This window comes from Cucumis melo, chromosome 8 (genome assembly GCF_025177605.1).
Source record: "Cucumis melo cultivar AY chromosome 8, USDA_Cmelo_AY_1.0, whole genome shotgun sequence".
Lineage (NCBI taxonomy): Eukaryota > Viridiplantae > Streptophyta > Magnoliopsida > Cucurbitales > Cucurbitaceae > Cucumis > Cucumis melo.
Genome location: NC_066864.1, coordinates 25,170,714 through 25,241,284, shown reverse-complemented (window position 1 = coordinate 25,241,284; position 70,571 = coordinate 25,170,714). Strand labels below are relative to the sequence as shown.

The 70,571-nt window shown below is 33.2% G+C and overlaps 4 protein-coding genes and 1 long non-coding RNA gene across 6 annotated transcripts in view; 3 read left to right on the top strand and 2 right to left on the bottom strand.

Annotated features, from left to right (window-relative positions):
* Nucleotides 1-14,101: 14,101 nt before the first annotated feature.
* Nucleotides 14,102-15,803, top strand: LOC103485961 (E3 ubiquitin-protein ligase PUB22). Its single transcript, XM_008443739.3, has 2 exons — nucleotides 14,102-14,724; nucleotides 14,884-15,803. Exons 1-2 carry the CDS (start codon nucleotides 14,232-14,234, stop codon nucleotides 15,669-15,671), a joined length of 1,281 nt encoding a protein of 426 aa, XP_008441961.1. The 5' UTR covers nucleotides 14,102-14,231; the 3' UTR covers nucleotides 15,672-15,803.
* A 7,021-nt stretch (nucleotides 15,804-22,824) lies between these two features.
* LOC103485962 (BTB/POZ domain-containing protein At3g05675) lies at nucleotides 22,825-28,980 on the bottom strand. The gene is made up of 3 exons (XM_008443740.3): nucleotides 28,680-28,980; nucleotides 24,741-24,814; nucleotides 22,825-24,507 (listed from the first exon to the last, which is right to left on the bottom strand). The coding sequence occupies exons 2-3, from the start codon at nucleotides 24,750-24,752 to the stop codon at nucleotides 23,182-23,184; spliced, it is 1,338 nt and encodes a 445-aa protein (XP_008441962.3). The 5' UTR covers nucleotides 24,753-24,814; nucleotides 28,680-28,980; the 3' UTR covers nucleotides 22,825-23,181.
* A 3,085-nt stretch (nucleotides 28,981-32,065) lies between these two features.
* Nucleotides 32,066-41,341, top strand: LOC103485963 (rhomboid-like protein 15). Of its 2 annotated transcripts, none has more exons than XR_007822835.1 (13): nucleotides 32,066-32,299; nucleotides 33,773-33,938; nucleotides 34,682-34,985; nucleotides 35,360-35,392; nucleotides 35,526-35,617; nucleotides 35,712-35,785; nucleotides 37,011-37,105; nucleotides 37,192-37,261; nucleotides 37,856-38,004; nucleotides 39,113-39,161; nucleotides 39,240-39,289; nucleotides 40,764-40,838; nucleotides 40,933-41,341. XR_007822835.1 is itself a non-coding variant. In XM_008443741.3 (13 exons), the coding sequence occupies exons 1-13, from the start codon at nucleotides 32,276-32,278 to the stop codon at nucleotides 40,936-40,938; spliced, it is 1,194 nt and encodes a 397-aa protein (XP_008441963.1). In that variant the 5' UTR covers nucleotides 32,070-32,275; the 3' UTR covers nucleotides 40,939-41,341. The 2 variants fall into 2 exon arrangements, 1 of the variants encoding a protein (XP_008441963.1); XM_008443741.3 differs by having other exon boundaries at nucleotides 32,070-32,299; nucleotides 39,233-39,289.
* Nucleotides 41,342-56,439: 15,098 nt separating this feature from the next.
* On the bottom strand, nucleotides 56,440-59,323 carry LOC103485964 (amino acid transporter ANT1). The gene is made up of 3 exons (XM_008443742.3): nucleotides 59,067-59,323; nucleotides 57,588-58,235; nucleotides 56,440-56,914 (listed from the first exon to the last, which is right to left on the bottom strand). The coding sequence occupies exons 1-3, from the start codon at nucleotides 59,277-59,279 to the stop codon at nucleotides 56,510-56,512; spliced, it is 1,266 nt and encodes a 421-aa protein (XP_008441964.1). The 5' UTR covers nucleotides 59,280-59,323; the 3' UTR covers nucleotides 56,440-56,509.
* A 10,953-nt stretch (nucleotides 59,324-70,276) lies between these two features.
* Nucleotides 70,277-70,571, top strand: part of LOC127150477 (uncharacterized) — a 1,707-nt gene continuing 1,412 nt past the window's right edge. Inside the window, exon 1 of the long non-coding RNA XR_007822834.1 lies at nucleotides 70,277-70,543. This is a non-coding gene — a long non-coding RNA (uncharacterized LOC127150477). The remainder of the gene's footprint in view (nucleotides 70,544-70,571) is intronic.

Genomic DNA, 70,571 nt, shown 5'->3' with positions numbered 1-70,571 from the left:
CCCCACACAAGTTCTAATACTGAGGGAGCCCAACGCATTCTACTTGACCTAACCGGCTGAACTCTAAGGGCAAGGCAGGTCTGGTTTTGGTTAGGCCAAGAGTGAAGAGTTCCCCACACAAGTTCTGATACTGAGGGAACTCAACGCATTCTACTTGACCTAACTAGCTGTACTCTAAGGGCTAGGCAAGTCTGGTTTTAGTTAGGTCATGTTTTCAGCAGCACATATTATTAAGTATGTACAGTGTTCACAATATTCATATAATAGATTGCATACATTTTACTCATTTCTAAGCTATTAAAGTACGCATTTTCAACATATTTAAGATATTTAAATAATAAAACAATCACAAACCCAAGCTCCATGCTTAAGGGTTAGGCAAACGTGTTTTCTAGGATTGCTCAGCGAGGTCTAAAATCAACAAAAGTTTCAGAAAATCACAATTACTGAAAGCTCGAGTTCAACAACATAATGGAAAAAACATAACCCTTATATAATATAAATCTCTAACAAACAACGCACGCAAGGAAAAGACATAGAGAGAGGGGCGGAAAGACCATGGCCTCGTTGTGGCAGTGGCGACAGGTGAAGATTTGGTCGCAGCATGGAGCTCGGATTTTGCACCGTCTCCTGTAATGCTCGCATCTAAATGAAATCGAAAAGAAGTCACAAGTGAAGGTAGCAATGAAGAAGAAGAGGAAGAAAAAGGAAAAAAGAAAGAGATTGATGATACCCATATTGCAATTTCCCGAAATCTTGTTTCATGGCGGATTGGGGCAGAGGGAAGTGTTCTTCCATTGGAGATCGTCTCCTTGTTTGAGTTCTTCGGTAATAGAGAACAGAACAATTGGAGTATTAACAGAATATTTATTAATTAATTCTTTTACAAATAATTTTTAAGGAGTAAATAAATAAAAAGACTATTTTCGAATATAGACAATAAATTCCTTTTACCTCATTTAAAGTTTTTTTTTCTTTTTATTTTTGTTATTAAAAAAAAAAAGTTTGAGGTCTTTTCAAAAGTATAACAAGGTGGCAAGTATTTAGAACAATTTCGAAAACAAAAAAAGCACCGACACGCACCGTGTAAAATACAAAAATGACCCATCAACCACGCGTTGTAATATATTTACGATCGTTTAGCGATTGTTTAGATATGACTATAATTTATCATTTCAATTATATCGTTTAATTTTGTTACTCCAATCTAAATGATTTTTTTCAAGATTCTTTAGAGGAAACGAAGAAAAAAGACAATGGAAAGATTAAACGACATAAAAAAAGAATAAAAAAAGAAGAAAGACGATGAAAAGAAATCATAGCAGAAAAAAAAAAAGAGAAAAAGAAGAAATACGACGGAAAGAAATCGTAGCAAAAAAAAAAAAAACGAAAGACGACGAAAGAAATCGCGAGTAAGAAAAAATGATGGAAAGACAAACCTATAATATTTAAAAAATGACTAACTTTATGCGCTCTGTAACCGTAAATAGTTTGATGTTTTGTTACACGAAAGTTTTTAAAAAAGTTTCTTAATAAAAATTAAGAAAAATATTAAATTTTTAATAACAAAAAAAATACTAATTTATAGTCTCACGTTAACTTATTTAAATCTTAAATTATTAGACACATTTTCAATTGTATGAACCAAATTTTTTATAAAATATTTACAAAATATATTAAAATTTTTTATTTTATACATTAGTGACATTTATAGAATTATCATTGCTAAATTCATACATTTTATTATATTTTGTAAATACTCTTAGCAGTTTTATTATTTATAATAATTTTTAATTTATAAGTATAAATTTATCCTATCTTCTTCATTTTATTTTATTGGTTAAATTATAAAAAACGCTTATAAACATTATATTTTATATAAAAAATATCCTTAAAATTTTAAAATAAGTTTAAAAAAAAGGCCTTATTGTTAGCTTTAGATTAAAATAGTTAGTGTTCTATGTAAAAAATATTTGTTAACTTTCCAAAAAGTTTAAAATATAACTTTAAATATATATATATAAAAAGAATGTTAAGGTTTTCTTTATAGTTGTTTTTTTCTTTTTGTGTTTGGTACAACTAGTCCATTAAAATAGTTTTTGGATGTTAAAATAAATGAAAATGTGATTTGGTAGATGGAAAAATAATTTATTTTACCAAATAGTTTACGGGTTTTTTAATTCTAAACATGACCCAATTTTCTTTGAAAAAAGTCCCTAAATAATAATAATAATAATAATAATAATAATAATAATAATAATAATAATAATAATAATAATAATAATAATAATAATAATAATAATAATAATAATAATAATAATAATAATAATAATAATAATAATAATAATAATAATAATAATAATAATAATAATAATAATAATAATAATAATAATAATAATAATAATAATAATAATAATAATAATAATAATAATAATAATAATAATAATAATAATAATAATAATAATAATAATAATAATAATAATAATAATAATAATAATAATAATAATAATAATAATAATAATAATAATAATAATAATAATAATAATAATAATAATATATTATTATTATTATTATTATTATTATTATTATTATTATTATTATTATTATTATTATTATTTTGCCATATGGATATAAAAATTTGAGATGGAAAGAAATAATGTTCACTTATGGATTTTATTGTTCTTGGCTTGCAACTAGTATATTACATTTTTCAATTAGTAAAAAAAATTCATTTTCCTTACTTGGATGTCTTTTTTTGCTTTTTCGAACTTCTATCAATCTATAAAGTATCATGCTATGTAAGTTTCATTATCATCTAATTTTAACATTTACGAATAGTGATAGACTAAATTTAAAACTATAAGAGGATAAGATACAAAACTAGGACTTCTCAATTTAAGTCATTCAAGATTTGCTTATGTGTTGAATGTCAATGATGATATTTTCTTGTTTTATGGTTCTCAGGAAAAAACAAGGATTATTTAGATCAATATATTATCTACTCGATTTTTGGGATTGAATTTGATAGAAGAGGAACTACAAGAGATCTTTGATAGCAACACTTTCATGGTAAAAAAGTTTTGAAACTTACTTATTTTGCAACTGGATTTTATATATTATTTAGATTTTTGGAGTATGTAAAATTTTAAAGTGTTTGTTATTTGTTACTTGTTTTCTCATAGCATTGGTTGCAACTTTTGTTCTTGGAATAACTTTGAGAATGATGTTAACTTAATTTATCATGAACTCCGTTAAGAATCAAATAATGAGTTGATATATTGCATATGAAACAATAATTCTATAACTTATGTAGTTTGTTATTCATTATTAGGGCTTCCGAACTTGCAAGAAAGAAGAAGCCTCCGTGGAGGGTAATCAAGATATGGGGGTGGAGATTTAGTAAAAGAAAGAGGTAAGCGTGTTTTATGTTTTGTAACGTAACTTAACTATTTTATTTTAGGAATCATGTTAACATGTATTTAGGAATGTAGCTTTGACTATCCTGCAGTGGTAGCCATTGAAAATCTATTTTGTGCGATCTATTTAGACATATGTTTTAGGAATTATGTTGACACGTACTTAAGAATTTGATACTTTGTTGTGTTAACTATTCTGCAGTTATGGTAGTCATTGAAAAACTATTTTGTTAAATCCGCTTAGACATATGTTATAGGAATCATGTTGTTTTGTATTTACTTTGGAGGAGGAGGGGCTAAGGGTAAGTTTATACTAAGTTTCAATTTGATGCAAACTAGAACATTGCTTGATCTGTAAAGATTGAATCGAAGCTTACATTTGCAGCATTTATATACTATGCTTATGTCTATGCTTATGTAGTTGGTGTTTTTTTTTTTTTTTTTAATTTTTTCCATTCCTTATGGGTCTTTTATTAAAAACCTTGGTTGTATGAACTTTGGACGCTTATTTTGAAATGTTTATTGGTCTGCTTATTAAGAAGGTGATTTTTGTTTGACATGTACTTAATGTTTATGCTTATGCTTATGCTTATGCATTTTTCGTAATGAATGTTGGCTAATGTTCATTTTCTTCAAATTTGCAGGTAGTTGAAGAATCGATGGACCATGGTATCTATCAAGTTCTCATTTATGCGTCAATTTGATTAGATTAGGTCACACATACATGTAATATTACAGTAAATTTATCTTTTGGATTATTGTAAAATCTTTATCGATAATATAAGTTATATTTTTTATTATCAATATAAATATCTTTCCAAACATATATGGGTAATGCAGAAATTTAGTATTTAATTTTTTTGAAAGAAGAAATATATGACAGAAAAATATGTGTTGCGAAAATGAAAAATAACGGCACCAAACATGTGTTGACATATAAGCCTTTATTAAACAGAAACAATGTCGTTAAAGCACATTTCTTGACAACAATTTTGTGTAACGAATTATTTACAACAACAATATATTAGTGTCGAGTTATATTGAAAGGTAACACACTGAAAACGTCGTTATAAGAGTATTAATGACAATATATTGGTGTCGAATAATAGATAACGGTGACACATTTAAATTGTCAATGTAGTAGTATTAATGACAATATATTTGTGTCGAGTGACAAATTACAGTGACACATTTAAAGTGTCAATGTAAGGGTATTAATGACAATATATTGTGTCAAGGTATAGATAACGGTGACATATTTAAAGCGTCAATATAAGGTTATTAATGACATTAAATTCGTGTCAAGTAATAGATAACGGTGACACATTTAAAACGTCAATCTAAGAGTATTAATGACAATATATTGGTGTCAAGGTATAGATAACGGTGACACATGATTTGCGTCAATATAAGGATATTGATGACAATCTATTGGTGTCGAGTTATAGATAACGGTGACATATTTATTGCGTCAAGGTAAAGGCATTAATGACATAATTTTGGTGTCATCTAAACATATTTAATGACACGTTTTTCAAAGTGTCGTTAAATAGCATTTCTTGATAGTGGCTTCAATGACGCGAAAATTGTGTCGTTGAAAGTCTTTATGACGCAAAACTTGCGTCGTTAAAACTCATATTTACGCGTGCTAGCCACTCCTTCATGAGTCGTTCGCTAGGTCCAAACCACACACGAGCCGCCACCTCTTCGCAAGCCGTTTTCTGCCTTCAGCCGAGCCGATCCCCTTAGCCAAGCCGCAAGCCTGTATTTTGGTATTTTCCCCCTATTTTTGGTAAGTTTTGTTATTTGATGGGTTTTTGGATTATAATACCCATGAGATATTAATTTTGGACCATAAATAACTTAATTTTGGATTAAATTGGGTTATTTCTTCGTGAAGGCTCGGTTAGCTCTAATTAGAAGCACTGAGAACTTTGACTTCTCTCCAATCAAGGTTGAATTGGAATTCAATCTCAACTTTGGGTAAGTTGAATTAAATGGATTTTTGGATCATTGAGCAACTATTAATTAAGTTATTGAACTTAGTATTTTCCCTTACTGTTTAGGACTTCATTGTTTGGGAAAGCTTAACTATTGCTGTTAGAACTTGGTTAAGCTAATCTCCAAAGTAAGAGATTCTCCCTACTAGACCTTCGAACTGAAGTAAGAGTTAGCATGTGATATTATGCATTGACTTAGCTAAAATGCATAATGTATGGTTGATGATGATAGTTAGTCTGAGTTTATGTTGATGATGATAACTGATAATTATGATTGAGTTATGTTGATGATGATTGATGATGTTAATGTTAATGCATGAAATATGAATCTCATGATTAAGAATACTATGATTAATATTCATGTTATGTTATGCTACATGCTATGATAGGGTGTTCAGTTAACTTTATCTATTAGAGACGTACCCACATGGGTGTCCCTCGGGATCACCACCTTTTTATGAATGTGTAGTTCGACGGGATCATCAGTCCAGTATGATATGATATGTGTAGGAGTGACTCGACGGGATCTCTCACAGCCCGATTGTCCTAAGTATTTCTTCGGGTTCACTAAAGACTAGTTTTTCTTAGGTGTTCTTTCGAGATCACCGAAGATCAATTATGTCCTAGGCGTTCCTTTGAGTTCACCGAAGACCACAGATGTTCCTACGAAATTATAATTTGTGCGTGTTCGGGAACGTGCCAGTTTAGGGGTACTACTTTACACGACTCTAATAGAAAGTTAACATACACCTAGCGAGACTAGTAGTAGGTCCCTTACTGAGTATATTTTTATACTCACTCTTTAATGTTTTATTTTTCAGGCAAAGGTTGGGGTAAAGGTAGAGGAAAGTTGACGAATGACAAGAAGCGACTATGGCGTACCATAGGGAAACTTTTTGCTTGCACCGTTATGTTATTAGTTTGATTTCAATATTTTTAAGTATATTTTTTTATTATTACTCCTTTAGAATGAGATAGGGTTCGAGCTAGGATTTCATTTTTAGATATTTATTTCTACGTATATTAGTTATTTACGATTTTAATGAGTATTTGAGGTTTTAATTATGAAAAATAGTTATTTTTCATTTTTATTTAAGAAAATTTTATTATCTTTTAAGGAGTAATAACCTCAGTTCAGTATAAAGAGTTGAATCATTATATGAATATATTTAAAAGGGCCGAAATATATATATAACTCTTGAATTTTTCCTTAATTTTACTAAAGTTTTATAAGTTACAATATCATTCCTAATTTCTTTTTTATAAACATTTCACCACTATATAAATCTATTAAGATTGTAGATATAATTTAGGGACGAAATATAACAACTAAAGTAAAAAGATATATATTATATAGTAAAATGCACAAGAATTTACAAATTTAACAAACTTGGATTCAACTCTTAGAGTTTGTTAGAGTTAGACTATAGCGTTAATAATAGAAATTTATCATTAATAGAAGTTTATCGATAAATTTTTCTACATCTAAAATTTTTCAAAAGTGTTGGTATACATTTAATTATTAGACTTAAAAGTTTTATTTATCGCAATGAATTATCTTAGAATTTAAGACTTGAAATAGGACGATGATTCAAAGTCATCACCATATTATCTTGTGCTTTGCCGACACACAAGATCTGACTCGTGTATCATGCGAAAGTAAGCAAGCTCCCTAATTCTATGGCGTGTATCGGGCGGTGTATGTGGGAGACGCTTATTGTTGTTCATTAATAGCTCCAACGTTAGTAAAATCTGACGTTGGGCCAACGTGAATGCAGTTAGAACTCCAATAAGTGTTTGTTCATCCATTACAATGTATGTAAAGTTCCCTAAAAAGATGTACTATTTCAAATTAGTACAATATCGATATATTGTAAAAAAATATGTAGACTTAGTAATATCCCTATTTAGTAAAACTATAAACATAGAACAAAAAAATTAGATTATTTGAACAATTGAAATCCAAACAATAAAGAAGGTTATTTCAACAATTTTTACAATATATTTTAGTTGTAAAATAAGTATTTTAAAAATACAAATGAAATTTTGCACTACACAATTTACATCAAAGTCAATACTAACTACTTACTACCCCTATTCATTATCATGGGAGTCTCCATTTTTCAAACTTAGAGCATTAAATATCTCCAAATGCACCTATTCTTTTTCCATTTCTCCTATTTTTCCACATCTGACTAAATCCACCTATACAACAAACCATCCTAATCATAATTAACTTTTAACTTAAATACCATTTGAATACTTCTAATTTAATCTTAAGTACTATCAAGAATAACCATTTTTTTTCTAGTTTTTTATTCTATGAGATTAGATTTCAAGGCTTCTATATTTTTAAGTATGAATTTCCATTAAATTCTCACTTTCCATCTCTATAAAATTATTGTCCATCAAAAGAACTATTTCATTGTAACTAATTTAAATTAATTAATAAATATCATTTTTAGTAAAAAAAAAAACGAATAGAATGAATCCAAAATTTAAAAATCAAACTAGAACAAAATTCGAATTTGAAAAGTACAATTTGAAATAAATTTAAGACAAACTATAAATATAATAATGTTTCAAGTAAATTCATGCTTCTTTTTTTTTTTTTTTTAATTTTATAGGAATTATCCAAATTAATTTTGCATAAAACATAATTTTATACAATAGTTTTTATTACACTTTGTAATTATTTGTTGGAAGAAAAATAAAAGTTATAATTTATGTTTAAAACGGTTTGGAATAAATTACGAAAAAAAAAATGTGATTAAACGTTGGAACGTGTGTACTAAATTTTGAAAGCGTCAACCACATTTGTACAAACTTTATTACTATATAGCAAAAAAAAAATTGTTAAAAAACAGAAAATTAAAAGGATACATTATGTAACAAATTAACGGAATGTTCTATATACAAAATGTTTATTATAAAATTATACAAAACCGGAAATAAAGGAAAAAAAAAATACATTATCAAAGCCTACAAACGGCTATTACAAGAGTACCTCTTCAAATAATTTCGAACTCCTTCGTCGCAACGTCCTACATAAGAAAAGAATATGATTATTATTTCTAATTAAAACACAATAGAAAACGTATGAAAAAAAAATTAAATATACATACCTTTTTAGGACGATAAATTTAACTCGAAATGAAGATTGAATCGGGAAACCGTAAAAACAAGATTCATTTTAATTTAGTAGCCTCAGAGTTTTGATTCCATTCCAAAAAAATGAATGGAATTCCATCATAGTTATAGGAAAATAAATAAAGGACAGAAATGTATAGAAAACATATAGCAAAAAGCACAGAGATGTGATAAGTTACAAGCACATAGAGGGTACAAAAGACACATGGTAACAGTAAAGAAGAAGAGAACTTACAGAATGTAACTCAAAAGCGCAGAGATGATACAAAGAGGAAGAAGAATGCAGTGAATGAAAAGAGGAAAGGTGCCAATATATAGGGGAAATATGGGGCAAGTTGATAGGACTTAGAGGGAGGTCAACAAAAATATAAAGACCAACTGACATAAAGCATAGCATAGTCAAAGCCTATATACTAAAACCTATAACAGAAGCATGCCCTACAAAAACATGGAAGAGACAACACTGGACAGAAAGGAAGAAGAGACAACACTGGACAGAAAGGAAGAAGAGACAACACTGGGCAGAAAGAATACAGAGAAGATTAAAATATATTTTGTAACAGAACAATTAAATAGAATAGAAGAGTGAAATTAATTTAGTAAGGAAATGTGAAGTCAAATCCATAGACTAAAAATACATGGAAGAGACAACAGAGAGCATATACAGAACAATAGATAGAAAGAATCCATATACTAAACATCCATATACAGAACAATAGAGAGCATAAAAATCCATAGACTAAAAATCCATAGAAAGAATACATATACAGAGAGCTAATACTAAAACAATTGTAAACAAAAAACAACAATTGTACAGAAATTTCAACTCATCATGAACTCAACAATTGTAAGAGTATTACAACAATAGAGGTAAACAATACAGAACAACAGAGAACAATTGTAAGAGTATTACAACAATAGAGGTAAACAATACAGAACAACAGAGAACAATTGTAAGAGTATTACAACAATAGAGGTAAACAATACAGAACAACAGAGAACAATTGTAAGAGTATTACAACAATAGAGGTAAACAATACAGAACAACAGAGAACAATTGTAAGAGTATTACAACAATAGAGGTAAACAATACAGAACAACATAGAACAATTGTAAGAGTATTACAACAATAGAGGTAAACAATACAGAACAACATAAGACATAGGTCCAAATTATACAGAACACATACGAAATTGGTAAACAATAGAGAACAATTCAGCAAAACATATTACTCATCATCGGCTTTAAAAAAAAGTGGATTGAGAACTCCAAACCTCCCTACCAAGCTCCAATGGGTACGTGAAGAATCTGTCCTATTGGCAATCGAAGGACCCGAGAGCATACAGAACACCACGGCGGCAAGAAGGTTTCAAGGAGCCAAAAGCCACGATTCCAAAAAGGAAATCGTGTTCGGAGCCAACGAATTCGTCGGCTTCAACGAACACAGAAGCCCTTTCGGAGTGAGAGAGACGGATGAGAGAGATTTAGAGAGAGATTCGGCGTCACGAAATCCGGTTTCATCGCGAAAACGCAACGGCATAATGGTTTAATCGAGGGAGAAGACGAAACCATCGAATGGATTAAAGGATTTCCACGGAAAAACCCTAATCGACGGGACAAAATATTACGAACAGAAACCATAAAAAAATTGAGGGAGAAACCCTTTCGGAACGAGTGTATTAGAGGATGAAAGGAAGAAAACAAAAATCGACCGGATATTAGTAAAATGTACAGAAACCCTAGAAGACATGAGGTAGAAGACGAAACGGTTCGTGGTTTCCATGCGGGAAATGACAGAAACAAAGAAAAAGGAAAAGTATCGAGGACTTTGATGTTGAGAAGAAGATGAAATCGATTTCAACTCAAAATCGAAAACGGATTGCGCTGAAGGACGAAATGAAATCGGTTTGAGGATGAATTTTTTCGAGGAATTTGATGTTGAGAAGAAGATGAAATCGATTTCAATCTTGCAAATCGAAGACGGATTGCGCTGAAGGACGAAATGAAATCGGTTTGAGAATGAATCGAAGACGGATTGCGCTGAAGGAGGAAACCGGATTCACGAAAACGCGTTATCGGCGTTCGAAGGAAAATGAAATCGTGTTAAGGAAACCCTAACACTAGGGTTTCCTTAACTTTGGGCCCAAACGGGGGTTAGGGTTGGGCTAACCCAACCCCACAGCCCAAACCCTAACCCCAAACAGCCCCTTAGAGTTTGTTAGAGTTAGACTATAGCGTTAATAATAGAAATTTATCATTAATAGAAGTTTATCGATAAATTTTTCTACATCTAAAATTTTTCAAAAGTGTTGGTATACATTTAATTATTAGACTTAAAAGTTTTATTTATCGCAATGAATTATCTTAGAATTTAAGACTTGAAATAGGACGATGATTCAAAGTCATCACCATATTATCTTATATCCCTTTTTTAATTACACTTCAGCAATGATTTTGAAATATTTATAAAATATTGGAGAGATATTTTATGAGTTGAGTAAATTTTTATAACTAGTTAAACTTTTTGAAAAAAAATTTAGTTATCATGAGGAGGAGACACTATATAACTGCAATACTTTGGTTAATTAGTAATATTGTATACTCATAACCTAAAACCAACAATTTGTTTTAATCAATTCGCATATTTCATATTATAATTGAAAAGAAGATGTCAGTAATTGCTACATTTATTTGTTTAAAAAACTATAGAATCCTTATTTTCTCTTTTATTTTTTCCACTTTACTTATTAATTATTAATCTATCTATATGCAACTACGTGAGTAAGAACAGATTGTCTTGAAAATATTCAAAACAAGTAAGAATGATGTCGTTAAACTGCAGGGACCTAGAGAAATGTTGGAGCCCATCATCAAGTCTCGGATCCAAATTTCAAATTTTAGACCTAATGCTTACATGAATGAAATCACGATGATGTAAGTTGATATAAAAAGTTTTTAATTTCAATTGATAAAATTATTATAAATTCAAAATTTTAATTAATAGGTTCCTAGAAGAATAAGAGAGGTAGAATTTGATACAAATGCATTTTTAAAATGATTATGATCATGTCCTCTACTTGTGTTCTTGTGATGTGGAAAAACATTTTTTATATGGGTTTTGATTGGTTCATACATCGCAAAGCCTTTTTCTTTTTTTCTTTTTTTCTTTTTTTCAGAAAAAAAAAGTGAAATAATAATGAGATTCAAAAGTCGTTGTCGTTGACAATTTATATTATCAATTTTAATTTTGAATTGGGAAAATAAGGCAGCTTTCTTTAACAAAATACTAATTAATAATAATATGCGTCATTTACATTATCCTTTTTCTCCGCCGCCGCCGTCTCTTTCCCCCACCGGAATTGTCCAATTCTAAATAACATGTGCCAGAGTCCACCGGAATAGAAATGCAAACTAATGAAATTTCCACCAAATCAAATTATTTTTATTAGATAACATGTTAGTTTTATTTTATTTTATAACTTTAATTTTAGTTGGTAGTTATTTTTTTCCATCTAATTTCAAATTCTTAACAATTTAGTTTATAATCTAAAAAAGATTCATAAAAATTAGGTATCAATGTTTATTAAGTAATGAATTAGTTTTTATAATTTATAAATAGATTTGATTCTTAATAGGATTAAAGTAGATGGACTAGATGGTTACTTATTAAAAATTATGAACTAAATTGTTAACAAAATTTAGGTATCATAGTACTTTTTTATGAATTTTTTTTATTTAAAATTCTACGATAAATAGTTGATTTATCTTTTTAAATGTCCCTCTGCATATTCGATAATTTTATAATCTAATTTTCTTTTACACTTTGTGTGTTTTGTTCGTGTAAAGTATGTGTATTCCTTTAAGTTTTCTTAATTCTTTTTGTTATTCACTATATTATCATTCTTTGACTAATCATTTGTTTTTATTATATAACATAAACCAAGTAGTTAATGTATGGCTCTTAATGATCACAACCTTTTCATAAGGAACAATAATACTGATAAATAAACAAACGAATTGACACGTATTTATAATATAATTTTGTGTAAATTATAAATTAGATTTAATCTTCAAAGTTTTTAAAACTTTTGTGATTTTAAAAGGTATTTAACATGTTATTCAACTTTCTATTTTGTGTTTAATAGATCTTATCTAAACTTTAAAAAATATAAGTATATAAATTTTTTACTTTTCAATTTTTTCTTCTATTTTAAGACAATAAAAGGACATGTTTTAGAGTGATTCTAAAATAGTTAAAATTACTTTTGGCTTTTTCAAATTTGTTCTAACACATAACTTTAAACATTCAATTTTAATTTTGATGATATGAAACCTGCATTTAAAAGTGCAAAATTGAACATTGATTAAATTCATTTTGAATGATTAAAGACATGTTTTGAGCATCATTGAGGTTGTAATAATTTCAAACATGCACATGACAAAGTGATTTTACACACGATTAAGTAATTTTAACAATTTAAAAATCACTTTCAAACTCATTAAGTCATTTACTTTTTCAAAATTTTCTAAAAATTCACAACCCTATTAGATAAAAGATTGAAAGTATATATTATGTGTATATATATAAGGGCGGATCTAGAAATGTTGTTAACGGAAGGGCGGAAGGGCTTGAACTTAAGCTTACCTCTAACATTAGTATTATTTTAGGTTTTTATATATATTATATAAAGAGCGTAAAGTTGAGGAGAGTTCGAGTCCTCCTTTATACCTATATTAAATCCACCAATAATTCTACACAAATCTTAATTTTATGTTTGATAAACTTATTAACTTAAAAGAATATTAAACATGTGAAGATGACCTACTAAACCCAAAACAAAAAAAAATTGAACAAGTGTGAGATACATTAAAAGCTTAGATACCTGTTTATGAAATTTATACTACATTCTTTTGTTAAAATTACAAATTTAGTTTAAAAAAGGTTAAAATTTAGTGCCAGTTATAATTTTAAAAATTGGAATTAGTACTTATTGTTTGATAAAACATTATATGCAATCCATCTATTTATGAATGATTTTAAATTCTAATTATATATCATATATAAACTAAATTTCAAATTTACCCAACAATTTTCTTTTTACTTTTGTACATACTATTTCAATTACATCCAATAATTTCTTAGGAACTTTTAGTAGTACAATAGTATGAAAATGTGTTCATATGAAGATCAACCTACTAAGGTTGAGTGTGAACACAGATAGATAGTTTGATACAATTGTAGTAGCAGTACTTTTGAGAATTTTTCCCATTTATATGTAATATCATCACGTGATTTTTCACATGTGTATCTCATGCTATATTTTGACCAAAACATGTAACTATTTGGGCATATAACGTAGTAGATAACTTTGAGCCGCAATACCATTTTTTTCATATTCAAAAACTTCAAAAAAAGAGAAAGTCTTCTCCCTCTCATATCTTTGTTTTTTTTCCAAGTTTGACTTTCTCTCTTTCTTTGAATGGCCAACCCAATTTGGAAAAGAATATAAATTAAGCAACCAAAGCCAAGATCCTCTCTTCATTTCAAAACCTAACGTTTTCACAACTTCCCAACAACTCTTTTCTCTCATCTGATCTCCCTCTAACAACCCTTTCTCTTCCTCTAAAGATCATTCTATTATTTCTCTAGCTAGTTGAGCCATTCATGGCAGAATTAGATGATCAAGATCAAGTAGTTGACCCTCCTCCCTATTTTCTCTGTCCCATCTCCTTGCAAATCATGAAAGATCCCGTTACCATCGCCTCCGGCATAACCTACGACCGCGAAAGCATCGAGAAATGGTTGTTTTCCGACAAACACAAGACATGCCCCGTCTCGCACATAGTTTTGTCAGACTTTGACGTCACTCCCAACCATACTTTAAGACGAGTCATTCAAGCTTGGTGCACCGTCAATGCTTCTAAAGGTGTAGAGAGGATACCGACGCCGAAGCCCCCAGTCGACCGGGAGCAAGTTGTTCGGATTCTTGCCGATGCTAAGTTATCTCCATTCTCTCAAAAGAATTGCCTTTGTCGCCTTCGATCTATTGCTGCGGCAAATGAAAGTAATAAACGTTGCATGGAATCTGCTGGAGTTGTGGAGTTCTTGGCTGGGGTTGTGTGTAATTCTACCACCAACATGGAGTATGGCTTAGAAGGTAATATTCAAAACTCAAAACAAATTTAAAGTTTCTTATTTTGCATAGTTTGAACACTACGAACCCCTCATTGCCAATAATATATGTGTAGTTATAATGTATAAAATAAGCTTTGAGAATTTAATAATATTGGTTATTTATGCATATTTGATGATGCAGATTACGCGTTTGACGACATGTCGGCAAATTCAGCCGATGAGGCTTTGATTATTCTTCATAAACTCCAAATCTCCGAATCCTCTCTAAAATTTCTCCTCTCCAACAATGGCGGCATCTTCATCTCCACCTTAACCAAAATCTTACAAAATCGAAGCTATTCCTCTCGATCATATTCAGTAATGCTTCTCAATTCAATGTTCGAAGTCGCAGATCAGATTCAAATCCAAAATCTCACCGCCGATTTCTTTATCGAAATCATCCAAATCCTCAAAGATCAAATCTCCAAACAAGCCTCCAAATCGGCATTGAAATTGCTAATCGCCGTCTCTTCTAGTTTCAGAAACAGAGTAAAGGCGGTTCAAGCCGGTGCAGTTCCGGTTCTGATCGATCTCCTCCTCGATCTCGATTCGTCGGAGAATAAGCGTTTGTGCGAAATGATTCTCGTACTGCTCGATCAGCTCTGTGGCTGTGCCGATGGCAGGGCGGAGCTGTTGAATCATGCGGCGGGGATTGCCGTGGTGTCGAAGAAGATTCTGAGAATTTCGACGGTTGGAAGCGAGAAAGCGGTTGGGATCTTGTGGTCTATAGCGAGATTCTCGGGGAGTCAAAGCGTGGTTCAGGAAATGGTGAGGATTGGTGTTGTGACGAAGCTGTGTTTTCTGCTTCAGGTGGTGGGCGCCGGAGTGAAAGCGAAGGAGAAAGCTAAAGAGATTTTGAAGCTTCATGGTCGGACATGGCGGAATTCGTCGTGTTTGCCTTCGACTTTGCGATCAGCTTATCCACAATAATATTATTAGGGAGGGTTTGCTTTTCTTTATTTGTTTCTAAGTGCATATATATATATAGTTGAGTTGATTGAAATTGAATTTGTATATTTTAAAAATTTGTACATATGCTTTGTGTAAATAATTGGTTCATAATTCAAGTAGGATTAATGTAATCTGGATATAGTTAGCATTTGTATTTACCGGTCCTTCACCTGTGTCATACACGTGAAATTCACACGTGTCATACACGTGAAATTCACACGTGTAATACACGTGAAATTCACACGTGTAATACCTGTGAAATTTGTATTTTGTTTTCACTGGATTATTTTTTATGATAACAATCTATTGTTTAAAATTAAATCAATAAATAGTTCTTAAAAAAGGAATACTACGTTATTGTTATACAATTCTACTTTACCATAGAAAAATGAAATAATTATATTACATTAGTTTTATATGCTAAATTCTATAAACTTTTAGAAAAGAGAGTCAATGATGGAAGAAAAATACAAATCAAGAGAAGTGGCAAACACAAAGTTTTTATCTTATACATGTACATGTAGGTATTCTTAAATGCATGACAATTGATGGGATTTCATAAATCACTACCAAATAGCTATCAATCAAGGATGTATTGTCATTTTCTATTGTTGTTTGTATGGGACCTTCAAATATGTTTTCACTTTTAAGACTAAATCCAGAAACTTCTCAATCTAATTAGCTTAGTTTTGAGTAGATAGATTGATTAGACACTCGACAAATAATGAATATGTTATAAAGTGCAATTTTTATATATCAATATAAACTTGAAACGTTGATGAAATGTAAACAATTTTCTAGAGATATAATTTTAAAACAAACACATCTAAAAAAGCTTAAAACAACTAAAATAAATAAATACATAAAATAAAAAGAGAGAAAGAAAAGAAAAGGCTTACCTTGAAATTCTAGATTAGTTGAATATTATCCGTTTGCACACTTTGGATATAGAAAAATGGATTCTTATAGCCATCCAAACCTCAACTAATTGATGTCATTTAAGAATTTTTAGAGTTTTATTAATTATATTAGTTAACCGATTTAGTTATTGATTATTTGCATTTAATAGTTAGGATAAACTTTTCGGTTTCCTTATGCTATAAAACTATTCATTAGTTACAAATCTACAAGAGAAAAATGAATTATTAATTATTTTCATTTTAGAAGTTGGATGAGCTTTGGATTTTCTTGAACTATAAGTTGTTCATGAGTTACAATTAATCTAATAAATACATAAGGTATTTATAAAATCCTTTCATTTATTTTTCAATTACCATACAAATAGAAAAGTGAAAAGACAAAATTGTTACCAACGCAATAATAGAAAATGATATAGTGGAAGGGCAAAAATGTCACAAAAAATTTCTCCTCATCCAAACTTTTATATATACTATAGATTATTATTTGGTTGATTTCAATTTTAGTTAATAGCCTAAATTATAAAAGATATCTCTAAACTAGATTCCATTGTAGCTTTTAAGATATAATTATTGTTAGTTATGAATTTTTTTTAATAATATTTTAAATAATGTCAAAATAGGATAGGACATAAACTATTAAAAAATAGTATAGTGAAGTCGTGGATCGAGTACACAACAAGGTATTGAATTAAGTGAGCTGTCCCAAATCTGTAGTTAACACAACCACGTTGTCTGGCATGCACGAAGTTGTGGACCGAGTCCACGACTTCAATGACTTGTTACCCAGTCCACAGACTTCAATGCATGTGTTGTCGTGGATCGGGTCCATGACTTCATTATTCTATTTTTATAATAGTTTTTCCCCTATCCTATTTTTGACATTATTTTTTAAAATAGAAATATTAAAAAAAATCCATAACTTTTTAGGAAAAAAATAAATTAACATTCTTTTATTTTTATAATAGGCTAAATTATAAAAGTACCTTTACACTTTGGACACTTTGGACTTTGAGTAATTAAGGTAAAAAATACAAGGTTATTCACCATTGTAGTTTTTAAAATATAATTATTGTTAGTTATGTATGTTTGATAAATTAATATTAAATTGATAAATATGACGGTGTGCTTTAGTTACAAGGAGAGAAGTGATTGTTTCCTTGTCACTTTTCTTGAGACTTTAGAGAGACATGGCGTTAACTCTCCATAATTTTTGGGCCATAAGTCATTCTCTGACACATATATATGTGTGTTGCGCTAGGGACAACGAGTGATAAGGAGTACAAGAGTCAGGTTGGTTGGGAGTTTCCATCCAGAACAAGATCTCATGAACAATGTCGAACCACATGTTACACCAACATTGCACCCTTTTTCATGGGCCAAGGGTTTCAATATATTCTTGAGCTAGGACTAGTAATGTAGAAGTGATTTGGCATGAATTCTCAAACTGTATACTATATATCTTGATATACTTGGATGGGATTAAAAAAAAGAAAGAAAAAAAACCCTCGAGTTGGAAGGTTGTCAACCTGTTTGTTCTTGATAAACATGTGTTCAAGTGAGTTATAAAGGTAAATATTATCTTACTGCTTGAGGTGGCACAACAAAATATAAGTAGAATTCCACAGTAATGCAATATTTTCTCAAAATCATCTTAAATAACATTGACTAAACTTGATAAATATTAGCAAGCAATCATTAACTTGTCGGTAGACAAAAGATTAAGCCTTAAAACTTAGCTTAGAGAAGAGCAAGGTGACTAAAATCACGAATGAAGAAGAATATTTTACTAGTCACACGTGTAATTGTAACCAAATGAAACTTAGTTTTGCAAATAGTTAAGTACCATTGAGGGTGAAAGAAAAAAGCAGATACGGACTATAGTCTAATTCTTTTTAAGACCAGTCCTGATCAAAATCAGTTAAAAGAAGTTTGATTATGGCAAAAGGCATCTTGCCCTAGATTATATTAATGGGGCACATTAACTATTAATAGAAGTTCTATTTTACTAAACAACCTAAGCACGTAAAATTATCGCAATATCTTTTTTTACATGAAAATTGTGTTATTATTTAATTAATTACGAAAGATTAAGACAACATTACAAGAGATGAGGAAACTCTCGACACAAAGAAACATTGGAAGAAGCAAAAAAAAAAAAACGTCAAAAAAAGATATCCCGATGTCGTTTACAGCGTCGGAAGAAACGCGTGACCAACAAGGCATCAGGAATAACTCTCCCGACGCACATTTTGTCGAGCATCTCACCACATCGATAATAACTCTCCTGAAGTCCCTTATGACGATGCATGTCATGGCGTCAAAAATTATTTCTCCCAACGTTCCTTATCCAACGTTGGACATGCGTTAGAAAAACGATCCCTGACGTATCGTGTACATCTTATTCTCGACGTTATGTTGCGTCGAAAATTTCTTTTTATATGTAATTTAAATATATATATATATGTAATTTTAATTTTTTTTTCTAAAATATTTTGCTCAAACAAGTTTTCTATTTTTGTGAAATAACTAATGACGTTCATTTTGGATTAAATTAAAGCAAATTCAATATAAATTAATAAATTGCGAAATACAAACACAAATTCAAAAAGAAAAAATTTAATATTCATAATAAGAAGAAGTTCAAAAAACATAATAGCGTTTATAATACAAAAAATCTGATATCCATAATACAAAAAAGCGCAAACAAAATCATACGTCTCCTAACGAGGCTCCTACGCACTATTCTATGTTGCGGGTCCTGCAATGATACAAAAATAGCTAAGTTTAATACATATATCCATAGCATCACTATGTGCTATCATTGCAAAAACTTAAGAATAATGAGAACATAAATTGTCGACTACTAGTTCCTTCATCAAAAGGATTACTACTACTTCCTTCCTCATAGTTTTCTGTACCTCTAAAGCTTAATGACTCTCCATGATACGCTCATTCTGTGTAGTAGGGGATATTCCAATAGTCAGTAGATGTCGTTCCACACCCTCTAATGAGCTTCAATTTAAATTCAAACATCTCTTGCATGGATACCTTGATCGTCCATAGGCATCAATGTGAAACTTGGCAAATTCTAAAAATTGGGTCACTCCCTGTCTATACTCAAGGGAGAACTTATTTCTAAGTTTTATCCAACTCTTGTCCATCGTTTAAGTCCCTAAAACATAAATAGGTTTAATTAGAAATATATCTCTCTCCCCCTCTCACATCTATAACTTACTCCCCTAAATTTTTACTATTTTTCAGTAATATACAATCTCTTAAATTTTTCACTAAAACTAACTTCAAAATACAGAAGGATAGCCAACACAACTTAATTATTAACAAAAAAATACTTCAATCTTCGCATCCTACCCACCCCTTCTAACAATGCTACCTTACAAGCTATCCTACTACCATCCCTTGAAACCATAAACAAATTCAAAACAAAAAAGCTATCACAACTGCACGATAGCCAAAAAAAAATCTTAACACATATTACATTTTCAATTCAAACACCCCACCCCCTTCAAAATTTCTATTCAACCCTCCTCCACTTCAAATTTTAAATTCATCCCTCCACCCCTTCAAAATTTAAATTAACCCCCCCCCCCCCCCCCCCAACCACCCAATTTCAATTCACCCATAACCCCCTTCAAATTTCAATTCAACCATAAACCCCTTCTTCAAATTTCAATTCAAAACACATTCAATACAAAAATACATTTAACAAAAAAAAATTATTTCAAAACAAAATCCTAAAACAATTTTTTAAAATCCTAAACCTAAAAATTAATGATTTTAAACTTACCTTAATGTATGGCGGCAGACGGCGGCAGGGCAATGGCGGCAACGACAATGGCAATGGCGAGAGGGCACGGCGGCGAAACGCTTCATCTTTCATTTTTCCCTTTCTTTCTTACTATCTCGTTTCGGTTCTGTGTTTCACAGAACTGAAATAAATTTATAGGGGATCTCCCGACGTTTTCGTCAGGCGTCGGGAGATCCCACTTACGGCGTCGAGAATGCTTCACCTTTCCCGACGCACAATAATAGCGTCGGGAATACTCCTTATTCCTAACGACGTCCCCGATGCATAAAGCATGACGTCAGGGATACATGCCCGCCATAAATTAATTTGACCTAAACCCTATACTTTTCCGACACACAATAATAGCGTCGGGAATGCTCCTTATTTCTGACGTCGTCCCCGATGCATAAAGCATGACGTCAGGGATACATGCCCGCCATAATTAATTTGACCTAATTTCTGACGGGGCTTTGCCGAAGCACCATAATAGCGTCGGGAGTGCTCCTTATTCCCGACGCGTGTCCTGACATATTATGGATGACATCGGAAATAGTTTTTTCTTCTGACGTCTTATTCTTGGCGTTGGAAGAGCCTGTTATTCCCGACGACTTTTCTGCAGACATCTTTTTCTGCGTCGAAAGAATCTCAATTTCTTACCGTGCAATTAAAAATAGAGAAATAGAATTAAAACCAAAATAATATTTTAATTTTGATTAACCTAACTTGCAAACTTGACAATGAAATTATTTAATATTTTATTTTAAATAATGTATGTATATTTTAATAGAAAAAAAAATCCATTCAAATCTAAAAGGATATTGGTTCAAGAAAACATCATGAAATCAAATAGATTTGACTTGTTCTTAAAATTAATCTCAATCACAAACTAATCAAATAAATAAATTGTAGTGAAAATTAAAGTCAAACCAAAACCAAATCAATAAACTCAACATTATTAATGAAATTTAGTTGAAACAAACATTAGTATTTGTTTCGATTTCAAATACCAAAGTTCAATCGATCTTATTTCTCAACTAATCTGATTATCTAAAATATTAACCAAAGAAAAAAGTTATTTGTGAAGACTAAATTTAAACATTCACCAACTTACTTAGCTTTACTCATACACATGAAAATTAGAATTAAGTATGGATTGATTAATTGAAATAGCTTAAAAAGAGTACATAAGTCATTAGTGAGATTAATGAATAGTATATAAGGTTGAGGAATTGAGGCAATACCTCATCTCATATATGTATTCACATTTAATCAAAATTAAAAGTTTCTTCAACCTCAAATATTAAATAATGAACTAAAATAAAACGAAGATTGATAAAATAGAACTTATGAAACTGTTGTTTGAGAATGATTCTAAAATGGTTAAAACCACTCTTAACATCATGTTATCATGTTAAATTAATATGAGTAGTTTTAATAAGTTCAAAATTACTAACAAGTACGAAAAATAAAATAATGTCAACAAAAAAAAACTTACTTTTGAATTTATTTGGGTGACGTTTATGAAAGATGTATCGCAATAAATGAAAGATAATTTAGTAGTGAATTTTTTTCTGTACATGGGTTAGCGTTTCCTGTATCGTATTGACAATGTGGCCTAATTGAAAATTTGTAATCAAGAAATGTAATCTGAACGATGAGCAACTTGAAAGGGTTGTATAGTTATCTTTCTAGCATTGTTGTCTCCAAAATGATATACTTACCGAATCACAAGAATTTGTAATTCTTCCTCAACTCAACAAATCGACAATCAATCTCATCCATTTATAAGACCTCTCTTTCATCTTGTTTTATAAAATGTGAACAAGTAATTAAGAGTATTCAAAAAACTAGTAACCCGACCTACTCGAATTACTTAACCCAAATAATAAGAGTTGGGTTACATTAAATTTTTGGTTGAGTTAGATTGAGAGAGAAAATTCAAGGGAGAAAAAAGTTAAAGCCAAATAGTCGGGTTGTATGAGTAAGAGGTCTCGTCCAACCCAATTATGTGTGTATATATATATATATAAACCTAAAACATAACATAAAAGAACCTCTTTTTGAATGGATATCGTAGACTTGAAATTTGAATACATAACATATATGTCCCCTTACACCTTGAATGACAATTAGTTCATTTTACATATTGAAAAACAAAAGAAAAACCAAGTCACCCCAGCCCAACCCAAATTTTTTGGATTGGGTTGAGCTAACCTTTAGATATTGAATCGATAGGATTCACTTTTTGTTAACGAGAATACTTTAGATTTGTCCATAATTTTCTTCAAACTCGACTTATGTACACCCCTACAAGTAATTTGTCATGGCTAGTGAGCAATTGAGCCAACTCTCATACAGGAGTTCCCAGCAGTTCAACAGCATTTGATTCAGTAAGGAACATTCTAAATCATTAGAAACCGAGTCAAAGGATCAGCCATTACCATTACCCGACAGAATTGCCAGCCAAACTACAACATAGAATTACACTGAGAGCTACACCATAAATACACTTCGATATCAGTGGCTATATGAAGCTAGCCGACTTCTTCACAGCCACTTTTCCCCTCTTTTATCATCTCTCTCCTTTTTCATTTTGACAAATGCACAATGCCCCCAACTTACTATTTGCAACAGCTAACACTAAAATTTTACAATAAAACAAAAGGGGAGGCTAGCCTAGAAACACAAAATAATGCTTCCAACCCAAACTTTAACAACTGCGGGTTGAAGGATGATTCACAATATAATTACAAACCACTTGAGTTCAAGCCGAGGGCTGGAAGCTTGCCGCTGTCGTGCCATGGTTATCCCCCACCACGGATAGCCTCCTCTTTGCCACTTTTGACCTATAACACCACACTTCAAATGCCTCTGTTAGATCAGGATAACGAATAACATGTTGATTCTGTAACCATTCGGTTATAATCTCTGCTTGCTCCCCTGATGGCAATGCAAGAATGATCGAAACAAATGCCGACTCTAGCAACTCCCAAATATCACTGTCAATCTTGAGTTTCAGATCATCAACACCATTGTTAGCAAGACTATCGATCAAGGACTTGGTTGTCCTTACGAAAGGAAGCCAAACCTTAACCATGTGAAGCCGTTTTGAAGTTTGGAGAATCACTGAGCCGTGCTTAATTGCCTCTAAAACCTTTGCCACCACTTCAATAATCCCTATTCTTGTATCAATAATTTCTGATGCTACACTTGTTTGCTCAACAACCTGGACAATCTTATCTGATGCACCAACCCAATTAGAGACAAACTCCTTCATACTTTCTAACCTTTTCAAAATCCGACATGTCCAAGCTAAATCTGTCAAACAAAAAACTAAAACTTGCACGTTCCTTGCCTTCCCATCCAAATGCAAAGGATCAAGTATAGTGTCTAGAAGATTGTTAAAAGTTTGTAATAGGCTCTTCACACATTCATTTATCTCCAATTTTATTTCAGCATCAGCCATCAATAGTGGAGCATCATCATCTTCAGTTAGCATGTACTCAAGTTGTTCTTGGGCCGAAGGCTTGAGATCATTTAAGTTTGAAAAGGGAGATGATGTAGCCAATCGAAGAGCGGAAAGAAATATCTGTCTAACAAGAGATGAATTGACTGGCTGAAGACGAGCAAGAATTGGCTCAGCTTCTGGTCCCATATGAGGTATAACCTTCAAAATTTCCTCCTCCTCATCCTCCTCCCATGGTACTGCTTCCAAGTAATTCACACAAGCACTAATAACATTTTTGCACTCAAGCTGGAAAGCCACACCAAGGATGCCAAGAGCAGTTCGAACATCATTCCATAAGTCATCAGTTGGGATATCTGTGATGACATAGAGAAGACGCAGAACATTTACATGGTAATCAAAGGTTGATTCTAGACAGAAGACCTCAACACAGTTTCGTGAGTCGAGAATCTGGCATGTTGGCCATTTCTCTGAAAGACGATCGGCAAAATACTTGCTCTGTGCAGTTAGGATATGAGAGTGACAATATAACCATTCATCTCGACCATCTTTTGTTCTAAGCCTCACAACAACATCACTGGTCGATCGGTCACCAACCTGGCAGTGTGATCTAGCTTTATGACTCTGCAGAAGAGAGGAGTTACAGTAAACGAAATGTGCAATATTACAGGAAAACCATATCTTAGAAGCTAAACTGTAATTAACAGTTGAAAGGATTTGAATCAAAGAGAAGTTGTACGGAGAGGCCAAGTGTCATATGGTGTTCAATCATGGGATGTCAACATGCCTCTTATAAATGAAGTGAATAACTGAAGACAAAGAAAAAGAGCATAACAATTAACATCTGCGTATCTTACCGAGTTGTCCATGAAAGATCACATGCCAATGAGCATACATTTCATGCATCCTTCAGTGTTCTGTTTAACAAGGCCTACATTAAACAGAAAGACAAAAAATTTCCGGTCATTTAAAACAGAAAATCAATAGACTTTCACCTACTTGGAGAAGTTTCCGTTTTGTACACAGCACATTAGGAGCAATGAAGAAAAAAGAGAATCCGTCTTTTTTTCAGGATGTGAAAGTGCCAATGAAAATAATCAATTCATTGATGAAATTTGGAATTTCCATGGTCAAAAAAAGAGTTTTCTGCATATGTGATGTGGTAGGATAAAACTTAAAGCATGGTGTAGTTTTGGTGCATGCTGAAATATATAAACAAAAATAGTAGACAACAACGATAACAATCATTTTCCGGAACTTATTTTTCAAGAAAAACACAGAGCTTTTATTGATATTTAAAGAGATATAAATTAAAGACTCCGTAGCATGTGAATCATTCCAAAAGTCCCCAAGTAATGAGAGCAGCATCTAAAGCGTAAACACAATCTGAATAATAATAACAAGAAACTCTCCAACAAGATACCATCTCATAAAACGAGCAATTGCAAAAAAATTTGGAAAGAGCAGACCAGGAGGCCAGACAGAGCTTTACCATGTGAAATCTTTCCTCTCAATGAACATTTTTGTTACCAGAACACCATTCATTCCCTTTAACCATATACCCCAGCCCACGTATTTAACAATGTTGATTCATGGAACTCTTACTTTTCCTATTCGAGCATGACCACAAAATAAATTGAAGATGTGCTTTTTTAACCCTGGAATCACAAACCCAAGTGTATCCACATATATGAACAACGGGTTTAGGACTTAGAATTTAGGGTCAAGGATTTGTGCTTAAGTTTTTGTTTTTAAGTTTTTGTTTTGTTTTTATTTGTTTCCCTTTTTTTTCTTTTTTCTTTTTTTTTTTTTTGTATTTTTATATTTTATTTTGTATTTTATTTTTATTCTTTATCCAATTAACCAAAATGCACTGCCCAAACTTAAAGAAAAGCTATCTGCGTGCATAAGAAAAGAAAGCCTAACAGCCTAAAATTTTTAAGGAATGAATAAAAGAAAAAATAAGTAAACATCTATATTACACTAGAGTATACAGGGGGAGAATGAAAGGATGGATAAATACAAAGATAACGGTAAAAAGATAAGATGTTGGGTTGAAGGTGAAAGGATGTATCTCCCACCTAAGTTGGATTCTAAATACTGATTAAACCTAGCTTGGCCTTCAAATAATCAACAAATATCCTTGGCAGAGATGCCACGATATCTACAACCTACATCTTCGTGGGCATGTAGGTGAGGGAAATGAAATTTACTTCAATCTAACCTCCATCAGGTGATGGTCTGTCTCAACCTTATTTCAATCAGTAATGATGTTGGGACCGTTATCTATAGCTGTGATAGCTTGGTTATAAAACAAAGTCATCACTGGTTCCTTTTGACTTATTTTTATTTCAATGAAGATTTTTGTCTATATCGCTTCACATCTCCACGAGACAACTCAAAATCATCTTCTAGACTACTTGTGAATATCACTGGCTGTTTCTTGTTTCTTTAAGTTACTAGGCTGCCCCTGACATACATGCAGTAGCAAGGATGGAAGAATCAAGATTTTTATCAGCCCTACATATGAAAATTAATGGGGCTAAGATTTTTCCATAGAGGGGACATTTATGCTAGGATGCACAAGAACTTTGAAAAGAGCAGTAAGATTAATTTAGCAGGTGATACTGATGGCAACCCACGACTTCCTTATTGAAGCAGAGGCCCATCAACTAGGCTTTAAGTTTGAGAAAGATACACCATGCTAATGTAAGTTCTGAAATTGAAGGCCCTAGCGCCATTGTTGCCTTGTTGAATTACAAAAAAAGTGAATGTGTAAGGAACCAAGAATGGAGTAACTTTGTTATGATATAAATGGATTACTTTAATGTGGTTTTACGAACATTCATAAAATGTTTAGTAATGACTACCAACAATCATAGAATCGCCCAACGATCCTTAAACAACCTAAAAGAGTGAAAATACTATTATGCCATGCAGACTGACAAAAAGATGAGCTGCTCGTAGCAAGGTTTAGTCAAGGCTGTAGACAGGCCCTATGTCCTTCCAAAAGGAAAAATAGATGCCTCCAGCCTAATCCTATTCTAGAAGAAAAAGGATGGGGGCCTCAAAATATGTGTTGACGATCAAATCCTAAAGCAAGTATACTCCACAACCCTTTTCAACATTTTAGACTTTGTATGATTATTTCGTCAAGTTAGATCTACTATCTAGTTACCAAAATTATCAAAGTGAGAAAAGTAGAAAAGGATAACAGTTCACATTATTCAAATTCCTAGCTATGCCTTTTGGCCTAACCCAATGCCCCATACTAGTCTTTAAGGGACACCAAAATCTACGAAGAGTTCCACAAGGACCTCAACAGATTCTACATTGAAAATATCATAATCTACAACCCCACTCTTTAAGGGACGTCAAAGTTACGAGTAAAATAAGTTGCATCATGTGAACATGGATAAATGCTTTTTCACTTAAAAGCACATTGGTTTCCTTGATCAAGCTGCCAACAAGACAAAAGGTTCTAGAATGGCTCCTAAAAAGTTTGCCTTACTGAGAAAATAACTAGATAGGTTATTTTCTGTAGGAGTTGTGGTCAGGCGATTTAAAGAAGAAAATAGTGGTGCTGGTTGCTAAATGGCATGGACGTTCCCTTTGGAAGATCATAGTCTACAAGACAAGGTCATTGTGCAAAAAATACCAATATTTTGAAGGGTTGTTTAACTGTCAGACTCTTAGTTAGACTTGGAAAAGTAAAGTTGAACTTGGAATTGTAAAAGGTACCCTTGGGACTTTGTTTCTAGCGGCTAGGGACAAACCAAGAGGCCATTTGTTTTGGAATTGATCTGACACAAATACTAGCGTCTAGAAAACATCACTACTGGTCCTCAACCTACATTAACTAAATCTCTAACTCCCTTATTCTGCCAACAACCACTTCACTTTCAAATGAGTTCAGTGGCTAATTGTTGGAAAGAAGAGGTTGGTTCTTGCGATTTTCACTAAGAAAACAGATAAAATGACAGTTTCTGAGTGAACTTGTCTTTTTATTTCGGGTAGTTGGACTGGATGCCAAATTTTCAGGAAGATAGGTATGGACTTTGAAACATCAGGTTATTCCAACTAAATCAAGGATCTCCCATGTCAGCATTCTCAGAGGGTGGTCGTGACTTTTGAGAATAACGTATTATTGGAAATTTGGGGTAACTGGTAAAGTGGTAAAACAACTCCTAACATTGCTAAGTTGCAATCAGTACTTCATAATCAAGACGTTGTCGAAAAGAGGAATCCACGCTTATTTGCTACTAAATTGATGGTACCTTTCTAAAAACAATAATAGAGAAAACTTGAACCGTCACTTCCTTAGGTGCAAGCCCAAATAAGGTTGCTGGTTGAACTTAAAAAAAAAAAAAGAAAAAAAAAAAGAGCTAAAAAATTTGTCTTGAATGGAAACTCTATAACTGCAACGGTATAGTAGCTGAACTAGATTCTACATCTTCCAACGTTTTCTTTTCTAAAATTATCCTGCCATTTTCAAATTAAAATAACACAAAACTATCCAATTCCAGAAACCGAACACCCACGAATCAAAAGACCAAGGAAAATGAAGATCAGCCCAACTGCTATAGCATGGCGAAGAAAAACACAACTATATGAATATCCAAGTAGGAAGTAAACTCTCACAGTAGTGCACAAAATAATTGACAGCAACATCCAGTAAACAATGATTGGGTAAGAGAGGCAATGGATTCAAAGTAAAAACATGGAAGAAGAGTGAGAAAACTGAAGTTGGATCCAAAGAAAGTGAAGAAAGAAGTGATTGAAAATGAGAATATTACCATTGGTGAGAAGCAAGTTGAGAGATTGAAGAAGGAAGGAGAAGAGAGGTCGGATTTAGAGCTTGAAGGAACGGAACGGAAAAGTAGAAAGAGGAGAGGAGAAGGCTATCTCTGTGTCTCGGCGGTCAGTCTTGAGCTTTGTCTCCCGGTGACGTGGTTCTCAATGGAATGGGGTTTTCCCAAATTGTGCAGATTTCGAAAAGTATATTCTTGATTTTGAAAACATAAATAAATAAATACAAACCGAATTTTGGAGTAGGTTTTCATTGAGGTTTAAAGTCCATGAAAATGTACCTATCTCAATTTCAAATTGATAAAATTATCAAGGTTAACTTTATATATAACAAAATATTAATTTTTTACCATTCGTATAAAAGAAAGTCATTGAATCTCACGTTGTATTTTTGCAAAATTACAAAGTTACTCTTCTTCTTCACTTTCTTCCTTGACTTCTTTATTGAAGCCAAATTCAGAACACTCATACTCGCTACAATTGAAAACAAACCACGAGAGTCAACCCACGTGGTCTATGGGCAATACTCACTTCAACTAGAGCCTATCCACGTTAGCTATACTCACTAAACGAAAAATCCAACATTTCTCTCACTAGATTTGCATAAAATCTCACTTTCTCTTCCTAGGTGTGTTATTCGATTGCCTAACTCTTTTTCCACTCTCTTCTTTTAACAATTTTGAGATATAAAAGAAGAAGATGGAGATAGTTACATAAATGCCATTAAGGCAAACATTACAACTTTGCCCTTAACCACTGTGGACTTCGATTGTGCTTATGGAGCATTAATTTTGTATCTCGAATAGGTATAGATAGATTTTTATTCGTGTCTAATTGAGATAGACATAGATAGAATTCTATTTGTGTCGAATTCTATTTGTGCCTATCTTGGATAGACAAAGGTAGAATTATACCTATGTCTACCACACTGATGACATAGATAAAGATAGCAATCTATTTATGTCTATCTCAAATACATTTATTTATACTTATTACTTTTCTCTTACTTATCTTATCTATTAGGTTAATCTCATTAGCAACATTGAATACAAGGTAATGGATGAAAATGAACATTTCATACGGAAGCTAGACTTAGGATCGTGTAGTTGTCGAGTATGAGATTTTGAGAAAATTCTATTTGCACGTGCTCTTGTTGTTATATGGATGCTTGATTTAGACACTTGTTCTTATGTAGCTAAATTTTATTATAGAGAAACATTCTTAGTAACATACAATGATTGTATTCGATTTGTTGGAGTTCATTTGGATTGAAGGGTTGAAGATGATGCTATGAAAACATTACCTCCTATTGTCAAACATCAAGCTGGAAAACTTAGAAAACAAAGGATTTCATCTTTAGACGAATTTAAAAGTTCATCGAAATGTTTTAATTGTAATTAAATTTTATCAGTATCTACTTTGTCTATCTTGGATAGACAATGATAGAGTTTTGTCGTCGCTTTCTATCTCAAATAGGCAATGTAGAGTTATATCTATGTTCCTCTTATTTTTCTTCTTCTATTTCAGCATTTTCATGTTATTGAACTCCAATTTCTTTTGTCTGCAAGCGTATAATGGAAAGTAAGAATTTTTAAGAACCTATTTAGTAGTTTGGGATAAAAAAAACTTATCTGAATATACATAGATAGTGATTTATATATAATTGTTTATTCCAGACAAAGATAAACCACTGTCTATCCCAAATAGATAACGATAGATATATAGTTTGAAAAAGATTCAAACCTCAACTAACAAGTGTGTTTTGGGGTGTTTCAAAATTTATGCCTTAAATTGTTTCCAAATCATTTTCAGTTTTTTTTTTTTTTTTTTTTTTTTTTTTTTTAATCTTCAACTTCATCTATCTACGAGTATATAATGAAAAATAAAAACTTGATATATAATTGTGATAGTTTGAGATAAGAAAGTGATAAATCACTATTACTGTATATCCTAATATAGATCTATACTTTGGATAATCATTATTTTTTCATTTTAAAAAAATGACATTATTGTAATTACACATAATTGGGCCTTGACTAATTGGCCTTTTAAAATGTTTAATAGGATATAAATATTTTACCAAATTGTTATATTAAAAAAAATATAAATATTAATGTTAATGGATATTTTTTTAAAAAATAATTTGAAAAAAAAATAAGTAAAATATTTCAATTAATAATAATAATAAATATTTTATGATTCTTATTATTTATATTATATTTACACTATTTTGTTACTTATTTTTTATATTTCATGACTTGTTTACGAGGTAATAGAAATGTTAGATTTACTCCTCATGTTCATGTGATGAAATGAAAATGTACCTAACGTGAAATGGCGAGAGAAGGAATGTATTGAGCATACAACTATTTATACCGTTGCAAAATGTTTCTTTAAAAAAATCTGTAAAATGTTTCTTAGAAAATCCATAAGAATGTCGACTGTAGTTTAATACAAAAGTTTTAATTGTGTCTTGGCTTTAGGAAAGTAACATTGTTGACTTCAAAAAATAAGGTGATTAAAATAAATGATAAATGTTGATGTGTCTGTCATGTGGTGTACAAAAATTAGAAAAATAAGTTTGTTGTTACTATTTATACCAATTGCAAAATATATTGTTGAAATCAGTAAGATAATCAATTTTTACATGTTAGTTAGTTGTTACATCAATTTACATGGATGGTGTTTAAAACAACCAGTCCCTTCCATTGTAAATATACAATCATTGATGGCGCTGATATTATTAATATCCTAACAAGCTTGAGACCTTGTGATGATGAGAATTTTTTTGTAAACTTATAAAAGATGACAATTTTATCTTACAAGCTCTTATTAAATTAGGGTTAGGCTACGTGAGATGTTTGATCTGTCTTCTTTTAAATTTGTAGAGTTTTCAAGAGGTCGAAAGGTTTTATATGAGGCTAGAGTCAAATTGATACAATTATTAATTTAGAGTTTAAATTAATATAACCTCTAAAATTATAAATTGATATTTGCCCCGATCAATATTTAGCAACTGTATCAACAACACAAATTTGGATGCAAAGCCTAGTAGACGAGACACTCAACTAATACCAACTCAAATTTGAAAGAAAAAATCTTAAATCCTATATTTTGTATTTATTATACCTTTATACGTATTTGAGTATAAGTTATGGGATATAATCAGACCGATGACAAGGTATATTTTTAGTATAAAGATGAACCTGGATTTTAAAAATACAAATTATAATGAATTTTTATATGAAAGGTAAATAATTTATTTATTTTTTAAAAAACCACACTAAAAAGAATTAATTACATGTTATCACTGCACAATAAGAAGAAAAAGAATAATATGATGTGTTGTAATTTTTCTTGGAGAGGGTGTGTTTATTAATTAAGAGCTATGGAAACTTATTTTAGAAGACAAAAGGGGAAAAGCAGTTTGAGCTAATGAATTCGAAGAGACCCACAAGATTTTGGAAGAACACTCGTTTGCATAAAATGCGTTGAAATTTATAAATAATAATTTCATTGCGTTTGCAGTTGCTTCAAGAACTCTCTAGACTTGCTTTTCAACGGGTAATTTTCAAGAAAAAAGATGAGATCCAACATCGTTACGGAGGTAAACTTTTTGTATTTGCATTTCTTAAGCTTCAATTGGCCTGACTTTGTCCGGAGTTTTGAAATTCTGTTCAAAAATTCGAACCTGTAAAGCCAAACTAACTCTCGTCGAAGTTTGTTTTGTTGCTACGAGTGTCGGAGGTAAAGAACTCTTCTGGGGTTCTGAGAAGTTGTTTTTGTGTGTTTAATTGATTGTTTTTATTTAAAGATGAGCGAATTAATAGGGGAGATCTTCGGACATTGAGTTAATTAATTTTCTGAAATGGTGTCGTAGTTTCATTTATTAAGAAATGAATGACTTTATGCGTTGAGAGATCCACCCACGTAATGTGAAGCGAGCAAATCTTGATGACTGATGCTAATGTCAATCAGCTGAAAAATGCAGAAGTTCACAAACCTCAAGTAAGAATTAGCACACTAAGTCAAAATCTGGACGAAATTTCTACCTTCTCAAAGTGAACCTTTGTCCTAAGGTGTAATTTGAAAATGTCCCAACCACCATGTTTCTGTTCTTTTCAAGCTGCTTCACCTGGAAGACCTTTTCATTTCTTTTCTTTTTCCCGTGTACAGGAAGTTTAAGAGTCTCAATAACTAACTAAAAGCTCATGAGTTCAATCCATGGTGACCACCTACCTAGGAGTTAATTTTCTATGAGTTTCCTTGACACTCAAATGTCGTAGGGTCAGGCGGGTTGTCCCGTGAAATTAGTCGAGGTGTGCATAAGTTGGCCCGGACACTCATGCATGTATAAAAAAAAAGTGATGTCTTATGAAGAAGGAAAAAGCTCCACTTCCATTTTTCTGGTTGATGGCATTGTGTTTGTAGAGTAACGTTTTATTGCCAACTTTGCTATTTAGTAAATTATACATATGGACTCTGAGGATGACTGAGATTTTCAGGCAGTTGAAGGTTACCTATTTTTTGCTGTAGTTGCAAATCCTTCTGGCTGAGTCTACTTGGTTGCAACCTGAAATAAACCCAATCTCTCTCACTGCCAATTTTTGGTTCCTTACATTGTATAGTTTCTGATCGTAACCTCTAAATTAATCCAGTCTCCCACTGGAAGCTTCAAGAAATAAACATATTAGAAAAAAAAAAAACTGATTGTATGCTTCAAGGGATTTGCCTTGACAGAACATTTATTTTATTCATGAAATACTGGTACTTAAGCTAGTTGACCCGTAACTTTACACATGGTCTTATTGACTTCTCTGCATTCATGATAAGAGTGAGAAAACGAATTGAAATAGTTAATCCCAGTGGCAAACAACTAGTTTATACTGTATTTTGTATAGTAGCTGAATTAAAATTATCTAACTTGGAAAATTAGATTTAAAAATTAATTAAATAGACTTCTGATGATAATTTAAATTAAGTCATAAAACTTGATAGTAGCATCATTATGTTTTTCCTAGTATAGCATAAAGAGAGAACAAAAGATGACCACTTCACTTTTCGTTTTGGTGGTTGATAGGCAGGATTGCCAACAAGGGTGGGGCAGTGGTGGGAAGGCATTCCATTCTTTACTTCCTCGATTATACTCATCTGTGGAACCATTTACTTGGTATGTCTCTTGGTTGGATATGACTCATTTGTGGAAGTATGTTTCTTACCTGCGGCAATCCTATCACATTTTCAAGGTACATTCCTCCTTTTCTCAATTTGCAGTGGTTGCTTTTTGTCTCATTGAATGTATTATTCACTCTCTCTTAGTTCCTTTCCTGTAATGATTTTGTTAATGCTCTGGAAATAGTTTTAGGGTGCTAGAATTGAACCTATGCTCGATTTGAAGTTCTTAGGGTTCTGAAAACATTTCATGTGACCAGAATTAAGGACTTGGGGCCTTGTAGTAAACATTAAACAAGTATATTCGACTTGCCTTTCAACAAATGTTGCTGGTTTATATAACTGAATTTGATATTGTTATGTTAACTTTAGTTTTAGGGTGACCATGCACCATGCTTTGTTTGGAATATGATGGACAACTATCTTGAGCCAGCCAATACCTTTGATCATTCTTTCAAACAATATGTAGAGTAGTTTCCTACTTAATTGAGCATGTTTGCTTAAAATGAAGGTCTCAATTTCTCTTCATGGTGGATTGTTCAGTTGGAATGCTGTTGCAGGGCATGCTAATAAGTGTTTTGATTGTTATGGAAATAAGACAAATAAAATATTTGTACCCAGAACTGGTACTTGGTATGATAAGTTGTACTCATAGTTCACTTTTCGATGACAACTTCCTTTGTTTAGAATTTCTGACTTCTATGATTACATGGCAATGTTCACATCCTGTGATTTTTTCTTATTACTTTGCTAGTTGTTACATGGAAGTTGTCCAATTCTTTTCATGGTTCTTAATGCTATTTGGTTTGTCATGCAGTTTACAGGATTTTTACGTCTGTTCTTTTTCACGGTTCACTACTTCATGTTTTATTCAACATGTTGGCTTTAGTACCTCTGGGTTCTGAACTAGAGAGAATCATGGGATCAATTCGCATGCTCTACCTGACAATTCTCCTAGCCATAAGCAATGCTACTATTCATCTTTTCATCGCAGTTGTCATGGCTCATAACCCCTTTCATCATTATGACAACCTTATGAACGAGTGTGCCATAGGATTCTCTGGAATTTTGTTTTCATTGATTGTTATAGAGACAAGTTTGAGTGGTATTCAATCCAGGAGGTAAGTTTCTTTAACCAATGGCTCGTAGTGCATATTATTTACTGGCTTGGCTTTGATTTTTGAACACTAGGACAAAAAAAAATATAGTTCTCTGATGTCCAAAGACATTGTGTTAAGTGAAACTCTAGATTAGAAAGCATGGAGAACATTCCTTTGGGCCTCAAAATTGGATTGCTTTCTTCGTCTATTCCATTACTTATTTTTCTTACGGGTCTTGCACATCAATATTGCAGGATGCAGGATAATCCTTTTGTATAAACATGTTTTAAATCTTGACAATACTTACCGGTATATAGTATGGTGGTTTCCATTATTGATTAGTGCAATTAGGTTAACTAACACACTTTACTTTTTCCCCACCCTTTGTTTTGCAGTGTTTTTGGCCTCTTTAATGTTCCTGCTCAATGGTAATTTGAATATTTATTAATATGCTTAAATTAATTTCAACTATCTTTTGTATCCATGTTTTTTTGGATCAGATACAATTATCTTGTGTATCCATGTCGATAATTGGTTTAAGACATATGTGACCTGGTTTAGGTATGTGTGGATTTTGTTGGTGGTATTCCAGCTTCTAATGACAAACGTCTCGTTTCTAGGGCACCTCTGTGGCATAATAACTGGATTTGCATGTCAGTTTTCCTATCTTTGCCCATCTCTTGAGCCAAAATTTCTATAATATATCATGGAGTTGAGAGTTCTGATTCTTCTCTGCCAACATTGCAGATATTTATGGGCTATTAAACTTTCTTTTACCTGGAACGTCCTTTTATTCTGCTATGGAGTCTTCCTCTTTGCTTGTAAGTGTTTCGTTGCAATGGAAATGGATGGTAAATGAGATTATTACTGTAAATATAGCAAGATTAAAGAAACATTGACCCTTTACTAGTTTCTCCATTGGCCAATCTCTGATAGCCTGAACACTGGTAGGAGTTGATATAGATGTCCTTGCACTTGCAATAAATCCAAGAAAAAGTTCTGAAACGTTGAAGATATAGTTTATAAAAGTAACATTTGTGATCGAGTTTACTAATATTGTCAAAATGAAGAGCGTGAAGAGTTTGAGAAAAGATTCTAAACCTTGATTTATTACTATGATGAAAGTGTTTCGTTTTGGATAGTCCAAAGTGTCTCCAATTAACACACTAAAAAGGTTCTTCCATCAGGTTCAATTTGACTTCCCTACATTGATTGCATCATACTTGGTTTTTTCTTTATCTCTTATTTCTTTGGTGAACGTAAGATTCCTATGCTGAATTTAGCACAACAGATTTGAACCTCCAACCTTGCAGGAGGAGTTCAAGCAATGTTCATGACCACAAGTCTAATAATCTCACGGAAAGTATGACAATATAGTTAAGTCTTTAAGACTAGCACCAATTTGCGAGTATGGCTGGCTTAGTTGATGCGAAAGAATTTCTTCATAAGTCTAGCAGAGTAAATATGCAAGTAACGGTTTTAAAGAGTAAGAAGCCTTACAACTGGTCAGGATTGAAGAGTAGAATTATTATGTTGCGTGGTCTGAGATATTGCACACTTCCATGCTTTCTTTTGGCACCCCCCCTCCCCCAAAATCTCGTCCCAACTTTTTTTAACTTTTGATTTTTTCTGGTTTTTATTTCCTTTTTTTGGTTTGCCCTGGACCTTCGCATGGCATTGCTTCGTTCTTCCATTCTTCCCTATGGGAGCAGTTTCTTGTTGCAAAATAAAAATGTCAACAAAGAAAAAGAAAAACACTCGATCATTATCTTCATCTTTTTGTTAGAACTTAAACTCTATCTTTTTAATTGTTATATATATGGTTATTAAATATTCTTAAATCATACACAAGTATTACAATTAATTAAATTTTTTGTAAATTTTTTAACCTTGGTTCCCTAGTCATCATTCAACTGTAGATACTGTTAGTGCATATATGTAGTCCTTTTTTTTTAGCTTTTATTGAGGAAACAATCTATTTGTCTTTGCCTACCTTCTTTGGTGTAACCTTTTTTATTTGGTTCCATAATGGTAAATTTTTTGTAGTCTTCTTGTGTGAGGCGACCTAAATTTATTCTGTGCACCGGTGGAAATCCCTCTGCCCAACTTCCAACATATTCTGGCCAAAATACCACGTCCAGGTAAATTGCGCTGATTATATTTATTTTAATGTCCAGTTCAATATTTACATACGTTTCCCTTCATTTTACCTTTTCCCTTTTAACAGTGGCCTCTCCGTTCCTAATGTTTGGAGAAATTTATCTTCATGGATGCCTCGCAGAGAAACGGTCACTGAGGTATTTTATTCCCTTAAAATAGTTAAATTACTTTATACACGTATGATTTGGCTTTTGATGTAGAAGAGAGTTGGAATGGGGAAGTGGATAGAACAGGGAAACACGAGTTAGCACCAATACAGAGTCTGGTTATTAACACAATCATTCAAAAGTAAACATGCCGAGTAGTTCACTTGTGCTAGAAGGAAACTGGCACTGTGGTTAGGTTGATCATTAGAACTTTTTATTAGGGTGATTACTTATTAGTTATCTTTCTGTTATAACTTGCTGAGTTAGTCTGTTAGGAGTTAGCAAGAGAGCGTAAATGAAGATTGAAGACAGGAGGGCAGTGTAAGCTTCTTGGGTTGCTTGTGGAACCTTCATTGTAACTGTGAACAGATCAATTAGATCTCTCTTGATGTTAAGAACATCCAAAAGAGGCTCCTTTCGATAAACTTTTGGTTTTTGGTTTTTGAAAATTAAGCTTGTGTATATTACTTACTTCCATTCATTGGGTTTATTTGTTTGTTACCTACTTTCTTAAAGTGTTTTAAAGAACCAAGCTTAAGTTTTCAATTTTGATGCTACTGTGATTGGAAATTTGACATGATACAGCCACAACAACAAGACAACAGATTTCCTGGACGTGGAAGAACGCTTGGTTCCACTCAAAACCAAAGTGCTCCTGCTGGTGATTCAGAGTTTAACTTGCAAACTAGGTTATTGGATAGGAGCTCTGCAGATCGTCAGTCATCTGATGGAAGGTAGTAACTATTAAGATTTTGGAAAGTTACAACAATTAACCACAAACATTTAGTTTAATCAAATTGCACCCAAGCTAAAGTGTTGCAATCTTAACCTTAAACTTGAAGAAGTGTTGCAACTTTCCCTTCAGTTTTGTTTTTGTATTATTGAAATTAGGAAGGTTTTTACATTGCCTTTTGTTAAGATTAATGGGTGAATTAGCTGAAATTGAATAGAGGATAGATGTTGCAACATTTAAGTATGTCTAGGGTCTAATTTGATGAAATTAAAAGTTTAGGGGTAATAACCTTTTTTTTCTTGACATATAATTTTTTTTTCCTTTTACATTTGTACTATGATGTATACATCGGCCTGAGAGATGTATAATCTGAATCCTAAAGTGTATTTAAAAACAATTTGATGATATGCTTGTTAACTTTGTGCTATCATAAACACTGTCTATTATGATGTATTTGACTTTGAAATTGGTCCAAGTGAAAGTTATGCATGCAGAATGTGAGCAATGAAAAATGCCCATGTCGGTATTTCAAGTCTATACAAATTCATTAGTATGGAAAACTGGAGATTTATGTGTTTTCCCTTCCCAGGAAACAAATTATATTATGGGTCTGTTCACCGGCGGATTTAGCATAGTCCCAGGGGCTTGAGTCCCCCTCAACTTTATTGTCTTTATATAATATGTATAAAGAAAACTATTTAATTATTAATATTTATCATTAGCTTAGTGGTTATTCTGACTATCGTCTCCCTACCCACCCAGGTTCAAATCCTACCTATGTAATTTATTTTCCATATTTTTCTTTTAGCCCCCTGTCAATATATTTTCTAGATCTGTTTGAGAGTGCTTTGAAAGGCTTGCAGATATTAAAGGAAACTAAATAAATTATGGAAATATACAAGTATTTCCCTTATGAATGTTTGGTAATTTTTTTGGCATAAAACATACCAAGTGCTTCATCTAAAAAAAAAGAACACTTTTAAGAAGTGCTTTGAACTCTTCAAGAAGCATTTTATAAGTGTGAACACAAAAATCAGTACTGTATTTAGTGCAATGCTTGATTTTCTTACCCCAATATCTTATAGGGTTCTATGTGATGATTTTGTTAGGCAAAACGATAGCGCAGTAGTGGATCGGGCAACCCCAATGCAAAACCAGGTTTGCTTCATCTTTCTTCATAATTTGCTCTTTCCAGAGTTTCTTTTGGGTTAATTGTGTATTTGTTGCAGAGATCAGTTGCCTCTGATGCAGAGATTCAAAAATTAGTATCAATGGGTTTTGAAAAGGTAACTCTTACTCCATGTCATTGAAATAATCCGTTTTCGTTACTATTTTAAAATATCTGTGAACTATGTGACTATATGGACTTGTAAGGGTACCACCTAACAAGGAAACACTCAACAACCCATTGCAAATTCAAGAGCATGGAAAATATATGGGATATGTTGTAATATTACAGGAAAAGTGACAAGATGACCCAGCCTTTTGAGAGGTCTAGTCTCTTTCAAAATTTTCAAAGGAAATTCCACAAAATTTTTCACAGCTCTGCCCCCTCTCAGCTCATTCCCTCTATTTATAACTAAAATCTCTAACAAACTTACTATCTAATTATTTGATAATCCCCTTCTAATATTCTATATTAATGTTTGACCAACGATCCTCCCATATCCCTAAACAGGGATGTGTTAGAACACCAAATAGTGCTTTCTACTAACTTTGATTACGTTTGCCCAAAAGATAATAGAACAACGTACAGCCCGTTCACTAGCAAACCACGATCCTTCACAAAAGGTTTCACAAAAAATTAAAATAACACTCACACAACTATTCAGCCAAAAACAACATAACATCAAAACACCACAAAACAGATTATTTATAACCCCAGACCCCCGCGAGGTAGCAACGGTCTTCTGCCATTCCTTCCGCCTTCCTCCAGAGGGAGCAGCCCACCCTTTACACGATAAAACTTGTACCCCCTCTGTGCTGCCTGCTCCCTTTTTATTCCCACTACTAACTAACTTGTGGTCCCCCCTGATTGGGACTGGTCCCCAGTCTCCTTGCTTTCCTCATTGCTTCCACGTGTCCCCGTATTACTGTCCTTCTTCCTTCAGTTATAGGTGAATAAAATTGGAGGTCTAGCAAGATGTCACATTATTCTCATTTCGTACTTGCGTGTTCTATAATCTTTATGATAGCATTATTTTAGTATAGTTATAAAGAGGCAAGGCTTTGAAGGTTCGCATTGAGGTTAGTAGCCTTTTGACCTAATCGATCCATCTTTGTTTCCTTGGCATGTAATCTGTACAATACCTTAATTATTAGTATATGTTTGGATTAACTTTCTAAGTGCTTAAAATAGTGTTTATGAGTGCAAAGAAAGTGTTTGTAAACACTTAGAAAGTCAATCCTAATGCAAGCTTAGTATAATTCTTGGGAGGTAAAGCTTTCATACTTTGGATGTTTTCCACCCAGCATTCACTCTTACCTTAGCCTTTTCAACCTCCAGAACTCTTTGTTAGGTGTTTGTTAATTTCAATTGGATAGCCTCCAACTTCCTAGTCTTGAAAGGCTATTACAATTAACAACTCAATAACTTCTAAGAATCTTTGTTTCTAAAAGTTATGAATGCACTTTGTATCCTGACAGATGGTTAACACGACCTTATACTTTAAGGGAAAAAAAAAAAGACATGTAAAACATAGCCAGAATATGCTATGATAGTGACAACATTTGACTTGAAATATTTTGAAACGTTTACAGACCCAAGTAGAAGTTGCGCTGGCAGCCGCTGACGGGGACATTAATATAGCAGTTGAAATCCTTATGAGCCAAAAGGTTTGTCTTCTAGGACAAAGTGTAAATTCATGAATAGTTACTGATTTGGTTTGTACTTTACTCACTCACCATGGCAACTAATGATTTTCTGCAGGATTAGTTGAAAATAGCAACCAAGTAATTCAGCTTATGCCATAGATTTTTTAGTGGCTATGGGATTTTCTTCACTTATTTTTGGCTGTAGTTTTCATCTTGCATTGTATATTCCTAGGAACCCTTTTAGGCTTTTAGGAGATATGTGGTCAAATCATGAAAATGTGAATGCAACTTTATCAGTAGGGAAGGTTGATTGAAATGTAATTAGCTAGTTAATACTGTTTTTAGGTTCTGCTTTGGCTGTCTTTTCCTAGAAGGATAATATGTCGATGACATAGAAGAGTGTTTAGTGGATGTTTAGGATTGATTTTAAAATTGTAATGGCTAAAATCACTTGAAATATGCCTTCAATCATAAAAAATTAAGTTAATATTTACACTTTTAATATAATTTTCATTTCATCAAAATTGGTTTCGAATCATTAGGAACTTCATTACGATTTTTATGAATCTAATCATTTTAGAATTGTCACTCTCCCTTTCAAACCCTCTTCTCTTAGCTCAAAAGAAGGTGTGACGTCAGTAAGTATCGTGAGAGTCAAAGAAGGTATGACATCAGCAAATACCGCTATACTCTCACAATACTTATTGACAACTTACTAGGCTACTAATTCTTATTTAGAATCAAATCAAGAAAAGCATGCATAGTATTTATATACACACACTTGTCACAATTGTAACCCAAGACAATCTCATAGCCTAAATTTAATAAACAAAAGACATATACATTAAGAAACTTAAAGATGGGACGAAAAACTGGCAATAATAGATTAGACTCGAGATTTGTAATTTCTATTAGGAAAGTGGAAAATATTTGAAATAATGAGCTAAAACTTAGCGAGTGACTAATTTAAATAAAACATGTTTGGAAAACAGTATATAAAGAAATCTTAGCAAAACAACTCATATATTTGTAGAACTTTCTTATTACTATAGTACCTGTCTGGCTATGTTGTAACAGCGTACGCTCAGTACTCCCAATGTCTTTGTCGTAGCGGAGTATATCCACACTCTTAATGGCATCATTGTCATGGAGTAAACTCAACACCAAAAATGAAAATCTATCTATGTGTACACATAACTATCTTTGTAGAGATTAAACTATCTCTGGATATCTTGGATATAGAGTAATGTAAATTAAACTTCAAAACTTATAACTTGCACAAATAAATTACTCATGTTGATAGTTCATAAGCTCACAATAGTTCTAAATCATGCTTTGCTTAAACACTTCACTACTAGTAGTTATATTTAAAATGTTTAAGAAAGATCTCATGCTTGAAATATTTTAAGAAATCTCATGCTTTTGATAACTCATCGAAAACAAATAAATCAACTTGTTATTAAGTCTTGCTTTAATAGCCCAAAGCTTGCTTAAATACTTCAACTTGGAATTCATGCTTAAATCAAGTATCTTAAATCATTTTGTCATACATGGAGTTAAGCTAGAACCATCGGGTCTATACAGTTGCCCAATCTTCTCTTGGCTTGAAATAAGAAAATTAAGTTCCCAAGTTAATCCCCTTGCTCCTAAAGCATTCCAAACTTAGCTTAAAAATCACAAAATTATTATTTTAAAAATGGCTCATTTTGGTACAAAACACGTGGGTTGGCACATGCTAGGCAATGGGCAAGTTTCACAAGCACCGACCTTGCGAGGAGTGTCAGACCACGTGCTAACCTTGCAAGCCACGTGTGCACCCACCATGGCTGTCACGTCCCGCCTCGAATGTCATTTCATGCGACCAAATAGAGGCATGTCGCCTAGACACCTAATATGTATCACATCGCATGATAAATGTTGAACGTCTAGTAAGCAGAATACCTTCTTAAATCAATCTCAACGCAAAGCTTCAACTTTAAACTCAAGAGACTTTAACAACACATTTCAAAGGAAAATAACTTAAACAACCAACTTAACTCACTTAACTTAGCTTTACTTAAGTTCTTTAACTACTAAGAAATAAGCACAAAACAATGTTAGCAGAATAAACACAAGTTCTTCTCTTCATTAAGTTGACACTTTACGCCAAGTACAAACAGAATTCATGCTTTCTTTACAACAAGACTTAAGACACAAACTTTAGTCCTTCTACGCCTAGTACAACTTCTTCAACTCAAACATCTAGCTTGCTCACCTCACCGCAAAGCAACCCACCTTACCTTTCTTTACTTAGCCTCAAAGCCTTGAACTTGGAGAAGTGAAACTTAAAACGTAAGTCAAAGACATAGTGAGTGGGAGTTTAGAAATACCTTTTGGGGGATATACTATAGTCACATGAATTCATTTTTATTTTCATAAACACAATCTCTCAATGCCTTAGTTCATAAATCACAGAAATCACACATTAGCTTCCTCTTATTCCTTTCCACCAAGAACATGAATTGTTCCCTATGCCAAGATTATTGGGATTCACTCTCACTGGCATCTTGCGTTTAGACTACTGTGATGTTCACTCGATCGACATCATCCAAGAATTTTCCTGGTTCATTTCTCGTTGCATAGGTTGTCCACACCGCCTTTACACATTATGTGCACACCACATAATAGCAACTCACTTGATAGGAATAAGGCTAATGGTTTACTCAAACACAAGCATCACAACCATCACATAGAAATCAATAGTTTTCTCTTTTCAAATAACGTCAATATCAACATCAACACAACAATATATAGATATACAGATCATGTTATGCATAACTACAGACTTAGAAAGAATATTTTCAAAACACATATTTTCTTTATGAAAGCCACTCACAAAATACTTTTTTGCTTATAAAGGTCACTCACAAAAATATATACTTCTTTTAATTATAAGGTCACTCACAAAAATATTTTATTCTCTTCTTCTTAGAAAACCTAGTTCACTTCCTCCTCTCGCCTAGCTTATTTAGCAAGCAGCTCAACTCTTAGTACTTCTTCGGCAATTTAACATAATGACAACGCCTTCTTTGATCCTTTCAATCTTATTTATACTAATCCTTTAACCTAATTAGTCACCACTTAAGCCCCTTTTAGCTTGCCACGTCCTACTTACACTTTACACATGTTAACTCAAGATTAGACATTCCCTTGAAATGCTAACTTTGATTCTCTCTTAACTCGGTACACCAAGACACTTAACCTTTTTGCCTCCAGTCTCAGTCGAACTCTGCCACAAGATCCTTCATGTTTCCTCTTTTACCTTCAATCTCGACCGGATTCATCCTTGAGATGGCCCGAGATCTCCTTAGATTTGCTTCTTTACGTTCAATCTCAGTCGAACAAGCAACGAGGTTACCCCGAGATCAACCTTCTGCCTTTAATCTTGCTTGGGATTTCACATGATTGCCCAAGATCCTTACACAAAAGCATTCCATCTTTCCTCTCGCCCCAACAAGATCGAGTTTTACCCCTCTTTTGAGTCACAGGTCTCACAATGACCCTGTTGCATGCCTACTATGTACGCACAAGCCTTATCATATAGCTCTTAACGCGTTTGCAGGCCTTGTCATGTGACACCTTGCCGCGTGCATGCCTAGTTGCATGGCTATGCGATGGGCTTGTCTTGTGTCACTCTTGACACTTCTAAAGGCATTTATCTACGTAAGCCACACACAGTGTTTTGACGCCTTGCCAACGACCCTTCTAATTGCTCAGATTCTTGAACCTCTTATGCAAGTTAAATTTCCAGATTTAACTTAAAAATTTCATAACTAAGAATCTGTTTATTGAATTGAAACTCCCAGTATTCCCTTAGCTGTCTTTAAATCTTTAAAGATTGCTCAATGTTCCTTCGAAAACTAACCTTCTATGGTTTCCTTCAACAATTCTTCCTCAAATTCACTATTTTCGGTAGCCCTCATAAAAAAATAGACTCTCTTAGCTTTCTTTTAAGACCAAAAACACTTAATTTGCATGAGTAAAATAGAAGCTTTCCTCGTCTAAAGTTAAGTTTAAATAAGTTATATTGTATGGCTTTGTTTCAACGCCTCCTGCTTGCTAATACTATGCTAATCCATGACTAGCCATCTGTAAACCACTCAAACGACCAACGATCTTGCCTTAAATACTCACCTTTGGATGTCTAACTTTCAAACTTAGCTTGCCTAAGGTTGTACTTCTTCATGTCTCAATGCCCACAACACATGGTGACATGCTATCTAGGTTGCTTCAACGCTTAGACCAACCTCCTTAAGACCATATAGGTTTGTCATTTGTTTTGGCTTACTGCCTAAGCCATTTGCTTGCTTACAACACACATTTAGATGATTTGTCGTTGCCATCTAGCACACATTACCTTGGTTGCCTAGGACATTCAAATGACCATTCTTGACGCCTTATTCACCCACCACTTTGGTCGCATAGAAGTTATTTTGGTATAACAAGGTTGCATAGTGTCACAATCGTAACTTCTCAACACGATTGTGCGACACTTGTTTAGCTCGATCAACAAGTCAGCCGTTCGAAATTCAGAATTCGCGGACAAACTCGCGGTATGACATAGCCTCCCTTCACTTTCTTGAGAAAATGGTTTTATAAAACGTGAGAGAGAAAATAAATTGTTGAAAACATCATAAAAGTGAGCATTGAAGACTGTCAGTTGCAAAGAGAAAGCTTAGTTTGCAAAGAGTGCGACAAGGCTTGGCGGGGGTGTGACTACTCATGTACCCCCTATAGTACATATTGAGATTTTTGGCCTTGGCAAGCTTGCATATGAAAAAGCCGAAATGTCACATTGTGGCTCGGCGACACGAAAACGAAAGAATTAACCTAGACTACTTTCAAGACATAAAGATAAAGCGATTTGGGGGTATTCGGGCATACGGCCATAGGTAAATAATACTTTGGACAATTATGTCCTTGACATTCTCCCCCACTTAAACGGTTGACGTCCTCGTCAACTAGCGAAGTTGGAGCTCTTCGATCTTCTACGTCCACGCTTCACGGTCTTCGACATGTCCTCCCTTGTTACCTCCACGAGGGGCTTCTTCCGCTTCACCAGGAATTGATGTGTCTCCCTCATGGGCCTTCTACCAGTCCTTACTCTGTCTGCAAGGACTTCCTTGACTTCTCTGTCTCCCTCCAGGTCCAGGTTGACAGATAATCATACGGCGTTGTTGTACCGTTAATTGGAAGTTTGGTCATCCACTCCAACTCAAGAGGGCATCGCTCTCGATCTACCCCCTCCACCATCGGCCTTGAAGCTTCTTCTAGGCACACTCGAGCGATGTCGGCTATCTGTCCCCGTTCCTCTTCAACTCTGTGATCTTGAGGGTTGTCCCCTACATTAGGACCATCAGCAAGCGGCGGCGATACAGAATGCCTCTTACCTTTAATCTCAAACGGACTTCTCTTGATCAGTGAGTTTGTTTGAGCACCATGACCGAATTGGGCTACCTTCAGCAGTTGAACCCAATTCTTTTGTCTTCCATCAACACAATGATGCAGATATTCTTCGAGCACACAGCTGAATTGCTCGGCTTCAACTTTGGGAGTCTTGGTCGTATCGACGACCCCAAGACTTAGCCCCTTGATCATGGCTTGCTTCAAACCATTGAAGATGGCCTGACACTCGAGGTTATCACTCCACTGAGTGTCTTCTTCTCTCAACAACCCACCTTGGTGACACTCCCTCACATGACTCAGCGCGTTTATCTAGCTCTGCACAAAACAACACTTTCCTCCCTTGGCATCGATAAGACTCAGTGGCACCACGGGGAACTCATATGCTTCATGCCTAGTGACACAAGTTGTCTCGAGTCCCTTTGCCTTCGTTGTTCTTACTCGACAGTACCTCGGTCGGATGTTTGACTTCGAGAGATACTTCGCCCCACGTGGACGGTCCACCCGCCTCGTGAGCATGGGGAGTGGATATTTGCACCGAATTGTGAGCTTACTCTGGATACGACGGTCCATACGCTGTTGTGGGCTTCTGTCCTTCTTCTTCAGGGAAAGGACATGGACTCCATACGGAGCTTGTACAGGTCTACTAAATTCTGCATTCAACAACATCTTCGATGGTTTCCGAAGTTTGGCTAACTCCGGCGGCGCCATGCGATAAGCATTCTTCGCATGTGCTTTTGCCTTTGATGGCGACTTACCCCATGGTCGGTTCTCCTTCGCATCGACGAGGACTTGGGCCAACTACTTGGCATCACACCATGGCACTTCTCCAGGACAAACAGAGTGTCTTTAGGGGCTGTCTCCCCCAATTTTCCCAACTCCCCAAGTAGGATCGCCGCAGATGGTGGTTCCTCTTGGGCGGGACTCTTCTCTAATTGCATGGTCGATATCATTTTAAACTCGCTGGGCTGACGAATATCTGCTTGCACTACTGTGGGAAAAGATCCAGTAATCACTAGACATCTTGCTGACAACATTGGTATGACTTGATGTTTAAGAAGGAACTCTATTCTCAGTACTACATCGAAGTCGTCCATCTTTACAACCACAAAGTCTATGGGGCCTTTCCATCCTCCCAACTTTATCGTCGTTCGCTTCACCAGTCCGACGATAGGTAGGACAATGGAATTCACGACCTTCATCCTTCCTGAATCCTTCTCCCAACGGAGCCTTAGACGTTTGGCCTCTGCCTCTGTTATAAAGTTATGAGTTGCACCGGAATCAACCATAGTACTCTTAGTATGTTTTTGGTTAATCCAGGTATCAACATACAGTAAGCCCCCTTTTGTTGGTACATGTCTCTCCCCTGACTTTTTCTGGAGAGATGACATGTATTTTATGGCCCCTATTCGAGTCTTTTCGCCCCCATCTATCTGACCCATTTCGTCCTCAGCTTGATTTGACTTATCATCTGAATTCGCGATTAATGAGGCCTGAAACGCATGAAAGTCGACTTTATTCGGGCATTTTCTTGCCAGATGTGGCTTCCCACATATGAAACAACTGAGGGGACGTTTGGGTGGGCTCCGATTATTCGGCCTTCGCCATGTGTTCTCTGTGTTTGACTGGTGAGATCTGCGGTCTTTACCAGGACATTCGTCTCACTCGACAGCTTTGGGAGAACTCGGACGACTATTCCTGTTCCTTCCAGGTGAGGAACTTTGGTGACGTCTCACATCTTGAGAGTCACTTGTCAGATCGAACAATCGTTCGGCTGCTGCATACGCTGACGTGAGGTTTTGAACCCTTTGTTCATACAACTTGGCCCTTGCCCATGGTTTTAGCCATTCGACAAAACAGAATACTTTGTCTTTCTCTGACATATCGCGAATGTCTAACATCAACCCCGTGAACTGTTTCACGTACTCTCGAATCTTGCTAGTGTGTTTTAGATCGCGCAATTTTCGTCGAGCAAGGATTTCCACATTCTCGGGGAAGAATTGCAAGCAGAGTTCTTTCTTCAGGGCGTCCCAAGTATCTATTGTGCAACGCCCTTCCTGTATGTCCAGGTATCGGGACCTCCACCACAACTTGGCGTCTTCAGACAGATGCATCATTGCCAATGTCACTTTGGCTTCCTCGGTGACGGTGTTTGTAGCCTTGAAGTACTGTTCAAGGTCGAAAATATAATTCTCTAAAGCCTTTGGATCTCTTACCCCACAAAAGGGCTTTGGTTCCGGGATCTTTACTCTGCTAACTGAAATTGCTCCTCCAGCCGGAGCTTGGTTTGCCATTGCTCGCATCGTGAGATTCAGCCTCGCGTTCACGTCTGCGATTTCATTCCTAACGACATCGAGGGTGACTCTAAAATCCTCCGACATGCCGTTTATCATCTCTAATAGTGTCTTTTGAGAGTTATCTAGCTCGTTGACACGTTCTTCCATGTGGGCAGCAAAGCCTGATAAACTGTCTCCACGCTCGTAGTTAACAGTTCTTCCGACGCTTATGTTTGTTTCTAGGATGTCGACTCTTGTCAACAACTCTTGTATCGGTAACCCTTCGACACAGCCAGCTACCGTATCGATTGTATCAGTTTTCTCAGAAATTTCGTCGAGACGAGACTCCAAGTAGCGGATGGAGTCGGGAACTTCGACTAGGTAGAGCATCTGCTCTTTTAGCTCCACTAGTCGGTCTTTCTGGGCCTTGCCCGATGGATTCGTGGACGACATGTTTCGGTTTTATCGTCAATTAGCCGATTTGGCTCTGATACCACTTGTCACAATCGTAACTTCTCAACACGATTGTACGGCACTTGTTTAACTCGATCAACAAGTCAGCCGTTCGAAATTCGAAATCCGCGGACAAACTCGCGGTATGACGTAGCCTCCCTTCACGTTCTTGAGAAAATGGTTTTATAAAACGTGAGAGAGAAAATAAATTGTTGAAAACATCATAAAAGTGAGCATTGAAGACTGTCAGTTACAAATAAAAAGTTTAGTTTGCAAAGAGTGCGACAAGGCTCGGCGGGGGTGCGACTACTCATGTACCCTCTATAGTACATATTGAGATTTTTGGCCTTGGCAAGCTTGCATATGAAAAAGCCGAAATGTCACATTATGGCTCGGCGACACGAAAACGAAAGAATTAACCTAGACTACTTTTAATACATAAAGATAAAGCGATTTGAGGGTATTCGGGCATATGGCCATAGGTAAATAATACCTTGGACAATTATGCCCTTGACACATAGCACTCTTTACATACTTAGCTGATTTTCAATACATCTCCTCTTCTTAGCCGCCTACCCATACATTTCAAAGCCTTGTCAACCCTTGCTTGGTCACTTATCCCTTACTTAAAGACTTTGATCATATTCTTAAGCATTGCAACATATCAACATTTAGGCTATTTAATTCTTATATCTCTTGGCCTTCTTACTTAGCTATTTTTCCCTTCAAACTTTTAACAAATTTTGTATAGCAAGCAGTATAACAATATTAACAAGCAAGGTTCAATAAATTTACTTTAAATAAAGAGATAGCAAGACTAGGGTTTACAAGAGAATCATTTCCAACCCTGCTCAACTTTTATTGTGAATAAATGACAATACAAAATAAATATGTCATTAAAGTAAGAAGAGGAACATAGATTCTTACAAAGAAGTATTGAAAAACGATTAAAAGCTCAGCAAGCATTGGAATGTTACCAAGCCCGAATGTCTAAAGCTTTTGACAAGCATGTAAAGCCCCGATCATTTCAAGTTGGTGATTTAGTGCTTGCAGTAAGAAGACCTATCATCACGACAAGGCATACGAGGAATAAGTTTACACCTAAATAGGACGGACCCTATATTGTCAAAGAAGTTTACACAAATGGTGCGTACAAGATTGTTGATCAAGATGGATTAAAAATTGGCCCAATCAACGACAAGTTTCTCAAGAAATTTTATGCTTAACGTCATTATGTAAAAAAAAAACTATTGAACTACGTTATGACTTGATCCCTATATTATAAAAGGTACATAGGGAAACTTTAAGTTCAGCCCAGTAAAAAAAACTATTGAACTACGTTATGACTTGATCCCTATATTATAAAGGGTACGTAGGCAGCTTAAGGGAAACTTTAAGTTCAGTCCAGTAAAAAAAAAAAAACTTTTGAACTACGTTTTGACTTGATCCCTATATTATAAAGGGTACGTAGGCAGCTTAAGGGAAACTTTAAGTTCAGTCCAGTAAAATAAAAAAATTGAACTACGCTTATGACTTGATCCATATATTATAAAGGGTACATAGGCGACTTAAAGAGATCTAAGTTCAATCGTATAAAGAAAAAAGAAAGAAGAAGGTCCTTGAGCTAAGGCCATAATTAGAGCATCATTTATCATGGATACTCCTAAACAATCCAAATATATATATGAATACCAATTAAATAAAAAAAGGGCAACGACAAATTGTATTAAATATAAGGAAAACGAAAAGTTGAGCGATCAAATAGTAAAAAAAATTATTACAAATTTCTAATTCGAAAGTTAAAATAGCAAAAAAATGAATAAATAAAAGGAGGCGATGAATCAAGGGGTCCATTTAAGGTTCTTAAGCTCTTCTAATGTGTTTTTTAAAGATTCACGGAGTGCCGACAACATTTTTGCATCAACATCTTCAATGATGGGGGCACATTCATGTTTGTCAATTTCCTCGCAAGTCTTTGAAATCTCATGCTGCTTCTGCTTTAGCTCTATCTCATTTTTAGAAATTATGTCAGAAAGTTTGGTGGACTCTGTCCGTACCACTTTTAGTTTTGCTTCTAGTTTAGCCTCTTTGGCGGATAGTCGCGCAAGGCGGCGTTGGACAGTACTTGTCTCCTCCAATATACAGTTCTCATCAAGTCGCAAAGTCTTCACAAAACCTTTCGCCTCCATTAATTGAGCATCCTTAGTTGATTGGAGCAAAATTGAGAAACACATTTGATTATGGTTCTCTACACCTTGGAAGTAACCATCCACAAGTTCTTTTAAAAAGGTAAGGTTGTTGCTGCCACTAATCGCAATTGCAGCAAAGATCTTACGCATTTCTGGTTCAAGACTACTTACTCGATTAAAAGGGGTACGAATGATCTTCTGTCGTAAGCTTTCCCACAAGGTTATGGCAGTTTTTTCGTCGGAGATCAGAAATTAAGTTGTCTGCACAAAGATGAGAAATGTCAGCAGTTGTTCCTCCTACTCGTTGAGGGGACGCCTTGGTCACAAGAGGACAGGTCGACATAGCAGTTACACCTATAGGCGTTTTAGAGTTTTCACTTGCAGAAAGGTTTTCTGGACTCGCCATTGGCTTTGAGGTTCCTTCAATCTTTAAGACATGATCACCTAAAGAAGACTGCAAAATAAGGTTCACAACAAGAAATGAGATTGAGAACAAAAGGGTATATAAAAAAAGAAGAAGAAGAAGAATAAGGGGAGATGAAAAGAAACCATGGGGGAGGTGATGTCAAAAAACTATGCAACGTCGAGAACTTCAATAGGAGGCTTTTCATCATCAATTGATTGTTTGTCAGGCCTTTTGGGTCTCTTCCAATGATGATCATCATTGCTGCTGTGGCTATCTTCAGTATGTGTAGAAGGACGTTTGCCGGTTGTCAATATGAGAAGATCCTTACGCACATTGTTAGCGACACTTCTAGCAGCAAATTTAAATTGTGCAGAAGGGGTCGAAGTAGCTACAAGACATTTTGTACCTTTCTTAGCCTTCTCCACGGGTTGTTCCTCAAGTTTAGAGGAGCATATTTTTTTATTTCCGCTATCAGGATTATGCTCAATTTTCTTAGTGGTTTTGGATTTGATAAGAAGGGGAGTGAGACGATCTATCAAATTTTGCAATCCGTCTTGAAGGTAATCACCGTGTTTTGCAAGCCACCAAGTCTTATAGTGCAACGTAAGATGGTTGCACGGGTGGAGGGTAGGCGCAAGAAGGTATACTTAGGAAAGCGTGCTCTCGCGGACACAAATCATCCAATGATAGCGTACGTTGGCAAGATTAGCTTTGGGAATTTTCTTGCCTAAATCATACGGCACGTCTTGATAAAAACCAAACTGTCGGCCAAAACGACAAGGACTATAAGGTTCAATAACCGTAGAGGATCCATATTGTGAGAATAGAAAACAAAAGCGAATGCTTATAAAGAATGAAGCATTCCAATGAATTAATGTTCCATCATCCGTTAAGAGTTCATCTTTATTTTTTGCTTGAAGACACGCGTGCCATGATACATACTTTTCCATGTGAATATGCGTACGAGCCTCAAGATTAGTATAGTATTTGGCCCCACCTTCACCGGAAAACTCAACCATACGGGGACCCCTAAGACTAGTAGGGGCCTTATAATAGGTGTTGAAGTAAAGGGCAAGCCACCCATGAACATAGTGAATAGGAAAACATGCATTAGAATGACCAAGTGATGAAGTACAATCATGAATCTGGCGTAGGCCGCTATAAATATTGGCTAGAATAGGGATAGCAAGGCTAAAGGTGTCGCCTTCTGCCATAAGGCTAGCAACTTTAAAAACCTCCGGACGAAGGGAATTTTGTTTGTCAGGAAACACAAACACACACAGCTAGCAAGAGAGAAATGCCGCCAGATAGGTTTTATCCTTGTGTTCTTCTGCAACGCCTAAATCAAGGAATAGATTGAGTTCAACTTCTGACCAGTCAGGACGTTTGATGGGAGTTCCATTTGGATTATGTGTTGAGCGGGGACGAGAAGTTTTTTTCGGCTTTCGGGCTGGTGGCTTCGGATATTTTACCTCAGATCGCGTTACCAAGAAAGAGATCCATTCGCTCACATGGATTTGAAAGTGATCCATGCGTTGGGAGGCAATGTGATAATAAGCTGTAAATAAATGCTCACAACTTTTTGGACATGTATCAGGAGATCCTAATAAGTCTTGATAGCAGGGAATGTTTTCTTCATAAAATTTACCTTTAATAGGGAGTCCTCCTAATACCCATAAGTCCCACAAGGAGATGGACATCTCACCAGCCAAGGTGTGAAGGGTGTTCGTTGAAGGACACCATGCCTCGCAAAAAGCCCGAACAATATCGCTATTGCAATCATATGTGTACATGGAAGCCATCACAGCATCGAATAGACGAGCTCTTTTTAGTATTGCCGTATTTCTAGCAACAACAAGCTCTAACCATTCCCAATAATGAGAAAGTAAAATTCTCCATGGACTTTGAGCACAGTGCCCCAACGAATTTTTGAGTCGCTTATCATTCGACGACCCAATGTCGATTTTGGATTTTCATTTGGAACCTTGTTATGGATCGAGGATTCAAGGAACCAAGATGTTAAAGGCGATTTTGGATTTACAGACTTTTCCTTAGACCATTTAGGCAAAAGAATGAAATTGTCTTTGAGTATTTGAGAGTCTGTGATATTCTCGAATGCCCCTTCTCTCACAGGGAGAATGATCCCACTATCCAAGATTGATTTTCATCCTTTAGGATAATCAAACACCTTTTGGTCGAATCAGAATACTCGGTGAAATACACCATGGCAAAAAGTAGAATTCATGCATAAAGGAAGTGAAGGTCACAAAATAAAAATAAAAATAAAAATAAAAAGATAAAATATATAAATAATAATAATGATATATCAAGAATGCCCAATCACTCCTACCAGGCCGGTGGATCTGACGGCAAAACCCCGATCGTCCCCCAGTAGAAGTTGGATCACTAACGGCGGAGTTACTTATACAAATGATTTCGAAAAAAAAATCCTTACCCTTCGAAGATGTGTCTAGAAGTAAAGAGAGGCACAACAACTCTAGTTCCTAAAAAAAATTATTATTAAAAAAAAAGAAAAAAAGAAAAAATAAAAAGAGAAAAGAGAAGTTTTTTTTTTCTCCCGTACATTTGTTATGCTTGATGAAAAAAGAATGATCAAGGTACGAGTCTATTTATAAGGCTAACAAATCTAATTCCTAATAGGATTTGGAAAAGTTTTAATTTTTTTAATAATAAATAAAATTAAAATCCAATTAATTTATGTTATTTTATTTTGGAATAAAATCTTGGATTCCACTTTTGAAATATTCAAACATATTTTAATATTTTAATTTTTAAAATAAAATTAAAATTCAATTATCTTATGTTGTTTTGGAATAAAATATCGAGTTCCACATTTTGAGATAATTAAATATATTTGAATATTTCAAAGTTTAGATTTTATCTCCAAATTAAAATTAAAATTTAGATTTTACCTCTATTTGTTTTATCTCAAGTTTAAATTGTAGCTATAAATCCAACTTTATCCAAGATTGAGATTTCGTATTTATCTTAAAAATAAATTTGGTCATTTTATCCTAATATTAAAATTGATCATTCCAAATTCTTATAAACTAGGGTATGGTAGAAACCTTATTCTTATCTCAAACTAAAATATGATTCCAAAATTTTATCTAAAAAAAAATCAAATCATCATCAAACTCAAATTTTTATCCTCAAATTAAAGCAAATTCTAGATAAAATCTTAAACTTTTAAGGATTGGCCATATCCCGACCCTTATTTCAAATTTAAATCAAACTAAATTCATAGTTTGATTAATTGGATATGTCAAATTGAGCAAAAAAAAAAAAAAAAAAACTCATATTTGGACTTTAAATTTATCTTTTCGAGATTCACCCACTCATATATGCATAAATCTAGAAATGGGCATTTGTTGAATAAGAAATTTTGGAATCAATTAAAAATTGTCACATCATTTACTAAAATAATTGTATTTGGGATTAACTAAAAATTGACATGTGTCTCAAATTAAATTTAAAGACAAATTGGACTAGATGTCGCGTGTCTTTATCAGGCCAATTGGATCAAATTAATTATTTTGGTTCAATTAAATATTATTTACTTTGCTAAAATTTAATTGAGCAAAAAAAAATAAGCTTAATTGAGTCCAAAATTAAATATGACTCAAATGCATGTGATTGAGCCCATGGCTATGGTCCATAGACCAGACTAGCCTAAGTCCATAAAAGCCCACCAGGAAACTCTAAGTTATCTTTTGAAGGGGTTGAAAATTTTTCACTCCACAAAATCTAGAGAGAATTCTCCCAAGAACTACTGAAGTCGATCACCCTTCTTTGAAGATACAAACTTTCTTCCAACACTCCAATTTCAAGAACACTTTCGAAGATTGAAACTCGTTTGAAGATACAGTCTTTCTTCCAAGACTCCAATTTCAAGAATTCGAAGATTGAAGCTCCTTTGAATATCTAAGCTTTCTTCGAAGTCTTCAATTTCAAGAACGAAGATTGAAGCTTCTTCGAAGATACAAGTTTTCTTCCAAGACTCCAACTTCAAGAACATCACGTGCTTCGCTTCCTCAAATCAAGCGTAAGCATCCAGCCGAGAGAATCAAAGGATCAAACAAGCATTCAAGCGAGAGAATCAGAGGATCAAATATCAAATTCTAGAGATCGAACCAGATGACATCGAATCAACATAAATACAACATCAACGCATTCAACCCCACGAACCAAGTTTCTTAAAAAAAGCTTTTAAACTAATCTAAGTTTTTAAAATTGTTTTACTTATTAATTTTGTAATTAAAAAAAATATCTTTAATCGTCTATAATTATTTAAGAAAATTTATTATCTTTCCAAATGTGCTTAAAAAGCTACATAAATGAATTGAACTTATTAAACACCGATAAAATAGAAAATATAAGAGAATATTATAAAGTCTATCGTCTTACCAAACAATTAGAATTGGAATTTAGGACTCACATTTGAACTTAGGTATTTCAAAATTTATATCCTAACTTCTTCTTTTATGTAGATAATTAGAGCTATACTTCAGTAAAAAAAATAAAAAAAATGTTATAATGAATATTTTAATTTCAAAGTTTTAAACACATTTGTTTTAGCCTTTGATTTTCAACGTCACTCAAATTTGATCAAGAAAAAAAAGTCTTCTTAATCTTTGGATCAAATGAATTTTATATACACTTTTAAAAAATATTTGGGACAGATTTTTGAATATATCCAATCCTCCCATCATTACCACTCTTTGAATCATGAACCGATGATCCTTTAAAATTTCATAATTTTTATTTATTTTTTTCTAATAATATATATATTTTAATCCAACCATTAGAGCAAGAGAATTCAAACACTCAAATGATACACATAAATGGAAAGTATACGAACCATTTTTAGTAAAATGTGTAATTTAAGTTTACAAAAATGACAACTCAAATACCAAAAAGAGAATTATAAGTACCATAAACTGCAAAAATCAATCCACATATCAAAATGGAAGAATCCAAAACTTTTTGGCTTAAGCATAGAGAAGAACCCATTAACATAAGATGGAAAATGGCAGGTAAAACAAATGAGATTAAAGCACATATTGTACTACCCACAAGGGATGCAAAAACACCAAAACCTGGAACAAACGAAGCCAAGATTGCCAATACAAGCACGATGACCGCCCGACTCATGTATGTTGCTGCCTGCGCTCGTTTTCCTAAAAATATAACATCGTTGTCTTCAATCTTCTCGAACCAGTTGCTTTGTGCCAACTTACCCTCCACAATCTCGTTAATTGGATGCAACATTATGGGGAATGTGAAAATTAGACCCACACACAATCCAACCTGAAAGAACATTTAAAATTCTAGTCAGAAAATCCGCTCTATGTTTCTCCAACGTCATATAGATGTAATTCAAGTAAAGAGATACATATCAGAATTCTAAAATCCATGCTTTTTAGTTTTTAGAGTAGCTGATGGCATCAGAAAGATTCTGATGAACAATTTTGAATGTTCATTAATTTGTTTGTGAAAAAAATGGTTGTGTTGAAGTCCAGTAAATAATTCAACTGTCGAGCAGAAAGGCGTAAATGCACGATATTCCCGTCGGTCATTCACAATACCTCAAATCAAAGAAACTAATCCACCCATTAAAAATGAAAATAAAAGAGATAAATTCAGTCAGTGGCACATGCATAAGAGACAAGGACAACTACATGAAAATGACAATACATGCCCATCTTGCAACGAGTAACATGTGAAGTGACATAATGACAAAGCTACAACCGAGCTAGCTAATGATTTATAATTTACTACCTAGAGGATCTTGTCATAAGTTTAAATTAATCATCAAAGACGTGAATGAGTACAAGACCAAAAATGGGCTTCCTCTTGTCTAATTCTGAAACCTCATCTAGAGGATGGTATGATGGAAAGTGAACGAGAAGTTATCTAAATACTACCAAGGAAGAAGAATAAAATCCAAGAAATTAGTTGCCCATCCGTAATTGATGATTACCTGAACTGCTTTTGTTGACCAAGTATTGGGGAGATTCAAAGTGATAATATCTCTGGTATCATCACCATAAGCCATGTATCCAGAGAATCCAAATAAAATGTACACAATGGTTATTCCAACAAGAGCCTGACCAAGAACTTTTGGGAATGCAGCCTTGTCTTTCATAGAGGACTGCAAAGCTAATGTCATGCCAAATCCTTCAAAACAGAACACTGCCATCCCTCCGGCAAATGGCAAACCTCGCAAATTCGATGTAATTGCTGTTCTTTCATTAAAAGAAATTCCACCAGCTATGGCTTTTTGTATATCTTCCTTCACCACTATTCCCATTGCTATTGCATTACAAATATCGGCAAAGATACTGAAGGGTGCTAAAGCAGCTAGACTTCCAATCCATGACAACACAACTTCAACTGCTGCTATCAAAAATATATAGGATGATAATGGGATGCCATGACCTTGGAATACAGATGAAAGGTTTTGACCAATAAACACCAGGTATGCCACCGAGCCTCCGCATTGAGCAAAGAAAATGAGAAACTCCGTAAGGTATCGACCTTTGTTACCCATGCATATGTATCCCAAATCGCCATATGTTTTTGATTCGTTGGATCGTCCTTGTAACGTCAATTTCTCCCTACACTTCACCTTATATGACAAAAAAGATTGAACAGAACTACAGCTTCAGAAAAAAAAGGTTTCCAAAGACATCAACCACAATAATCCAAACATTCAAACTTATTATTTGTTAATTAACAATGTAGAAGAAGAAACGTGGAGTAGAAACACCAAATAAATTCTCTCAGATTAAGAAAACTAATTTTCCAAACAGCCATAGGTCAATAATATACCTTACGTAACCATGAAAGCTTATGAATATTGATCAATTTCATCACCCAAACAGTGGATGATCTTACATAAACGAGGAAACTAAACTGAACTCCAGCTTCAAAATAGCATTCCAAGGAATCAAGAACAATAATCCAAACAACAGCATTCAATTTCAATAGTTAACAAGGCAGACAAAAGATACTTAAGAAAAACATATATCAAATCAACATAATAGCTTTCAGAGGAATCAAACACAATAATTCAAACATTTACATTTAACACAGCATTCAAACATTTCAATAGTGAATACGAAGAAAAACAAGCATTTTCGAGGAATCAAACACAGTAATGAATAATTCAAACATTTATGCAAACAACATGATTCCAACTGTTCAATGTTCATAAGTTAACAATGTAGAAAGAAACCGAAGTAGAAGCACCTAAAAAATTCTCTCGAATTCAGAAAAAATAGAATTAGCCAAACAGGCCAACACAGTACTACACCTTACAACAATGACGAAAGGTTTATGAATCCAATTTCATAAACGGAGCATAACAAATGGATCAAACCAAAATAAAGAGGGCTTTATGAATCTGAGTAAAATATAAAGAGAGAGAGAAAAAGAAGAAGAAGAAAAGGAAACGAACCAGAAGGAGCATACAATAGTAGGTAGCTAGGGCGACGAGTAGGACGCCGAAGGATCCGGCAGCATAACCGGCGATTCTGAAAGCAAAAGGCAAGCCTAAGACGCCGGTGCCGACGACGGAGACGATGATGTTTGCAAGAGCTTGAAAAGTGGAAGTGGTTCGTGAAGAAGAATTGAGGAGAGGAATCTCCATAGTATCGGTGGGTAGCTCCATTTTTGGCTAACGATTCCAGAACTAAGAATGGATGAACGAACGAACGATTTTGTTACGTCTCTTTTTTTTTTTTTTTTTTTTTTTTTTTTTTTTTTAATTATATATTATTAATTTTTTTAATTTCAAATAATAACAAAAATAGAAAGTTTAATATGATAAAATATTGTTAGCGATTGTTCTTTGATTTGCCACACCCTTTTATACTTCATATTGTTATGTGCATCTCTAATTTGTTTCTTTATGCTACTCCAGCTCTCCACTATGTTTGCTTCCATGAGTGTATGCTTTTCTTTCCCTCAAAATATGTGAAGTTGGAAATTTGTTTAAGTTATGTTTATTACGGGAAAATTGAATTTCTAATTTCGAGATTGATAGTATGAGTTTGGATGAAGTATACTTTTAATTCCTCAGGCTACGTTTATTTAGTCTATAAAGTTTCAAAAGAGGCATTTTAATTATTAAAGTTTGAGAAATGATTCTAAATAATCAACTTAATCGTTTTATTGAAGAAATAACATAACATTTAATTTTTTGATTTAATAATGGTGAAATGGAAATGATGATGAGCTAGGAAAGTTTAAAGTGACGTTTTTTTCTATCTATAATTTAAAGTAAAAGTTTAATGCCATGTTGTTTTTGTGTTAGGTCAACCAATAGTAAATTTGTTCTGATACCATTTAGAATTATTATATCAAACTTCATAAACTATATAGACTAAAGTGTCTCTTTTAAAATTTAATGGACTAAATTCAACATCATGACCCGAAAATGCATCTTGCCTTATGAATTTTTTGTTAGTTAAAGTGTAACAATTTTGGTGGCTATTATTTATCTCGATCAGATAATTTTAAAACTATGAAATTTATGTTTCAATACAGGAAACTTTCATAAATGTAACAAAATACCAAACTATTTACGGCCCGTGTAACAAAACTCAAAAGTTAGCAATTTTTTAAATATTTCAAGTTTACCCTTCCATCTTTCTTCTCTTCCTCGCGATGAAATCGTTTTTCTACTGCTATTTCTTTCATCGTCTTTCTTCTTTCCTTTTTTCATGTGCGATTTTTTTTCCATCATTTTTCTTATTTTTTAATTCTTTATTTACGTCGTTTATTCTGTTTTCCTTATTTTCTTTTTTTTCCGATTTTTTTTCATAGTCTTTCTACTTTTCCTTTATTTTTCGCTGTGATTTCTTTCCATTATCTTTTTTCTTTTCCTATTTTGTTTTAAGTCATTTACATTTTGTTAACCAAATCTAAACCACTATGTAAAAAAATAGCAAAATCTAACAGATAAGAATCTTGAAAAAAATCATTTAGATTGGAGTAGCCAAATGTAAACGATTGTGTAAAAAAGTAAACGATCGTGTAAAAAAAATAAAATTATTGTGTATAAAGATTCTTGAAAAAAAAAATCATTTAGATTAGAGTAGCCAAATGTAAATGATTCTTTAAAAAAAAGTAAACGATCGTGTAAAAAAAATAAAAGATTGTGTATAAATAATCTTGAAAAAATCATTTAGATTAGAGTAGCAAAATGTAAAAGATTGTTTTAAAAAAGTAAACGATCGTGTAAAACAATAAAATATTGTGTATAAAGAATCTTGAAAAAAAAAATCATTTGGATTAGAGTAATCAAATGTAAACCATCGTGTAAAAAATTATCTTCTAGTGAAAATTATCGTTTCGAAAAAAGATAAAGTCTACCCATTAGTTTATTGATTGCTCACATTGGCATTGATTTTATCGATTGCAATAGCTACTGTAAAGAGAACATTTTATGCTATGAACATTGTGAAGACTCGACTGCATAATCGAATGGGAGATCAATGGATGAATAATTATCTTATAGCTTATGAGGACAATTGTAACTATTAATATATTTTTGACATTTTTTAGTGTGTTTATTATATAGTGTCCCCTTGTATAAAATTTATGGATCTGTCATTGTTCATAAGAATGGGTTTGACGCATGCTCCAACTTTAAGGTTGAAAGTTCGAATATCTATACTAGATTTAGAGAAAATAATAATAACAAATTATGTATCTCATATTAGTTCCATTCATTGTTTGTCAAAGTAGTAGCATTTAAGAATAACGTGGAATCTACAAAATAAATAAATAAATATATTGTTTGATGATATGTTAATGTTAAAATATTATATTAGTTTACGTATTTTTTTAATTTATTTAATTTTAGTACTTGATTTTTCGAACATCTCATTAACACATTTTAATATATACTCCTAATGCTAGTTTATTGTTGAATTTTCTAAAAAAACTTTTTGCTCTTTATTAACATTTTCACTAAAAAATTTGAAAAACATGTTTTAAAATGTCCCTTTAAAATATTTTTAAATAGTTTCAACTTCTTTTTTCTATATTCAAAAATATTATTACTAATAGTTGTAGGTATGTTATTACTTATCATTAACAAAAGTGCACTTTTAAAGCATAGAAAACACTTTCAATGAGACTAAAAGGATACAAAATATACTTTAAACCAAAATAGTCGAATATGTATTTTGGTAGGTAGGTGGAAACTACTTACCTAGATTGATGTCCACAATTTTCAATCCAAAAATCTACTTCCTTAAACAAATAACAACAACGTCCTTTTAAGTCTAAACAACAAACACAGTGTTTACGTTTACACTATATAATTCAAATAACTTAATCAACATATATTAAGAGAATGTTTAAGAACGATAATATTATCCAAAATCAACTAAATCCAATAATTCTCCTTAGTTGATTAGCTCAAGCTAGTAACAAATTACAAACAAGCTAAAACCATGTTAAAAACTGAATTAACATACTTTATTTGAGTTCAAAACAGTTCAACATGATTTCAAACTTACCTAAACGTTAATCTAACATATATAAATTTAAACAAACCAAGTTGAAGATCAACAAAAAAAAAAAATCTTAAATTTATATTTTTTTTTCATTCAATACTTAAAAGCAAACATTTGGTGTACATCTTATAAATTCCATCAATATCCCATCTTTTCGAGTTACAACCATTGCCCAAATTCAAATTAGAAAATAGAGAGGTTGAATAGACAATATCATAAATTCTGAAGGATTAAAAGAGAGAGATAGGAAACAAAGCCACCCATTGACAAACCATCGATGACTTGCTGACTCTGACTTGTTGATATGTTTGCTAGTAACTTCCACCGTTGAAAAATCTCCCTCTTCGTTCGAGTTTGTCGACATTTTTCTATTTACCTGCTGCTGATCTATTCGTCGATAACGAGGTTGAGTGAAAAGGAAGGGAAAGAGTGAGGCAAGGGAGAGGGAAAAGGGTATTAGGTGGAAAGAGAGAGGGAAAAAGGTATCGGTTGGAAGAGAGGAAAAAAAGCTAAAGTTATTTTATAAATTAAGTGAAATATATTGTAAATATAATGATATATTATAAATGTAGATATCCATAACCTACATAGATTACAATTTTCATATAACTCTCATTCAATTCCATATTGTAACATTCATCCCATTAAATTTCATAATGTAACCTATACCATGATATGTCTTATAAATAGAGGAGTGTGGTGCATTTGTAATACACAGCACATTGAGTTCAATTGTTATCTATTTCCTTTCTTCTCTATTCTTCTTTTTCTTGATTATTTATTTTATAACACGTTATTAGCACGAGTCTCTACAATTTTATCATTTGCAAAAGTTTTACAATGTCAAGTCTTGCCAAATTAGAATTTCTAGTTCTTGATATCAATTGTGATAATTATTTATTATGGGTGTTGGATGTTGAAATTTATTTGGATGCCATGAATCTTGGAGAAACAATTAAAGAAGGAAACACGATTTCAAGTCAAGAAAAGGTGAAAACCATGATTTTCCATCGACATCATCTTCATGAGGGACTAAAAATTGAATATCTTACAGTAAAAGATCCATATGAACTATGGTAAAGTTTAAAAGAAAGGTATGATCATAAAAAAAGTGTGATTCTTCCTAAAACTCGATATGATTGAATGCACTTAAAGTTGCAAGATTTTAAATCAGTAAGTGATTAAAATTTCGTATTATTTAAAATTTATTCAAAATTATTGTTATGCAGAGAAAAGTTACTGATGAAGATATGTTAGAGAAAACCTTTTCAACATTTCATGTCTCGAATATGCTCTTACAACAACAATATCGAGAAAGAGGTTTTGTCTTCTTGTGGCTAAACAAAATAATGAGTTATTAATGAAAAACCATGAATCTCGACCAATTGGAGCAATACCATTCCCTGAAGCAAATGTTGTATTTTCAAATAATATTAATGGTCAAGGTTGAGGTCTTGGTCGTAGTCCTGGCCGAGGTTGTGACCGTGGTAGAGAAAGAAGTAATTATACTTTACGCGGTAATAATCATTTAGATTTCAAGAAAATCACAAATGATCATCATAGAAGGAAGACTCCACAAAATAAGAAAATTAAAAGTGGTGAAAATCAATGCTTCCGTTGTAGTATGAATGGTCATTGGACTCTTACTTATTGTACATCCAAGCACTTAGTCGACCTCTATCAAGCCTCATTGAAGGAAAAAGGGAAGAATGTGGAAGTAAACATTGCCTATCAAGATGATTATTTCACCCTTCCAACATGACCCATTTAGATGTGGCGAACTTATTTTAGTTTTTTGAAGAGAAAAATGATGTTAATGAAGGAGTAGCAAATATTCTTTTAATTATGATAATGTCCAAAACTAATATTTGTATTATGTTTTAGTGTTTTTTCTATTTAACATTTACCAGTTTATTTACATTATTTACATTTCAATGTTGGTTTTTTTTCTTTTTACCAAGAGACTTATTGTAATCGTTTTTTTAATGAAGAGTTATGGACAATTCTTATATTTTGGCTGACTCAAAGATGAATAATGAAGACTTTTATTTGGCAGATAGTGCAATTACACACACAATACTTAAAAGTAAAAAAATATTTTTCTACATTGACAATGCTTGAAGGAAATGTCAATACAATATCAGGTTCTACAATCTTGATCGAAGGTTTTGGTAAAACAAACCTTATTTTGCCTAGAGGAACAAAATTCACAATTAGTAATGCTTTGTTATCTATTTAGTCAAAAAGAAACTTACTGAGTTTCAAAGATATACGTCAAAATGGTTATCATGTTGAAACTAACAATAAAAATAATATAGAATATCTTTATATTACATTTATTGTTTCACATGAGAAACGTATATTGGAAAAACTGCCTGCTTTTTCTTCTGGATTATATTATACTCATATACGAGTAATTAAAGCATATGAAAAACCATGAACCTGAAGTTCATGAATTTAAATATGTTTATTGTTTGGCATGATTGATTGAGTCATCCTAGGTCAATAATGATGAGAAGAATTATTGAAAATTTTCATAGACATCCACTAAAGAACCAAAAGATTCTTCAATCCAATGAATTATCATGTATTGCTTGCTCTAAAAAAATTAATTATTAGGCCATCACCAGTAAAAGTGGGAGTTGAGTCACCTACATTTTTTGAACGGATTCATGGTGACATATATGGACCCATCAATCCACCAAGTGAACCATTTAGATACTTCATGGTTTTAATTGACACATATCAAGGAGATGGTCACATGTGTGTTTATTATCAAGTCGAAACCTTGCATTTGCAAGATTACTTGCTCAAATAATCAAATTAAAAGCACATTTTTCTGATTATACAATAAAAAAAACATTCGACTTGATAATATTAGTGAATTTACATCCCAAGCATTTAATAATTATTGCATGTCAATTGGGATAAATATTGAACATCCTGTAACTCATTTTCATAAACAAAATGGTCTGGCATAATTATTTATCAAGTGTTTACAATTGATTGCTAGACCATTAGTTGTGATAGGAAAACTTCCATTATCTATATAGGGTCATGCTATTCTGCATGTAGCGTCACTTATACGCATAAGATCAACATTTTATCATAAGTATTCCCCAGTATAATTAGCTTATAGCCAGGAGCCAAGTATTTATCATTTGTGAATTTTTTGTTATGCAGTATATGTTTCAATTTTCCTACCACAACGTATTAAAATGGGACCTCAAAGAAGGTTAGGAATATATGTCAGATTTGAATCCACATCAATTATTAGATATCTTGAACCCCTGACGGAGATGTATTTACTACACGATTCACTGATTATCATTTTAGTGAGACAATTTTTCCAACATTAGAGGGAGGAATTAAGAAGTTGGAAAATGAAATTGCCTGGAATGTATCGTTATTGTCTCATTTAGATTATCGTACAAAGCAATGTGAACTAGAAGTTCAAAAGATAATTCATTTACAAAGTGTAGCAAACCAAATGCCAGATGCATTTACAGATACTAAGAAAGTAACCAAGTCATATATTCCAGTTGCAAATGTTTTATCTAGAATTGAAATCCCAACTCAGCAAGTTGATACAATTAATGAATCAACATTGCATCAAAAACGTGGTAGACCAATCAGAACGAATTACAAAGATCATTATCTGGATTGAAATAATCAGAATGAATGTGGTACAATCGCTTAAGTGAATATTTATTGAAAGAAGGTTATCAAAATAATCCAATTCGTACATGTGTTTTAATTAAGAAATCACAGTCAGGATTTGCGATTATAGCTTTATATGTTGATGATTTATATATAATTGGAACTCCTAAAGAACTTTCAAAGACAATAGAATATCTTAAAAAGGAATTTGAAATGAAAGGCCCTTAGCAAAACAAAATTTTGCCTTGGCTTGCAAATCGAGCATTTAACCGATGAAATTTTTATTTATCAATCGACATATACAAAAAAGATTTTAAAAAGATTCTACATGGGCAAAGCACACCCATTGAACATTCCAATGGTGGTTTGATCACTAGATGTAAAAAAAGGATATCTTTCGACCTCGAGAAGATAATGAAGAATTACTTGGTCTTGAAGTACTATACCATAGTGCAATAGCTGCACTAATGTATCTTGTTAATAACATGAGACCAGATATAGTATTTTCATTAAATTTATTAGGAAGATATAATTCTTCTTCAGCATAAAGACATTGGAATGAAGTTAAGCATGTACTTCGTTATCTTCGAGGGACAATTGATATGAGTTTGTTTTATTCAAATAAATCAAACTTTGATCTAGTTGGTTATGCAGATGCTGAATATTTATCTGACCCACACAAAGCAAGATCTCAAACAAGTTATCTATTTACATGTGGAGGAACTGTTATATCTTGGCGATCTGTAAAGTAAACCATTACAACCACTTCATCGAATCATGCATAAATTCTTGCAATTCATGAAGCTAGTAGAGAATGTGTATGGTTGAGGTCAATGACTCATCATATTCGAGAAACATGTGGTTTGTCTTTCAGTAATAATTTACCTACAATATTATTTGAAGATAATACCACATGTATAGCACAAATCAAAGGAGGGTATATAAAAGGAGATAGAACAAAATATATCTTAGCAAAACTCTTCTATACACATGACCTTTAAGAAAATAATGACATCAGTGTTTAACAAATTTCTTCAAAAGACAACTTGGCAGACTTATTTATAAATGCATTGCCCACATTAACATTTGAAAAGCTACTGCACAATATTGGAATGCAACGACTCAGAGAACTCAGGTGATATATTCATAAGGGGAGTAGAAATATTGCCCTTAAGGAATAGGAATACTGCACTCTTTTTCCCTTGACTATGATTTTTCTCATTGGGTTTTCCTAGCAAGGTTTTCAGTGAGACAGTTATTAATGTATAAAAATGATTTACTCTTTTTCCTTCTCTAGGATTTTTTCCCATCGAGTTTTTTTCCTAGTAAGGTTTTATCGAGACATTTATTTATATAATATGGATATCTAAAAGGGAGTATTGTAAATAAAATGATATATTATAAATGTATATATCCATACCCTATATAGGTTACAATTTTCATATAACTCTCATTCAATTCCATATTGTAATATTCATCCCATTGAATTCCATAATGTAACTCATACCATGATATATCCTATAAATAGAGAAGTGTGGTACCTTTGTAATACACACCACAATTGAGTTCAGTTGGTCTCTACTTTTCCTCTCTTCTCTATTCTTCTTTATGTTGTTGCATTGTTCTTATTTAGTTTCTTGGTTATTTATTTTATAACAAAATAAATATTTATTATTGTATTATTTATATTTAATGACATTTAAAAAGTGTCATAAATTTATGACATAAATTCTTTAAACCAGAAAAATTCCTCATTTTCCCGCCAAAATTATGTTCTTTTTGACATTTATGACCGTTTTTTCCACAGTTCAACTTCAATTAGGTTATATAAAGTGTCATTGAAACTCATTTTCTCTCAAATACAATTTCAACTTAGAACTTTTTGATCTTCGATCTTCAGGAAGTTGTAGTTGCAAGTCAATTCGAGCTTCAATCTTCTGGAATTCAAGGAAAGTTTGATCTTCCAAGTCTTCAATCTTTCAAAAGATGATAATCTCAATGTTGATAAAAGCTTGCACGTTTTGAGAGCTTTTTAAAATTTGAATCTTCAATTTTTCAGAGCTTTAGTTCTCCCTCCAACCAAAGATCCAAAAATGAATAGAAAGGTCTCTATTTATAGAGAATTTTCATGGGCTTAGGTGGACTTGGGTCCATTTGCTTGTTGGGTTTGAGCTTGGGCTCATTTGCTTATTGAGCTTGGGCCCATTTTCTTGGTGGGCTCGGGCTCAGACCCACTTGTTTAGCGGGCTCGAGCCCATTATTTCTTTGGTCCAATTTTTCATCGAGGGCTTGAATTGGGTTGGATATGAGAAAATTTTGACTACCCAAACCCAATCAAATTATAATCATCAGAATTTTACTGTGATGACGTGACACAATTTAATTGACCAAAATTTCTTATTTAATAACCATCACTATAAAATTGAGACACAACTGGAACTCAGAAATCGAGAAAATATAATAGTAAAATAAATAAAAAATGGAATATAATAAAAATAAATAGTAATAAAGAAAGAATTTAAAGAAAATTTATGAAACTCTCCACTATTTCCCATTATTTTGGAGTTTCAACCAATGTGTGTTCTTCAAAATCCACAAAAAAATCAATTTTTAGAGACTTAAGCAATTTAGAGTAAATTGTATGGTTGATATCTTCAAGACACATGACATAGGAGTTGAATGTAGAGGAGAATGACACATAACATGCAACGACACTAAGCATAATGGATAATTGATATAATGGACATCTATTATAACATTCTTTATGATACTTAACTATTTTTAAATACCTCTAATTTTCATTAACAATGATGTCTCCACCTAACACAAACAAAACTTGTAAACATGGACACTACAATAACTATATCCATATTGTCAACAAACTCAAAAATTTTAAATGATAAAGTAGAAATCAATATTAATTGGAGAAGAAGTGACATGGTAGAAATTTGAATATGTGATTTTCGTCCCTCATACCATGTTAAATCATTCATCCATAAGAAAAACTTAATCTATTAGATAAATATATATTTAATTATATCTATACTTCAACATCTGTCCAAAATATTAGTAGTTAGTTAGATGGTTTTGTCCGTTGCCACTACTTTATGACATTAAAGAAATGAGTTGGCTACTATGGGACTCGAAAACTTAAAGTATTGTGATTCTTTGTTGAAAATAGTACATTAGTCTTTGAGTTTCTTGTATGCATTACCTTTTTAAGGGCTGAAATAAAAAATTGACAACCATTGAAATTTGAAAAGAAAATTGGCTGCTTGTGTCAATATCATGTGAAAGACCAAATCGACCTTTTAAGAACTATATGTACACATGATTCATGAAAGTTCTCTTAATAGTAGATACTCGATACTGAATTTTAGATACTTGATGCAAGATGTTCGACATTATATGCTCTAATACATACTCACTACTAAATACTCAATGTTCAGTCTTTTACGTCTTACCTTCCATATAAGAAGTCTACTTGATTTTTGATGCTCGATGCTTCAATGCTTTATACTCTATGCTCGATGCAAAGGTGTCAATCAAGCTATGCTTTTTAGGGGTGTACATAAGCCGGGTTGAGCCGGGTTGGAGGAAAATTATGGACCAACCCAAAGTATCCAGGTTAGCAAAAAATGAACTCTATCGGTTCAATTCGTAAGGGTCAACCCAACCCAAAAAATTCGGGTTGGGTTGGCAGGTTGTTTTTTTTTTTCATGTCTCCATAATTTATTTAAACAAATTTTCATATTATTTTTCAATATGCAAGGTGAACAAATTATTATTCAAGGTATATATATGTGTGTTATACATTCAAATTTCAAGTATAGAATGTTAATTCAAAATAAGGTTTACTTTTAGGTTTTAGGTATACATATATATATATATATATATATATATATATATATATGTATGTATGTATGTATGTATGTATCTATATATGTATATATAATCGGGTTGGGTCGGGTCAATCCTACCCATAACTTGCACAACCCCGACAACCCGGCTCAACCTTTTTTTCTCCAATTTTCTAACCCAACCCAACCCAATATAAAATTTAACCCAACCCAACCCTCACGGTTTGGGTTAGGTAATCTGGGTTGGTCGGGTTACCGGTTTTTTTTTTAACACTCCTAATGCTTTTTTGGTGATGATATGCATCAAATACACATTTTTTGTTACATAATAAGTTTGTTGCACATGTGTATTGAAGCCACCACCTACAGGATGCAAGGGACATCCAAAAACCAATCTTGAAACAAACATGGATGCTAAATATATAGATATGCTTGACTCGATTTCTTTTACTCTATTATTTTTTCACCCCTATAAGTAATTATTTTACTATATTTGTCAAAAAAAATTTATTTAAAATATTTCTTTTTATGTGTTTTTGAGAATTTGAATTATTATAAGTTTTTTGAAAACGCAATATTAATTAAAATAAAAACCATAAATCTATTACTTGACGGTGAAAAGAGAAAGAAAAAAGAAAAAAGAAGAAGAAGAAAAAGAAACCCTAGTAAAACCCTTATAAATTGGGCGCACTCAAAGCCCTAATTTCATTAACTACTTGATCTTATCTGAGCCGGGACTGAGAAATTGAGGATGGCGGCTCCATGGCTAGTACCCGGAATTCCCTTTCTCTTCCTCTCAAAAATGGCGGAGCCACCCTCCCTTTTCTGCCAAGGCTGCTTTGGAGGCTCTGCCATGGCTGAACAGAGATACCTACAGGGAGTTCTTGGTACTTAGTCCGTCCCATTTCTCTCTTT

What these genes read in the sequence shown, in the direction of transcription:
- LOC103485961 (XM_008443739.3), top strand. Translation starts at nt 14,232, where the DNA reads ATGGCAGAATTAGATGATCAAGATCAAGTAGTTGACCCTCCTCCCTAT. An exon ending in CATGGAGTATGGCTTAGAAG is followed by an intron (nt 14,725 to 14,883) that starts GTAATATTCAAA and finishes TTGATGATGCAG; the next exon opens with ATTACGCGTTTGACGACATG.
- LOC103485963 (XM_008443741.3), top strand. Translation starts at nt 32,276, where the DNA reads ATGAGATCCAACATCGTTACGGAG. An exon ending in TGGAGTCTTCCTCTTTGCTT is followed by an intron (nt 35,786 to 37,010) that starts GTAAGTGTTTCG and finishes AATTTTTTGTAG; the next exon opens with TCTTCTTGTGTGAGGCGACC. An exon ending in GGCCAAAATACCACGTCCAG is followed by an intron (nt 37,106 to 37,191) that starts GTAAATTGCGCT and finishes CCCTTTTAACAG; the next exon opens with TGGCCTCTCCGTTCCTAATG.
- LOC103485964 (XM_008443742.3), bottom strand. Translation starts at nt 59,279, where the DNA reads ATGGAGCTACCCACCGATACTATGGAGATTCCTCTCCTCAATTCTTCT. An exon ending in ACTATTGTATGCTCCTTCTG is followed by an intron (nt 58,236 to 59,066) that starts GTTCGTTTCCTT and finishes TTGTCATATAAG; the next exon opens with GTGAAGTGTAGGGAGAAATT. An exon ending in GGTCAACAAAAGCAGTTCAG is followed by an intron (nt 56,915 to 57,587) that starts GTAATCATCAAT and finishes ATGTTCTTTCAG; the next exon opens with GTTGGATTGTGTGTGGGTCT.